Source organism: Drosophila novamexicana, unplaced genomic scaffold (assembly GCF_003285875.2).
Source record: "Drosophila novamexicana strain 15010-1031.04,08,12 unplaced genomic scaffold, DnovRS2.1 tig00000485-arrow-pilon, whole genome shotgun sequence".
Lineage (NCBI taxonomy): Eukaryota > Metazoa > Arthropoda > Insecta > Diptera > Drosophilidae > Drosophila > Drosophila novamexicana.
Window position 1 is genome coordinate 3,674,411 of NW_020824808.1, and position 72,089 is coordinate 3,746,499.

The 72,089-nt window shown below is 41.5% G+C and overlaps 4 protein-coding genes and 1 long non-coding RNA gene across 6 annotated transcripts; 3 read left to right on the forward strand and 2 right to left on the reverse strand.

Moving 5' to 3' along the window:
• Positions 1-6,185: 6,185 nt before the first annotated feature.
• LOC115761492 lies at positions 6,186-10,887 on the forward strand (the record flags this gene model as incomplete). Its single annotated transcript, XM_030703258.1, has 4 exons — positions 6,186-6,194; positions 7,589-7,948; positions 8,634-9,957; positions 10,763-10,887. Coding segments are annotated over 4 exons (1,818 nt in total), but the record flags the coding sequence as incomplete, so codon positions are not given.
• Positions 6,383-7,389, forward strand: LOC115761330 (allergen Tab y 5.0101-like). Its single transcript, XM_030703062.1, has 3 exons — positions 6,383-6,549; positions 6,601-7,001; positions 7,061-7,389. Exons 1-3 carry the CDS (start codon positions 6,403-6,405, stop codon positions 7,359-7,361), a joined length of 849 nt encoding a protein of 282 aa, XP_030558922.1. The 5' UTR covers positions 6,383-6,402; the 3' UTR covers positions 7,362-7,389.
• A 766-nt stretch (positions 10,888-11,653) lies between the features above and the next one.
• Positions 11,654-13,349, forward strand: LOC115761493. Its single transcript, XM_030703260.1, has 2 exons — positions 11,654-11,944; positions 12,006-13,349. Exons 1-2 carry the CDS (start codon positions 11,654-11,656, stop codon positions 13,347-13,349), a joined length of 1,635 nt encoding a protein of 544 aa, XP_030559120.1.
• Positions 13,350-15,762: 2,413 nt separating this feature from the next.
• On the reverse strand, positions 15,763-18,227 carry LOC115761529 (transcription factor mef2A). The gene is made up of 2 exons (XM_030703300.1): positions 17,832-18,227; positions 15,763-17,721 (listed from the first exon to the last, which is right to left on the reverse strand). The coding sequence occupies exons 1-2, from the start codon at positions 18,225-18,227 to the stop codon at positions 15,763-15,765; spliced, it is 2,355 nt and encodes a 784-aa protein (XP_030559160.1).
• An 11,457-nt stretch (positions 18,228-29,684) lies between these two features.
• LOC115761604 lies at positions 29,685-30,225 on the reverse strand. 2 transcript variants are annotated; one of them, XR_004017754.1, is made up of 3 exons: positions 30,114-30,225; positions 29,943-30,006; positions 29,685-29,872 (listed from the first exon to the last, which is right to left on the reverse strand). It is a non-coding gene; the product is annotated as an uncharacterized LOC115761604 (long non-coding RNA). The 2 variants fall into 2 exon arrangements; XR_004017753.1 differs by having other exon boundaries at positions 29,943-30,010.
• Between the last annotated feature and the right edge of the window lie 41,864 nt (positions 30,226-72,089).

The following is a 72,089-nucleotide window of genomic DNA, read 5'->3' on the forward strand; positions in this document are numbered from 1 at the left end:
AAAGCGAGGCATCTGCTGCCGCTGCTGCTGCTGATGGCCGACAGCCGCAAGCAGCTAGCAGCAGCGGCCTACGCCTGCACCGCCCAGCACTGTGCGCCGCACCACCAACACGTTTGATACAGCCACCCACTGTTTTAATTAAGTCGAAATGCAAATGAGTCGCAACTCGTCTGGGCCGGGTGGGGGCGGTTTGGATTGGACTTGCTATGCGATTAATTGCGCAAAATTGGCGCGGCATTTTTATGCGGCAAGTGAAAGCCGCATTTGCAGCGGCAGCGGCAGCAGCAGCGGTGGCATCTTTATTTTTATGGCGTTGCATTGATAAGCATCAGTGGCACAGTTGAGAGACTTTTTTTTTTTGCAATGCACGATCGATGGGCGATCAATCTGCTGGGCTGTTGATAGCCCAGCAAACGCCAAATCACTTAACAATCAACAGTAATAACAACAACAACAACAACAACAACAACAACAACAACAAAAGCGACAATAACAATAACAACAACAACGCCCGTAACTACAGCTGCGACACTTTTGAAACTCGTTTGACAACGATATTATGCGGAGATCGATACGAGTCAGACCCAGAGCCAGAGCCATAGCCAGAGCTGGAGACCTAGTGCCCGTGCCAAGTGCTAGCTGCAGTCCCAGTGCGCCAGTGCCAAGTGCCAGCCGCGTTAGATTAATTTCCAAAGGCTGTCATTAAAATTCCAACGGGCTGCAATTTATATGCCACACACATGCCAATGCGCCCCGATGCCGTCTTGGCCTCGTGCAATTTTTAATAAAAACAGCTTTATATTTATGATATCAGAATATGGCAAAAGAAAAAAAAAAAGACATTGACAACAACAACGACAGCGACGACCACGCGCCGCTCGTTAGCCGGCTCGAGACCCAAGACAACATCATCAACGTGCAACGTGCAACGAGCGCAGCGTGCAACAAGCGGTTGCCTGTTGAAATTTGCATGACAAACTCAAACTCATCCATCAATCAAAGAGCGAATTGCAGTTGGACGTTGCTAACTCGTTACGACCCCTTGGCCAAATAATTTCACTTTTAATTACACAGATACAAATGTGTGCGCGTGTGCGTGTGTATAACTGTAGAGAGCACGCTAATCCCTGCAGCAGCAGCAGCAATAGCAGCAGCACCTGTATTTAATGCATATCGCAGTTGTCGCCGCTTAACGTAAATTTTCACTTGTCTTTTGCATAATGTGGACAAGCTGCGATGCGCTGCACTGCGATCCGTGATGCCTGCGGCTTTGGCACGGGCGGCGCCACAAAATCAATTTACGGCCACGCAGCACGTTATCAGTGCGTGTGCGAGCGGTACGCACATAGCTAAACGGTTAGAAAGAGAGCGAGTGAGGGAGAGTGCGCGAGCTGGTTACCGGGAAGGATGGTGCGTAGCGCTGAGTCGCCAGACAGCATCACCTGTCGTCGCTCGTTAGCGTCATCATAAATAATTTTAGCAGTTTTAGCATTTCGAAATCTATGCAAATTTATGACAACTCACATCGGGTGCTGGGATCTGGACGGACACGGCGTTTCCTTGTTGTTTGGCCGTGTGGCAGTGCAGTGATAACGAAATGACCATAATGGCCATTAGGTGCATTTGTTTTTGTTGTTATTCTTGTTGTTGTTGTTGTTGTTGCTTACGTTGCATGTGCATGTTATTGCAGCTGCCCGCTGTGCCACGAAATGCATTCAACTCTTATATATATGTATCTCTTTCGAGCTCCAAAATAAAAATATATATATATGTATATACAAAAATAATTGTAAATCGTTAGATTTATGGCCAAAAACACAGCCACGAATTATGACGCCGGTCACAGGTGGAAATCGCATGCTGATTTCTACTTGATTTGCTTGCCATATAATTGCAAATTGTATTTGTTTAAACACGTTCACATGCACCGGCAAGCGTTTCTGTGTGTGTGTGTGTGTATAGGTTGCTTTTGGCTCTCAGCTTGGCATACACGAAATTGGCATCAAGCCAGCGCACGTCGCGTGTTGTTTATATGTTCAGCATGTTGTTATTGTTGTTGTAGTTGTTGTGGCTCAGGCGCTGCACGCCCACGTAAACACTCGACTATTGTATGGAGCATAAAGAGAAGTTTTGTGATTGCCCATTGGAATAGCTTTGAATGATGGCTTGACGTGTCTTTTTGGCATCATCCATTGCGCCCGTCAAGTGTGTGCGTGTGCTCACAAATTATTATTATATTTTTATTATTTCTTGATATTTTTTTGGCTTTGTAATGAAATAATTAAATGGACAAGCAATCTGCTTAATATCATAGTCAAGGCTTTTTCAAGTCCAAATAGTCCAGCTTCTGCTTAAGGATATGATATATCCTTGATATATGATATATTTATGGTTCTGAAAACTGAAGAGACTTCAAATTATGATTGGCCAGTTGCCGCTAATGAACTGCAGCTGCATTTTCTGGCGATCAATGTCTTGTGCTACGTGTTTATAGCGGGCATCCAATTTCGCTGGACATCTCTTGGTGTAGACCTCGGGCATATTGCCACGTGCGTGCTCCATTTCTGGTTGGCCAAAAGGTGCCAATGTGGCAAATGTTGTGCGCTTAACATTTTTATGACCACCATAAGTCGTCTTAGAATGTGGTAAATGTGTGCGACTGGAAGAGCCAGTTTACCAGTTGGCTGCCGGGAGCCAGGAGCTGCGTTTCGAACAGATTCTAGTCTGGCACTGACACTTGAGGTATCGGTTTCATTAGCGAAATGTTTCCGTAAGAATGGCAAAAGGTCGCAATTGATGCCATTTACAAGGCGATGGCCATAAGGGTACCACTTGCACGGAATCACAGTGGCAGTGGCTGCGGCTGCAGTGGCAGTGGCAGTGGCAGTATGGGAGCCATTATAATTTGTATTGAATTTCGTTTGTGTTATCGCGAACGTTGGCATTGCAGGTGATTTGTATTTGGTCGGAAAGTGCAGCGTGAAACTCAATAAATTTATCAAATTGAAAAATGTTCAATCGAAATCAAATCAAAGCCAATCCAGTCAGCCAGTCTGCCAGTCCTGGCCAGCGACAACTGCAGCAAAATAAATATATAAATAAGCTTTATGCATAAAGCTAAGTGTTTATTTTCATGGAATTGGGAAAACAATTCGTAAAGCGCTTTGCAATCAACGACTGGCCCCACCTAACCCTGTCGCGGTTAGGGTATACAAACGACTTGCGACAAAATGACGAAATTTATGTTTCATTTTTGTTGCTGCAAAGTGCAGTCGCATTGCTCTAACAGCCAATAGGGGCTGTGCACTGGGGCGTGGCACACTGCCGTACGGTGCGGCACGGGGGCATGCTGCTGTCAGCAACAAATGCAAAGCGCCAAAAACTGCGACACTTTGTATAAATTGTGTCGAAAAACGGCAGCGGGCATCGCGTCGCGTCCCGTCGCGTCCCGTCGCGTCCCGTCGCGTCCAAGTTGAACCAGCTCGAACACCAACGCTGGCAGGGACAGCTAGAGCCAACTGTCTGCCAAGACAATTTGTTGGTCCGTCGCATTGTCGGCCGCTTGGTTAGCTGCCTGCCTGGCTGGCCTGCCACACCCCCTAGGGCAAATGCAACAAATTATTGTCATCAATTTTTAGATGCAAAGCTCGAGGAGTGACATTTATTGAAGCGTGGCTGAACGTTGCGGCCGGCGGCCCAGCGGCCAGCGATCAGCGTTCAGGCCAGGATGCAGCCGGACGTGATTGCTCACATTGCTCCACATTGTAGGCGACTGGCTGGCTAGCTGGCTGGCTGGTAACGTTAATGTTGATTATAGTGTGCCACAGCCTGGCCAGTCTGAGACTGCCGTCTAGGAATGACACGTTTTGTCGCTGATTGCTAGGAAACGATGGCAACAATGGCTATAGCAATGATGCGAACGAGCAACAAGTGGCCATCGGGCGGCCACTTAAATTAGCACCGCGCTTCAGTTTTCAGTTTCATGGCGGCGGCAGCTGCTTCATTAGCTAGCTAGCCGAATTGCCGAAAAAGTAAAAGCCAAAAATTATGACCATATTTGTGGTAAATTATGAGACCCTTTCATAAATCAGCACTGGGGGGCAGCTGCAACAGCCTCGACGACCTAGCGAAATAGGCTGCGTCCACCGTTTTGACTTTGTTTAAGACGTGGCTAACAGAAGGACTACTTAAAGGCCAAACACTCCAAAATAGTCCATGGAAATTTACATTGTGCCGCGGCGCGAGCGCTGGACAATCGCCAGTGCTTGACTTGCTTTAAACTGTGCCATTTATCATACATATAGCGACCGATATGTGTATACACATTTTGTCAGTCCGCATTTGGCCTTTTGCTATTTTCACCATTTCTTTCGCTTTTCAATATGCCAGCCCCAACTGCTGACCGACAACAATTCCATTGTTGTTAGGTGCACGGCTACTCCATAAAGGCTACCGTTTTGTGGAACGCGTTGTTTCTGCGCCACTTATTCAGCGACCGAGCCGTGTGGCAGCATCGAGTGGGGCGGCTGGTGGTACTGCATTTGGCCTGAGCATGTCTTGTGGCCTCTAACAATAACAGCGACAATGACTGGACAACCGACTTACCAGATTAGAGCTACTAACAAACTCAAATATGACACTCGAAAGAAACAGTGCTGAGCTGGGAGAATGGTTTTCGGTTTCAGGAGAGGCTACTGTTGCTATTGCCTTCCGCCTCGACATCCAGAAACAGTTCGTTTTAAAGAAACCATTAGAAATGATCAGGTAAAAAGTAGTTTTCTATATATAAGTATCAAGTTACAAAACTGTGCTGAGAGGTAACGCCAAATTTCACCTGTAAATTTTCCTCTGGTATGCCTGACAGAATTACATTTTTTAAATGTTTATTATGATGATGATAATAGTATTATATAGCAATAATATTAATATTTGGAATTGTTTTTGATTAAGTGCTTGTAGTCTAAAATACTTCAGACCATCATCATTTTAAAAAATATTCTCTGAATGCACTTATGAACTTTGAGGAAGCCAACAAATTGTCGTCGTAGCCGCAACTGATGCCAATTAAAGACTCCATGTGACCCCCAGCCCAAGTTGGGCTGTCATGCGGTGGTAGGCTTTCCATTCTGCCACTGTTTTTTTTTTCTTTTTGTGTGTTGTGCCTGGCTTTGTGATATGTGCAGCTAATTGACCGACAACAGCGGCCTCAGATGCTGCACTTCATCATAAAAAAGAGTGAGACCTACTCGAGTGGCGCGGCATTACGTCAACGTCAACTCAATTTGGCGGTTAACAAGCATGGGACACAGTCGAAGATGGAGTCCGAGCCCGAGTCCGAGTCTGAGTCTGAGCTGGAGCCAGCGCGGGTCAAGTGCTGACGCATCTGCCAAATCGAGTGAAGTGCACCAAAACTGTAGTAACCAAAATAAAAAATGCTTGAAAAATAATGAGAGTTGTGGCTGTTGTTGTTGTGCTGCTCTTGCTGTAGCTGGCAGCATCATTAAGAGTGATCATCTGTCAGGCAGCTTGAAACATGAAACATGAACGAGATCTTTGCCTCATTTAAGTTTTTCTTTTGGATTTGGTTTCGTCTGTTGCGTTGCTTTGCGACAGCTCATTACGATTATATCCATATTTCCATTTCAAAAACTTGAGCTTGTGAAATTTTCAATTAAATAAGTGGACTCTAGCTGTCAGTACCAAATATTGTACAGCAGACCTTATTGATCGTTTGATAAAAATACATATATCCAAAACGCATCGGAAAAATACTTAATTTGAAAATATTTATTCTTCATCGAGTTCTTCAGCTGAGCTGCTGTGAAACGTTTTATATTGAAATCCATAACATTCGCTATACAACGCAGTTACTCTTACTTTTAATAGTTCCCGATTGCATGTTTTTCTTTTTCTATAGAAAGAAGCTTTTTTTCCGGTTAGAGTCTTTTTGTTGATTTAAAGTCTCTTTGTTGATTTCCCATAATTTAGATTATCCGGCTGTCATATAAGAAGTAAGAAGTGAAACTTTTGGCACGCAGAAGGATGAATACTCTTCGGATTGTTCGCACCTTCACTAATTTGTCTCCTTCAGTGAAATCGCATTGAATCTTGTTTTTTATTTCTTGTATCTGAAATCTAATATCTAGTATGCAGATATTTTTGAATTGAATATATATTTATATAGAATTTATGGAGTCGGAGATGTTTCCGTCTATGCGTTACACATTTTCCGGTTAAACTGTTATATACTTTGCAAGAGTATAACAATTGGTTTTAATTTTATTAGGTTTCACAGCTGTGTTTTGCAGTCGCACAAGTAACATTAGTCTATAAAAAAGTCTATAAAAATGGAAATGCGCGCTGTGGTTTTATTTTATTTCCCATTCAGAGCTTGAAATCGACATGTCCTTGAATAATCAGTTATTCGCCTTACTGCTAATATCGCTTTTTTTTCCATACGGCAGCTTGGTATCAAAACCTGCCGAACTGGGCGCCTATTGTAAAACTTCACGCTGCGGCCTTAAGAACTTGGCATGCAGGAATTCAAGAGTAAGTTTAGGAATAATGTGAATCATATTGGTAATTTTGGTTTTCATATAGAACTTGAGCATAACTTGCGCGCCTGGCTCTAAGGTGGTTAGCTTGTCACCCTACAGAGAGCATCTGTTGCATCAGTTCAACAGTTTTCGCAATAAAGTAGCCGCTGGCTATACGCGCACATTGTTTCCAGCCGGACGAATGGCCCGTATGGCATGGTCTACAGAGCTGGAAAACTTTGCGAAAATGTATATTAAGAAATGCGTTTTTAATCCGCGACCCTGCATGGCCTCGGTACAGTTTACAGCCATTGGCAGCATATACGATGGGCTCTCCTACTCGGGTAGCCAAAAATCGCATAAAATTCCTGAAATCACGGAGGAGTTGCTAAATGGATGGTTTGAAGATGCACGTTTTGTGACAAGGGAATTGTCGCTGCGTTTGAGAAACGAATTTACTCGACCGTTAGTAATAGACCGATAATGCCATAGGCTTACTATTAATATTTCCAACCCTTTCATAGAACTGTACGTCAAGCCGTGTTGCTAATGGCGGACCGCAACACACATGTAGGCTGCAGTGCATTGAGATTGTCAAATGGCATGGTCAATCAGTTTTTTATAGCCTGCACCTTTGCCACCGACAACATATTGAATAAGCCCATATACAAGGTAAGGGCTACGGCCGGCAGTCTGTGCAAACAACGCGACAGTACTTATAAGAATCTGTGCGCACTTGGTGAAGTTTACAATAACCAGCGCGAATACAAGCCTGGCGAGCTGCTCCCATCTTCCTCGGAGCTCTTTTCAGAGGTTGAGATGTAACGAGCAAGTCCAATTAAATAAAATGCTTTTAGAATTATTACGATTCCCACTGGGTTTTTCTAATGTGCAAGGTTCGTGCAGCTTTTTAGGGTAGGTATAAAAGGAGCTGCGGCGCGGTTCGTGCCTAGCAATCGTCAATAGTAGCTGGCTAAAATATGAGGCAGTTGCTTCTTTGGTTCAGCTTGTGGTTGTCACTGGGCGCTAAAATAATTCTCACTGTTCCGGAGCTGGTGCAGCAGTTGCAAGTACAGCAACGTTTTGACTATGCGCTGCTCGTTGGAAGCTCTAGTTCCGATTGGCCACAATTGGTGTGGAAGCTGCCCTTGTCCACTATTAAGATTAAAGATAAATTGAACATCAGCTATCATCTAGATAGATATCACTCCAGTCACTTGCTTAGCATTGCATTCGTCGATGAACATGATACAGATGCACTTCTTGAGTTTCTGACTTTGAACTTGAGACTATGGAATACGCAACCCTTACTACTGGTCATCAAAAAAACCGAGCAAGTGCAAGTCCTCTTGAAATGGTGCTGGCAGCAGCTGCAGTTGCTGCATGTTTTTGCAATTCTCGAAGACTTTCAGGTATTTATAACAAATATATTACTATATATCAAGCTTTTACTGAACTGAAGTTTTACTTTTACTATAAATTTTCTGAACAAAGAAATCAATTAATATTAACGACTCGCCTATATCACATTGGACAAAATTGGTTCATGATATTCCAGAGGTAGCATTAGGTAATCAGTAGCTTCTTCAGGTCATGTTCTATGCCTGTGCTTGCAATTCATTGCTTTGGACTTTTTGTTGCATTTATTCCGCTGCAAGTCTCAATACAGTCTTGATAGGTGCTGTAACGATTTGGATTTCCGCCACATCCGCCATAGATGAATGTTTTACATTGATGATCGTACGGATCAAAGGCAAACATTTTGAACTTGCCTTTGCATGGACCGTGGTTGGCCGCAAGTTTGCATTGAACTGAAAATACCTTATTAAGATTTGATTCTAGAATCCAATCATAATACTTGCCTATAGAATTCGGAGCAGCTTGGGCAGCTAAAATGAGACACAGCAAACAGCAAAAAAACAATATTTTTATAGCCATATTTACAATTTATAAATCAAAATGAAGTGTGGCTGAAATATTTACCGAGATGATTAAAAAGTAAAATAACTTGATTAAAATTTTCTCAGCTTGGTTGTTCGTAAAAAAATTGCCAATAGTATGAAATACCCCTTGAAATGGTTTCCCGTATATTTTTAGGATACCGGACTCATGTACAGCTATTCACCTTTTTCAAAATTTCAACTTAAAAAGCGATTGATCACAAACAAGACGAATCCAATTATAATACCACGCCTGCGAAATCTCCGTGGCTATAAACTTCCAGTTATTGTGGGCGGCTCAACTCCACGTCTTATAGTTTATCGTCGTCCAACTGGGGAGCTAGTCTACAGCGGCTACGTGGGCCATTTGATGCACTGCTTCGAACAGAAATACAACTGCAGCTTGATTCAGCCGGTTCCGCTAACCGAGAACACATTGGTGCCAGCACGACAGCTGCTTGGAGCAGTGAGAAATGGCAGCGTCCAGTTTGCATTTGCGGCAACATATCCGGGTATGCCTCTCCAGGGTTACACGTACCCCTTTGAGATCCTTAACTGGTGTATAATGCTGCCCGTTCCTAGTCCAGTTCCGTCCAGTGAGCTCTACAGTCGTGTATTGGATCTGCCCACTTTTCTGATTGTACTTGGATCATTAGGACTGATCTCAGCAATACTTTCATTTACATTGTGGCGTTATGGCTATCGTGTTCAACCGTATGAGTTTTTGCTTCACGATAATTGTCTGAGAGGAGCTTTGGGTCAATCTTTCAATGAGGTTCTACGGGCGCCTTTGCTGGTGCGTGGCATCTATTTGGAGATCTGTGTATTGGGATTCTTGCTCACCGCCTGGTACAACTCGTATTTCTCAGCGTATATCACTAGCTCTCCTAAACAGAAGCCATTCACGAGCTTTGATAGCATATTGAACTCGGATCTAAAGGTGGTTATCTGGGCTTCTGAGTATCAAACGCTGCTCAGTTACGATAGGCAGATTCGAAAGTATGAGGCCATATTTAAGATCGAGCCGGACTTTGAGAAATATCTAAAGATGCGCGACTCGTTCAATACCCTGTATGGATATGCGATGCCTATGCAGAAGTGGAACATTATAAAGCAACAGCAAATGGTTTTTAGCTCAATTTTGTTTACCATGCGCGAGGACCTTTGCTTTTATCAAGGCGTCCCAATTATGTTTCCCATTGCTGAGAACTCTGTTTTCAGGGAGCCACTGGAGCGGTTGATAGGTGAGGTGACTGCCAGTGGCCTCATGGTTCATTGGCGTGACATGGCATTTAGTGAAATGATTAAAGCTGGTAAATTGCGTTTGGTCGATCTGGGGAAACCAAAGGAGTTCCGTGCCATGCAGTTGATGGACTTGAACTACATTCTAATGGCTGGTGGATTGATGATGACCCTGGCACTGGCCGTATTTGGCCTGGAGCAACTATGGTTTCACAAAATGCGATTAAGACGATATTTGCGTGAGGGCTTAAGAATTGCACAACAATTATTTCATTTAAAATAAAAAATTGCTAAGATTAGGGTGCACTACACAGCATTTTATGCTTTCAAATAAAAAATAATTATATTAAGATAATATTACTGACCAGCAAAAACACTGAAATACTAATGTTGGTAAATATTCAAATAAAATTAATTTCACATTTGTTAATAAAAGTAGATGGGGGACTACTAATTTAAAAACAATGTTAATCTTGAATATTCAAGTAGAATTTGGTATCAGTTGTAATAGTGCTGTTAAGGAATTACCCAAAGGAGTTATTCTGCCAACAAAGCAATTATTTATTTATTTATTAATGGTCGACAAAACGAATGTCTTCCTAATTATTCAATACATCACTGTAAAAATTAAATGCTATAAGCCTAGTTAGAAAAAAAAATTTTCTTAAAACATCACCGACCGGTGGAGGTGTTTTATTTGCCCGTCGGCCCAGCTATGCCACTTTTCACACCTAATTTTCCTAATTGATAAACAGATGTTGATACAAAGATTTGCTTGTTAAGCACCAATTCAACTTTATAGGAGTTTCGTCCTCGGAGTATTTTGTGGCTATTGTCTTAAATTATCATTTCAACAGATGAATAGGTTGTTCTGTTCTTTTGGGCATTATCAAAAAACAAGATCATTTAAATAATGTGACCGATAAGCTTATAACAGACCCAACTGACACATGCGAGCTCAAACCCTGCAGATTAAATTTATAATCCTAAAATATTTCTACCAATTTAAAAGACAATATGTTGATATAACTCTTTTGTGTTTAGACTTTAGGGCCAAGGTATATCTGGATAGTGTTAATGTGTATTTATATATGGATGGATACATGGAATCGGATTTATATGAGTTGATCGATTGCCTCTTCTTAATTGTTGTTTCAAATCAGCGATAGCTTGCGTTTGTGTGTTCTTGTTTTTGCTAAAAGAAGGTTTAGAGTAACTCCTGGTCGGGACCTCCCGTCTTGAGCACCCTGACTTGATTCCTCATAATTTTATTTTGACAAAAAAAACAATTTTTCTCTAAATTTCCATATATTTAATATTTCTGTATTGTTCTTGAATATTTATTATTTCAGTTCAGGCTCGCAAAATTAAAGCAGCTCACAGGTTACAAATTTACCAAAAACATTGTTAGATTAGACAGTTGACTTATAATGCCACTTATTCTTAAATCACTTATTGGTGGGCTAAAATACAATTAAGCATTCAAAATAAATTATGCCATCATGGCACCTATTAACTAGGGCACTGTCATCAAGCACTTCGTAGTAAATTGATATATGAATTTTGAGCAGCATTTCGCTGTAACCTCTTGGGTGTAGTTTTTGTGCGGCGCTTGTTAGCCGCTAATTTGAGTTTTTTACATGCCTCCGCAACGCATTCATTAGCAACCCTTTTAAAAAGCAGCGCCATTAATCAGTGTCCTGCAGTAATTCGTCAATGTCCGCCATGGATTGTCCTTGGTTTATTTGGTGCCATTTGCTTTGGATGGTCAGGCTAACAGTTGAGGCAGATAGCTCGGCAGTTTTTCAACTGTTAAGCAGCATTAAAAATCAAGATAATTTCAATTATTTGTTGTTTATGAAATATCACAATTCCCGTGTGTCCGAAAAGTTTCTGATGGATCAACCAGACGGTAATTGTTTTGTGAAAAGCTTAATGGAAAGTCTGCAAACGCCTGTTGTGCAACTCGATGAGCACGCCAATAATTTTCTGTATGAAAAACATAGCAGTCTAGTGCTGTCTGTGGTATATTTGATCGGCATGGACTTAGACGAGAACGAGAGTTTGCTAAATGCACTGGTTGCCAACCTGCGACTCATGACCATATCGCGGGTGGTGTTTATGGTGCAGCTCGGAGAAACCAATGAGACGTTTCTGGACAAATTGTTTACTTATTGCTGGAAAATGAAACTACTGAATGTGTTGGCAGTATTTGAGAGCTATAACGTAAATAAGAAATTACACAGAAATCAATTTGGCATATTAATTGTCGTATTCTACGTTCCAGACTACGAACACCTTCTATAGCTATACGCAATTTCCCAGTTATCAATTGGAGCAACGTGTATATGATCCCAGCGCGACCATCTTTCCTGATCGTCTGAGAAATCTACACGGCTATAGTGTGCGCATTATAATTGGTGGCGCGACTCCGCGCATCATTCTCTACTATAATAAACAGGGCGATATAATCTATCGGGGCACATTGGGCCACTTTATGGATGTCTTTCAGCAAAAATTCAATTGCACTTTAACGCAGCCGTTTCCAGTCAAGCCGAATATGTTAGTTCCTTCAACGGAACTAGTGGCAGCTGTGCGCAATGGCACCGTGGACCTATCATTGGCGATTACATTTCCTGACCAGCTCAATATGCGACCTTTTACTTATCCGTACGAGCAAATGAATTGGTGCCTCATGCTACCCGTGGAAGCGGATATACCACACGCCGAGTATTATGTCAATGTCTTTGAGCTGCAGGCATTTTTGCTAACTGTGGCCGTCTTGGTGGTAATTTCCATCACACTTTCGTCGATTCTGAAGCACCACGGGTACTCGGTGCAGCTGTACGAGTTTATACTGCATGATAATTGCTTGAGAGGAGCTCTGGGACAGTCTTTTTATGAGGTACGTCGCGCTTCGGTACACCTGCGCGCCATCTACGTGCAGATATGTTTACTGGGTTTTCTGCTTACGGCCTGGTATAACTCTTACTTCTCGGCTTATGTGACCAGTACGCCCAAGGAGCCACCCTATCGAACCTACGATGATATACTGGCCTCCAATCTGAAAGTGGCCGCCTGGGAGTCGGAGTATAACGAGCTCATTGGACGCTTAAAGGAGTTCCGGAAGTACGCACCAATGTTTCTGGTAGAGCCTAGTTTTAGTAAATTTATTCGCATGCGAGACACGTTTGACACTAAACATGGCTTCATGATGACATCCAGCAAGTGGGTGGTTATTAACGAGCAACAGAACATCTTCAGTGAGCCACTGTTTCGCATGCGCAATGATTTTTGCTTCTTCAATAATATTCCCCTTGGTTTTCCGGTGCACGAAAATTCGATTTATAAGAAGCCCATACAAAGGCTAATTATGGAACTTGCCGATTCTGGCTTAACATCTTATTGGACTTCAAAGGGATTTTCGGAGCTTGTAGAAGCTGGCGAACTGCATTACTTGGACCATAGTATGCGCAGAGAGTTTCGTGCCATGCAACTAAAGGATTTGCAATATGTTTGGTATGGCTTTGCTTTTATGTTATTATTTTCTATAGCAGTTTGGCTGCTCGAACTGTTCTTGAATTGGCTAAAACGCCGACGCCAACGCAGGCATAAACCCTCTCAGTATTAGCTATAATCTGTCTAATTTAATCTAGCATTTGTAAGGCCTTACTACACCAATAACTTTCATATGTTTGTTTTTGATTAGGTGGGCACTTCTGTGCATTTTAATTACTTTTCAATTTTATATTCAATGCGCAGCATTACAGACTATTAATTTGTCAAAAGATTGTGCAGGGTCTGCATATTTGTGTACCCTGCTCACCTGCTCCTGGGGTTCGGTGTGCAAATGTGCTTTGGCTCAAAGTTCATCAAATGCAATTAAGATGCTTGTTCATTGTGGCTGCGGTTTCAGGTCCCCCAAGGTGCCACGAAGACGACGGCTTGGATGATATGAGCCACCTGCGCCAGTAACTGGCGCCTCTTGAAATTCCCTAATCGACATGTTTCGATCTCAAATGACTTGCCGCTCACTACGCCACACGGTGAGGCAGACGTTGCCGTTGCAGTTGCCCGATCTGGCCAAGACGCTGCGAGTAAAACATTTTCTCTAATCTGCACTGATGTTTGCTGGCTGTTGGCGCATGCGGCACGCATTTGCAGCCCCTTGCCCCACAATACCGCAAGGCTGCGGCACAACCCGCTGATGATGCTGTTAATGCAGCAGTAGCTGCGCACTTTGATTTTGACTGACAAGTGCCGCCTGTGTAATGTTGCAGCCGTTGTAGCTGTTGTTGTTGTTGTTGTTGACATGCGCAGCTGCATGCGCTTTCATGCGCTTGCTTTATGGGAGAAAATTATTTATATGCCCCTGATGATCTTTGTCCAGGTACAGGTCTGTAAAACTAATTAACACAATGCCAACACTCAGTTACTAACAATGAGTCCAAGGCTTTGATGTGTTTGCTTTTCGGTTTGACCATGAATTAGATATATTTCGTTTAATTGTCAATAAAACTTTTTATTCTTCTTTATTTTGATGTTTAATGCTCGCAATACTTAAATATTTAATGTAAGACTTAATTGCTAATGGGTAGCTGGTTTTTTTTTGATTTTTTTTTCGTCTTTTTGTTTGCATAAATAATAACTAACAAACATTTAACTACAATTGTAATTTTATTGCGCCTAAAACTATGCGCTATATATGTGTATAAACAAGGGCTTAAATTCAAAAAATTATTATGTACATAAACTAAATTCAATAAATTAGAAAATATTGCAAAATTCACAGTAAGTATATATAACAATATATGTAACGCAACCCAAACACCAGAAAATACATATTTTTTTATTAAAACTATCACATAATAATTGGCAGTTTAATTAACATTAACTATCCATAGTTATTCAATTTGTTTTACTTAGCTTACAATTAGATATAAAATTAGCCCATTTTATTTATAGTACATACAATTTGCGATTCACACAGCGGCGAGTGTAAGAAGATGAGTACTATGAAAATTGAAATAGTTATCAAGTTATCAAATAAACGAATTCTATATAAAATACAAAAAAATAATGGCAAGTGCAATGCGTTCAAGCATTTTATGATCTGTAAGTAGTTGACACACGTGGATAACTTGAACACTTCTCAGATTTGCGAAAACGTGAGTATTATTTGTGAGGAAAAAAAACACGAGTTGAATATGTTACTTGTGCCTGGAATGAGAGATCCTTGAAGAGAAGACATTGTTTGATACATAAATTCGTATTTCTCAGGCGTTATTATATGCCAAAAGGACTTTTTGATTTATCATAAAGAACTTGTACTAATTTTAATGAAGTGTTCAAAATTGTTCGCGTTGCTGGCTTTCTCTTAAATTAGGTCGTATTTACACTGAGGAAACTTATGATAATTTGGGCAAAGCAACTCTAACGAAATACTTTTAATTTACAGGAAACGCTTCTCAAAATACATTATTATTGTTTTAATATTATTAATTTATTTAACGTAATTAATTATAGAAACAATGTGGGTGAGTTCATAGATTTTATTTGTTGCAAGGAAGCGTTTGGCCTCATTTTGATATCACCACTCGTAAATTTGCTTATTAGCTTCATTTTAACTTTTTTATTTTTATAATTAATTAATTATTATTTAAAATTGCTTGTTATTTTATCTTGCTTTAAATTTGGCACATTTAAAATTAATTTGTGTGTGTGTGTGTTTATGAGCGTGTGTGTGTTTTAGGTATAAAATAAAATTGAGTATTTTATTTGGAAGTGCATTTAGTGAGTTTGTGATTTTGTCTTGATGTGTTTGTGATATAGGAATTGCACAGAAAGCTGAGATAGGAATTCATCAATGAAAATTTTTCGATCAGGAAAGATCATTTTCTAGGAAGTAATTTCCCAAGAGTATTCAAGTAGTTATCTTAGTTTTTCATTTTGTTTTGTATGCAGTTAGTAAGGAACAAGAAATAGTTTGCTGTTTTGTGTTTTGTGGAACATAGCCTATACATATAAAAGCCAAGGTCGGCACACTACCGGTTCGCCAGCAGACCATTGGCAGGCGGTAATACGCCAGGCGGCGTATTTGGCCCACTCAGCACGACGCCGGCGCTCATTAAACTGGGGTTGGCCACCGTGGTGGCCACCGCGCTGAGCTGTCGCTGTTGGACAAGGCTTGCACCGCTGTTAGCTGCATTGGAACCACCACGCTGATGCTTGGCGGAACTGCCTTTGATCAGGTTGCCATTGTTCTTCTGGGTCATGTGTGTCTGATAGTGTTTGGCCAGGTGTGCCTTTTGCCTGAAGCTTTTGCCACACAGCGAGCACGCAAAGGGCTTCTCGCCCGTGTGCGTGCGTATGTGCACATTCACTGAGTATTTGTCCTTGAAGCCTTTGGAGCATATGGAGCAATAGTGTAGTGAACGTTCCTTGCGCTGCCCACCGCCACTGCTGGCCGAACTACCGCTCGCATTGCAGTTGGCAGGCGGACTATTGCTGCTGCTGCTGGCGCTGCCGCTTGACGAGGAGCTGCCACCATTGCCAATGACGACACCCAGAACGTTGCTGCTGTTGTTGTTGCTGTTATTGTTGTTGGCCACATTAGGATTGTTGTTGTTATTGTTATTGTTGCTGTTTGAGCTGTTGGCGCTACTGTTGCTACGCTTGTATTGCTTCTTGGGCTTGCTAACGCCACCAAGGCGACTGCCTGCCACAGATGTGCCCACAGCTGTAGCTGATGTCGATGTGGACACCTCTGGCTTGAGGGGCTGTGGGGGCGGTGGCGGTTGCTGTTGCTGTTGCGCATTGGCCAGGGGCTGTAGCTGTGTTGTGGTTGCTCCTGTCGCGCTCGGCGACATCTGCATGAGCACATCGTTGCTGGTATAGTCTCCAGGCGTTGGTGTGCCCGTGTTGGCACTGCAGAACTGCTGCACCTCATTGGCAATGCGCTTGATTTTCTCAAAGTCATCGCTAAAAGCATTCTCCAGCGACAGGAACATATCATCGACAATGATGCTGGCATTGCCACCATGCTGGCCGTGATTCGACGAGGACATGTGCGTACCGCTGGCTGCATGACTCATGGCCTGTGCATCCTCGAACATTTGCGCGGTATTCAGCGTTGAGTCCGCAAAGCCCAAAGCATCCGCTGCGTCATCTGGCGTAAAGAGTAGCCTCCGCATTTCATCATCCTTGACCACAGGCAATGTTAGACCATTCTGCATATGCAGACCCTTGGCGTAGCCCTTGCCCTGAAGAGCGCTGCGCAGCAGCGATTCCGCAGAGTTCTGTTCCGCCTCCGCGTTGTGATCGGCCATGTGCCAGTCGTTGTTGTTATTCTGAAACTGTGCCAGCTGTTGGCCCAGCTCGTTGACCCCGCCACCTGCTATGGAAATAGCAGTTACCAGTGAGGGTAGCGTCTGTCCGTGTGGCTGGGACTGGGAAATACTGCTGAGGCCATTGACATCTGCACCACTGACAATAACATCCTTGCCATCCGTGCTGAAGCCGCTGTCATCGTAAGGATATTCTGATTTGATATAGCCTGGAAAGCTGCCAAGCAAACTGTCCAAATCCAGTGCGCTGGGCAGTTGCTCCGTCTCGGCACGCTTTAGCCAAGGCTCGCCACCATTTAATACTGTCAATGTGTAAATCTGGCCGTCAGTTGTGTCCAGGCTGCTAATGGTATCGCTGCTGCTGCCCGCAGCACTAGAGGAGCTGCTGGCATTGGGCTGTTGTTGTTGTTGCTGTTGCTGTTGCTGTTGCTGTTGCTGTTGCTGTTGCTGCTGCTGCTGCTGATGTGGATGTGAATGTGGATGTGGATGCGATTGCGGAGATGTGGGACTTGGCTGGTTAGTACATCGCACATTGCTGGCGTTAACGGTGGTCGTAGCGCTGGCTGTGATCGGCTGCTGCTGCCAGCAGTATCGATCGAGGTCTTCGAAGATAGAGCTGGAGTCAAGGCGGCTGTTATCCTTGTCCTGATGCCAGAACTGCAAAACGAAAATAAAAGAACATAGAACAATATATTATTAAATAAATATTATGGCTCTAGCACAGAGGCGCAAAATTCTGATTCAACTTGTTTGCCATAAAAACTTACCTCATAGCCCTGTAACGTGGGATCGCCGCCATTGCTGGTGCTGCCATTACGATTGCTCACTGGAATGCCGCCGCCGGCGCCCTCGCCGCCGTCGTGTGTCATGCTGCTTGCGGTTCTTGCGCCGCCGCCGCAGATGGCCTGCTGGGGCGTTTGTGATGTCGTTGGCTGATGACCTTGGCTATGGTTGTGACTATTGTGCTGTTGTGTGTGCTGCTGCTGATGGTGCTGCTGCTGCAGGCTAACGCCCACCCCCACATCCACCCCAACACCGATGCCAATGCCCATGTCCGGAGCTGTGACGAAATCGAAGAAATCCGTTTTTGAGAGATCCTCGGTACGAAAGGATTCACTTATATCCATGCCAGTCGATGTGGACATATCCTCAGTGCCAATCATTTGTTGCGCGTGTATTTCCAGTTCGTAAAATCTTTTATTCAGTGCTGGCCAATATGTGGATTTTTTAGTGTTAATAAACTGTAATTTTTAAAAGAAGGTAAAAAATACTTTTTATACTTTTATTCATATAATTGAATTTTAATGTAACTACAAGATTAGTATGGCCAAAAGTAGTTGAATAAAACCCGATCTGAGTGGGGATTTTTTTTTTTCTTTTTTGCAGCACCATCCACTCCGCTGATTAGTAAACAGTTTCCCTCGGACTCTTTGGGGACATGTACATTAATTTATTTAAGCCACTTGTCAGTTGGCTGCATAAGTCAATCACTCATTCATTCGCCCATTTCTTGCACTCAGCTCAGCTCAATTCGCCTTGTCCCACCTCGCCTCACCTTGTGGCTCAGTTCGGTTGGACGTGCATTCCAGCAATACTTGCATTTTAATTTGGCCAGCTACTTTAGCCTTCTCAGTTTTTTGCTGGCTATCTGCAAACAAATAAATCAAACTGACAGAAGGGTGACAAAGTGTAAACACATTTGGCGCGCTCGGCTCGTAAATCTCTTGAAGCCGCACTTGGACTTTGGCTAAAACCAAACCTGACGCTGTGACACGCTGTTTTTGGTTTCATTTGCATAGATTCTGCGAGCCACATAACAAGCCGTCCATTTAGAACAGGCAACGAACCGCTGCCAAAAATATCGCTACGAGTCTGAACTATTGGCTACCCATGGAGCTGGAGGGTGCTGCTGCCTTTGCTGTCTTGATTATAAACCTATTTGGTCAGTTCGAGATCGAGTAATCGATGCCAGGCAGCAATCGAAATCGAATTGACAGCTTGCGTGCAGTTGCTGTTGCTGTTGCAGCGATTGCGATAGGGATTGCGATTTTGATCTGTTGTCCATGTGTTTGCTGTGGCCTGCCTGCTCCGTCAAAGTCGTGCAGCAAGTACTAAATGTTCAAATTGTCAATTTATTTGCTTTTTTTTTTTGATATTTTGCTTTTATTACTATTTTGTTTTTGGGCTTGGACTCTGCATATAGGAAAAATGGACGGCATTTCGAGGCCTGGTGTGGCAGCGTGAGAACCACAAACAGAAATGACTTAACAAATTTGCATACAACACAGAGAGCAAAGAGCTTGGCGTATTCTCTAGCGCATACTTTAGATAAGGGCAAAGCGAAGAGAAAATGCCATGGTATAAATATTTCAGATGCTGTTGCTAGGAACATTTAAGTGCAATCTACGCAGAAATCAACTGAAATGTGAAGCCAGGTCTTTGAAATGCTTATTTAAGACCGCTGCCGCTGCCGCAGCAGCAGCCGCAGCATCAACACCTGATCTCCAAAGACATTAAAGTGCGGCTGCGGCAGCCAAAGACACGACCCATTAGAGCCTGAATGAAAGCAACAACTACAACAGCAACATCAGAAAAAACAGCTTAAAGTACAACAAGTGCAGGCCATTGGCCAAGTCAGAGACCAAGCGATCGGCCAGTCTGCATTTTAGGCTCTCAAAGTGAGCTCGTTTTCAGTGTTTTCCACATCTTATCGCCCGTTCATCTGACCGGCCATAGAAGGCAAAGGCTGCCTCCTGAAATTTCACCAAAAACTTTGCGGCTTGGCTCAAATGCGTAATCATTTGTAGTCATTTGCCTGGCTGGTCGCCTGGCTAGCTGCATGGCTGCTTGGCTACCCGGTTGCCCGGCTGCCCGGCTGCCACTTGGTAGTTTAGTTAATCATGATGTTTAAATTCAAAAATTACTTTATACATATTTTATGGTCCAAAGACAGCGTGCGAGAGAGAAAGAATGAGAGAAATAGAGGGAGAGAATATAATACTTCACTATAAAATTCATAAAAAATATTAAATAAAATAATAAGCTTTTGTTAGAGCGTTTTGGGGGCGCAAATATTGACTAATTTGGCCACGATTATTGTTATTTGACTGTGGCCCAAGCAAAAAGAAAGTTTACAGGCTGCGCAGCCGCGCGCCTGGAACGTGCATATAGTACATCCAGAGATAACTGGCTGATCGGCTGCCTGGCGGCCAATCATGTACGTGCATGTACCCAGCACATGCATCATGAGTCAAGATGAAGATGCATGTGGCCGCGACCTGAGTAAGGCTGCGGCTGTGGCTGCGATTGCAGTTTATTTCACTATGCTGCATAGCAATTGCAATCGTAATCGTAGAAATTGTTAGCGCATTTTGACCAATGCAAACAGCCCGCAGCGGCTTCATTTAAATAACATGATATCATGATAGCTTACCTTAACTCCTTAAAGGGTACATTAACTTTAATGCTAAGTAAACAAATAAAGTATGCTAATAAGGTATTTAACTAAAAATTTTCTCAAATATCGGATATTAGTTAACATAGTTTTTTTTACACCAAAAAATATCTTTACATAAAAACTATAAAGATTACAAATTCAAACAATTATTGTACATTTTTTAATATTATTTTTTTCATTATTTCAAAGAGCGTACTTCATGTTCGATTAGTTGAAATTCGTTTTTGAAGTAACTTGTTTATGTTGCTTTCAATTTTGTTGGATTGCCGAAAGAGGGGCCTATTCGATTATGGGCCATAAATAAAAATGCGCCAATAATTTTTTTAATTAAACGAAATTTTGTCATATTTATTTACACATACAAGTCTGCATCGTGTGCTATTTGACATGCAGTTAAGTCTTGGCTCGGAGGTCTCAGAAAATATATTGTGCTGTGGTCTGGCTTTGTTTGGCATGCAAATTGCCAAGGAAAATTGCCAGGGAAATTTATTGAAGTATGCAAAGAGCACACAGCAACAACAAAAATTATGAAGTTTTCGGCACCATTTCTTTGGTGTGCATGGTCGGGCATGATTAGCATCCCTCCATCTTGCGACCCGCCATAGCGGGCGTCAAATACAAAGAAAAAAAAAAACAAATTAAAATGCGGTAGTCAAAAGCCACCGCCATTGCTGAGATTAGTTTATGTGCAGGAATTTGTATATTGTGGTTACACAATTTTCCTCATCATTGTCCGTCTCCTTACCCTTTTCAGCCGCTCAACAAGCTTGCCTTAAAAATCACACGCCTGAGCTCTTCTGCTTCTGTTGGTTTGATCGCAATTTCTTGTCAAATGATTTAGTTTTTTTTTTGTTTTTTGTGCCTTTGTTGTTGATTTTTTCACGATTTTCCACGCATTTTTAACCTAAATACCGTGCTAAACGATTTTTTAATGTCTTCACTAACAAGTTTCAATTACCAATAGGCAACAGCCATGGCAAAATGCGTACAGATGCCGTTTGCAGACATGTTCAAATGAAAACCAGTCCCCAACCCCAACCCAGCTCAATCAATTAAAATAATTCAACAATTGTAGTGAAATTGCCAAAGAAAGAAAGATAAAGAAGACAATGCGGCAAAAAAAAAAAAAAAACCTGTAGATCCAGACGAGCCACGAGAATTCGTAACAGGCAACAAGTTGACTCACGTAGCGCAATCAAATTGCACTTCGATTGGCTAAAATGGAGCCATCAGTGAAAATATCTTTGGATTTGTATGTGCACTTGTCGATAATAGAATATTTATTGACCTAAGCTAGATTGAGATGAAGGTGGTTGCTTTTGAAAGTGGAAGCTAAGTAAGCACCGCATTTGGTTTCTTCTTTTAGGATCTTTAGCCAGATAACTAAGTACTCCATATATGCATTGAGGTTTTTCTGAGAAGTAATTGAACAAATTCGAAATCTTTCGAGTTATATGAACATTTATTGGTTGTAACTGATTTAAAGTACTTTTCAGCAATTCTGTTAACATTTTGAGAGGCGTATGAAACGTGCAGGTACTAAGCTTAAGGTATAGGTGATATAATTGGGCACATCATTACAAACAAGGAGATATTTATGCTGTAAAATTCTGTGTGCTGTGTATTTAAAAAAATGCCAATTCTACAATGGCCTGTAAGACGCATCATAAGCGAATGGAAGCTCATAAAAACGAATTTATGCAGCTGCAAATGTAGCCATATTTTATTGATTTCTTTTTCTTTTTCGCTCACATTTATTTCTGCAATGCAAATGTTCATCGTTAGCGAAGTGAGACCGCTCTGCACCATGCCATAAGCCAGTCGATGATTTTTCAACCAGATAATTATCGCCCACCGACTGAAAGGCTACTGCCCCAACCGGCCAAATGCGCGTAACGGCCGCAGTTGTGGCTGCTGGTGCTGACCAATTGACCAATAGCCGGACAGGTTGATAAGCGGATGGGACACGGCTGGCAGCTGTTGCAGCGGGCTTATGTTTCAATTGCATGCAAATGCATAATTGAATCGAATGGTCTTGCAGCTATGTTTTCGCCGGCAACTGCAACTGCAGCAGCAGCAGCAACTTTCGAACTGAGGCCCGCCTAATGAAGTAATCAACGGACAGCATCTCAAGCTTTGGCTGGCATTGTCAATCAAAAGAAACGTTTTTATTGGCCTGCGTTACAAACCAAATAGCATCAAGATGTATTAATCATTTCGACCACTGTTGTTGCTTGTTGGCTAGCGTTGGCGGGCGACGCGTTGCGACGCGCTGCGACGCTGACTGCGGCAGTGGCAGTGGCAGTGGCAGTGGCAGTGGTTGTGTGGCAGCGTAGCCGTAGTAGACGCGTCTACAGCGCTTTATCAGAGCGCGCAGATCTTTGGCATAACGAAACGTAAAACGTAAAAAGCCAAATAACTTCAGGCGAGACAAGCATGATTAAAATGCGCAAAAATGGCAAACTCCAAATGGGCGCTGCATGTTGGAAGCACCAAACACAGGCAACAACAAGAGCAACAACAACGATAACAGCAACGCCGTGTGATGTACACGCGGCGCATTTCAATTCCATTTGATTAATGACAAAGCCTTAAAAGCAACTGCGACCGCAGCGGCAAACGAAGATGTTGCTGATTGGCCCGTTGTCCATTGCTGTTGTCAACTGCCAATTGCAGTTGCCGCTGCTGCTGCTGCTGCTGCTGTTGCTGTTGCCGCTACTGCGCTTGCAGATGCAACATCTTAGTTATTCGCAGCTTTTTTTTTTGTTGATGACTGAAAATAAAAATCATTTGTTCACGACGATCATAAAGCAATCAATGGCCGCCAATCATAAAACACTATATAACATTTTCCTGTGAGTTGATTAAATGCAAATGTTCAATTGGCAAGTAGAAAGTGTCGCTATGGCCACCCACACACAATATATACCACAAAAATCTGCATAAAGACTGCCCCGCCAAATAAGGCCAAACGAATGCAATGCTGCCGCTGCGATTGGCCTTGTTTGTGGGTGCTGCTGTGAGTGATGTTGCTGGTGTGCCAGGCACTGCAGCAACATGCCATGATAAATTTCGAATTTGCTACGAAACTAGTATCAGAACATGTCCATCTTGGTTGCCCACACTCACAGGAGTGTGTCTCAACTCATTCGTGGCCAGGTGAAAATTTGGGCTGCCTGCTTTCACAGCAGCACAACAGGGGCAGCAGCAAGCGTATTCTTCTCCATGCTGCTCGCAGCATTGTGATTAATGTATTAATTAAAGCCAGTTAGCCTGAACTTTTTAAGACCCAGCCCATGATTCGTGGCTTTAGAAATCGGCAGACATTAATCAAAATCAATAAGGCAGTTGTCTCAATGCCAACCGGCAATAAGTCCATAAAGCGGGCGAAACCCCTTAAGTCAAAAATTTGCATTTTAACAAGTTAATTTGTTGTTGTTGTTGTTCTTGCTGTTGTCCTTCTTATTGGTGTGGTTGTTGCTTTTGTTATTGTTGTTGCTGTTCTAAAAAAATTGCAAACGGTAGCGCACGAATTTGGCAAGATCTGTTGTTGTTTTAGTTGTTATCGTTGTTGCTGTTTTACTTTCAATTGCTTTTGACTGGCGACATAATAATGAGAAACCAAAACTGCATTCATTGCCCAAACGTGACATGTTAATTGAGTTTTTTTTGGGTGGGCGTTAACCCACCGAGGCACAGTTTTGACAGCTGTCTAGGCAGTAACTTAATTTGCTGCTTTCAAATGCCAATAGTATGAGAGCACAAAACACTCATACACATGAAATATATAATAAGTTAAACGATTTAGACGCCTCTGCCAGAAAGAAGCATGATAACTTTATTGATTTTGGCAAACGAGCTGAAAGACATTGAAACCGAATCGTGAGTCTGGCCAACAATCAAAGCAAATAGTAACAATAAGCCAAGTCTTTATATTTTTTCTTTTTGTATGCCGTTGTTGTTGGAGTTGTTGGTGTTATTATTGTTGGTGTGTCTGTGACGTGATCGCTGCAGGCGCCACTTGGCAGCCAAACAAAAGAGCAGGTCAGAGCACAGCACGCCAGGAATTCTGGCTAATCAGCACAAGCTCTAACTTCGACTCCAACTCCAACTCCACGTTAGACAAAAAGGTGGGCGCTTGACGACGATCCCATGTATTCCGTTTGAAGGCTGCCATTCATTAAAGCCATTTATCCGTTCAGATTGTAGGTGTGTGCATGTTGTGATTCTTTTTATGTGTATGTGTGTGTGTGTGTGTGTTTAGCAATTTGTTTGCTGTCATGTCAAAGTGCAATGAAAATATTTTCACTTGCCCATCAAACGCTGCACACACAACACTTGACATGAGACAGCAACGTCAAACATTCCGCAATGCCACCCAAAAAGCATCTTCATAAATTTGATGCTGTTGCCGTTGTACCCACAGCATCAGCAACAGCAACAGCAGCGGCAGCGGCAGCAACACTCCCACATGCCCAGAGACTCTATGGCAATATCGTGTGCAGTCTGTGGGCTCCTTGAGGCTGGCTCGTCTTGTGGGTCGATCAAAATGTTTGTGGCGTCTTTTTCATCATCATCATTAAATTCGTCAAGATGCAAATTTTTTGCCGATTTTTTGCGACAGGCTGTTTACTTTGTTGTTGCTGTTGTTATTGTTGTTGCGGTTTGCTGCTGCTGTTGTTTGGTAGTCGTGCGCATCTTCCAGGAAGGTGCACGGATTGATACCAGCCGGCAGTCTGTTGAAGCATTTCTTATACTGGCTGACATTATTTTACTTAAGCCTTACCAAGTGCAATTTATTACCATGGTCTGGCTCTTAGGGCTAGCTGTGGGCGTCCTATACCATATTCACTTAGTTGCTTGGCCATTTAGTTATATTGACTATATGTACATATATAACTCATGCTTAAACACACTACATAAATTGCTCGTGACTGCAATTAGACAATTGTCGCTGTCGTCAAACTCAGCCATGGCTCAGAAGCTAATGAATTTTTATTTGTATATGTATTACAAGACAACAGCAGAGCAGCATTAGCAACAGCAGCAGCAGCAACAAAGTCTTCATTGTGTTGGTGTTGGTGTTGTTGTGGGCATTGGCTGCCTTAGCTGCTGCTTGTATAAATTACCATAATAACAAATTACGGATCATTAAGATTGTCAGCTACTTCGTTTCAATTAATTAACCATTAATTACAAAGCGCCTGAATGGCAGAATGTGGCAACAGTGCCTGGTAACGACAAATGCTGTACATGAGCCCACAATATAAGCCCAAAACCCAGCAACAAAGATACAGCATTCAACGGCATCCGAGCAGCCATATAAGCCACAATGACGACGACAACGACGACGACGACGACAAGAAGCCAAAATTAATGCAATAGAAGACAACAACAACAACAAAAACACCAACAACAATTGCAGCAGCAAGTGAAGAAATGCACAAAAAAGCAGCTGTGCACAAAAATGCAAATTTTTACAGAGTATAACAACAACAAAAACAACAACAGTAGCAGCAGCAACAACAAAAATAACAACAACTACAAATATGCTAAGAGACTTCACTTTCAATATATAGCAAAGGATGCTATTTCTTGTAGCTGTTTGTCGCGTTTGCAAGTTGCACAAATTGCATTTTACCATATAAAACACAATTTCAGCTGAAGACAAAGGAAAAACAATACAGAAAAAAGGCACAAGCAAAACCTACAGATGCATATGGGACGGTGGCAGACAAAGCACCGCCACTAAAAATGTGACAAAAGCCCAAAAACGCAAATTGAAAGTGAAACTCGAGAGAACCGAAATGGAAACTAGAAATTTGCATAGAAATGAATTTGTAAGAGTTGTTGCGCCAAGCTATTTATGAATCAACTCAAGTCAAATGCTGTTTGCAAAAATAGCAAATAAATTTGTAACTAGCTTAAAATATGAGTGCTTATTGGCCTATAATGTTCATGTTTTCAAAATGATAGAATCCGTAAACTGTTATAAACATATGAAGAATGTAATCTTTCAAGCTCATATGATAAAAAGAATAATTATAATAAAAACTAGAAACATTTTTCTAGACAAAAAATGGGCTATTTATAAAAAAATAATTATGTTGAAATCTTGTACAAAAAGCTATTAATAATAAATATTTAGTACAAATATGTGGTTGTAATTACATTCTATACTTTCCGTATTGTAATTGCTCGCGGCTGGTCTGTATAAGCTATACACTAATCTGAGCCTTGGTTGGCCCTATTATATGTCTATATATATCATAAGTATAATACTCTAGCTTTGTGCTCTGCGACATAACTTTATGACAAGCTGATGACTTGGTGAATGAAGTTAGCTGAGCTGGTTCGTTGCCTAAGTCTTTTATTTTGCATGTACTGCGCATGCAAATATTTGCATATATTTATTGCTTGAGTGGCAGACTTACACACCCACAGGCTGCCTTGGTAACAAAGGCAATGCGGCAAACGAGCTTCTTTTAGCAACGATAGGTTGAGCTCGGCCAAACTCTAAATATATTACACTCTAATGTCTTTTAAACCGAAACTATAAATTTCTTATCGCACATCGAAAATCAAGCTTGCCCCTACAAGTCAAAACCGAATGCGGCCGCCGGCAGTCTTGCTGTTGCAGTCGCAGTCGCAGTCTTGGACACGGGCACACACCCTAGTTGGCCATGCGGCGCACTCGTGCGTCATATTCAAATGTGGAGTTGATGTCGGGAGTCCGGCTAAGAGTCTGTAGATTACGTTCGCTAGATAATACAGCGCCACCGTTTCTTTGGCAGTGGCTAAGATAGTGACTATGGCATTCTTTCAAAGGCCGTTTCTATGGCTGCTCAGAGCCAACGCTAACGCTAACGGACTCAACCAGGAACCCGGGCCGGCACAGGCATGTGTGTGTGCTTATGCCATAAATGGATGCAAAGCATACGTAGCCTTAAAAAGTCAAATGTGTGGATAATAATTTTGATTTATTGCTAAGCAACCCGACTCTAGGTACAAGCTCGATGTTTAGTTACAATCTCAGCTAGATAACTCAATCGAGTGCTGTTGCTTTTCACGGGACCAACTCTGTTGGCTATTATCAGCCAAAGCTAGCCGAAAACCAAGCTCAAACCTATAGGGGCGTGTGCTGCGCAGGGGCGTGAACTAAACATGCTAATGAGCCAACATTCAGCAGACCAATGGCTGAGCAGCTTGACTAATATTAAAAGCAGCAACCAACAACAACAATATCACCGCATATCGATAGCAACAGTGCCCGCGTTAGCCAGAAATATGAGTTTTTGTTTATTGTTTTTTCTTTTGCATCTTTAGCCATGTTTCGTCTTGCATAATCTTTGCGGTTGCTTGAACGGACCGCAACTTTTCCCGCTCGGCGTGCACTTTAATTATGAAACTTGGAGCTCGTGCCAAATGAAAATCGATATGTTAATTTACATAAATCTTAAACAAATGTTAAGCATATAAAAGACCCAACGTCTTAGTTGTATTATGCATATTGTCTGGTCTTCAAAACAATGAATGAAATCTATATTTGCCTTCGAAAATCATATAGAGAGGTGAACAATAGGCAGAACGAGACAGGTTGTTCAGTCGATAATATAACAGTGCTATAAAATAAAAATTGATATACCCCAACAACGGTTGACTTGATAAATATAGTTATGCTTTCAAGAAAATGTTGAGAAATCAATAAGAAATGTATTCCTCTTAAGGACTCTTAATGTCAAGGATTATGCCGTCTTTTTACCTTCTCGAAAAGGCTTACGAAAAATTCACACCTTGCGTGAAGAGATTTTTAAATTGATTTTAAAGCCTATTAAGGAATTTTATTCATCTCACTGTTTCTGATTTTAGTTTTTTTTTTTTTTTTTTTTTTTTTTTTTTTTTTTTTTGGGAAACTGTTGACATGCGGCAAAAAGAAAGTCGCTCACAATACTTTCTACCACGGCTTTATCTCAGCTCAACTATCGCTGCAGGCAATTGCAGCGTCATTCATCTTGCAGTCGAGGCTATAAAGCAGATTAAGCTGTAAATAAAGCTGCTGCTCTGTCAATCTGTCAGGCAATGTCCTCGCCGTCGCTTCCATGCTCTTTTAATTGCCCACACCAAATCGGAGCTGACATTTATGCGCGCGCTCCATTTCGTAAATTTGTAAGGCTGCCAATTGAATTGGCTGCCAGGCTAATTGCCCAGAATGCGCGACGCTCTCTAACGGTGCTCTGTGGCAATGTTCAGATGGAGTGCACCATCTTCTCTGCTGCAATGCAAATTGAGCTGTTGCAGTTGCAGAGTTGTACGCACAATTAATGCTTGACAGCAGTTAGTCCGGGACAACACTCAAAGGCAATTAGGGTCGTGTCGGTCGCTGGTTCTAGCAAATCCATTGCGAAATGCTTAGCTCATATACCACTAAGTGTGTGTGTGTGTGCGTTTGCGCGACAAGTGTGCTTGTTGTTAGACAGGCAACAGGCATGCAAATTGTAATTTATGTGACAAATTTTTATGTACCATTCTCGGAAATTTATTGAGCGTTGGCAACGCACTAAGACGAACCTCAATGGGGCATGTGGTCAGCATAACAGGTGTTTTAAGCTTCTTGTTTTCATGGTATATCAAATGTTGAGCTAAGCTTCAGTGCGGCTCGCAGTCAAGCGGATCTTATATAACAACCAATAAGATAAGCTTAGTGCCCGGATTCATGTGTGCTATTTCATTCATTGATTTTTTTGATGTTTTATTTTTGTTTTTTTTGTTTAACTCATTCATTGAGTATTCCATGACGGAAGAAACGCACACACATCAAAGCGTTCGACTCTTTATAGATGTACGCATAGCATAGTCCAAGTCACATTCAAAAGCCATTTATCAAGCATGGGGCTTAAGCCCAATCATTCCAAAGGTCTTTGGTCTAACAATTTGTCAATGGTGCACTCAAGAGCGCGTACGCTTACTACGTATATAATTTCAGATAATTCAGCATCTGAGCCCATCCATTAATATAAGTCGAAGTCTGTGAGAGATGCGCATAGAAACTTGTTTTTGGCACAGCGGTGCACCGCATCATCAAAATAGAAATCAATAAAAAATTAAAACAAAAACAAAAAGAAGCAAAAAAAAAAAGTCAGCCACACGCATTAGACTAATTAAAATATACGAGTTTGTAGCGCGTTTAAATTTGATTTGCATTTAAAATCTATTCAAATTTTTGTATGCGGCTAACGGCTAAATGAAAGACACCCCCACGCAGGTCAACCAGTTTGGAGACCAGTCTCATCCATCATTTTGATAGTGTAAACCGTGGCCGGAATCCAATTCTGGCTTGTAGTTGCTTTGGCTCTAAGTAATGTGAAATATATTGGACTTGGCTAATATTAAATGCTTATTTTGAGCATAAAGATGGACTTACATATTATTGCTGTGTTCTCGCTGTTCCAGCTTAAGGTGCAGACTCTGACATATTGCTTAGGATTCTAACTGAAACAAAATACAGAAATAGAGCAAACATTTAGAAAAACAAGCAAACTGAACGTTAGCAAATAAAATAAATTAATAATTAAAAACATTAAGAGCAGCTAACCAAGGGGTAGAAAAAATACACAAAAGGTCAAAACACAAATAAAAAACCGGTTTCACAATTTGGCAAGCTTCAAAATGAAATCTTTCTTGACGTCATTATCGATGAATAAATATTTTAAGTAATAAAATTCAATTCATTTGACAGCACGCATTTCCTACCATTTTGAACTAAAATCCTACTCAGACCTGACTTAGTTTTTATTACAAATTGATATGAAAAATTAAAAACAAAGTAAAAAGGAAATAAAAGAAATTTGCTGCAGAATTGTTTTCGCCTTGCGCCATTGTAATTTATTGCATGTTTTGCTCATTAAATTGATTTTTCTTTTGATTTTGAGTGCGAGTGTCATTGCCGGGGACTGCAGAGCCGCAGAGTTGCAGAGAAACTGACAAACAAGGAACTCAGAAGCACGAATGTCTCTCAATGTTATTTTTTTTTGTTTTTGTTTTTGTTTTCGGCACGCTCGGGTTTCATAAAAAATGCCAATTAAGCGTGAATATAAGTGCCAGATAATTTTTCAGACAGCAGCCAATGTAACCCAAATTGCCAAAATACAAAAAAAAAAGCCCCCAAAAATAAGAGTTACAGCACAAGAGCAGACACAAACTGCAATACGAAGAGCTCTTGAAAAAAAGTAAAAACGAAAAAGCAACATTTTTGCGGGATATGCTCTTCTCAAGTGAGAGAAATTTTCATTTCTTGGCAATACATGTAACGCAATATTTGAAATAAATAAATACACAAATCTAAAAAGTGTTTAAAAATAAAAGAAAAAGAAATTAAGTGCAATGTATTTGAGATGGGTTCGAAGTTTTCCTATGTATTATTTGCTTATTAGTTTTATAAACACACAAATATTGTTAAACGGCCTTTCGGACCTCCCGGACACCCCGACATCACTTGAAGATCATGTGAAATGTTCAAAGCTGCCGTCATCTATTAATAAGCCTTTCTTATCATTCACCTGACTTAACGTACAGCGCATCAGGGCATTCGATATTCGTTTTAACTTCAGCGCCTGACACAATAAGGCAGCTTTAAAAAATATTTACAACACTCAAGTACAGTTCAAGTGCTGGGCCAAGTCAGCGATATGCCCGCCAATGTCCAAGTCCAACTTCATCTCGCAGGCTGTAAGGCAGGCAGGCCGTCAGGCATTCGGGCAGGCAAAAACGAGGGCCCCAAAAAACCACTATACATAAAGAAGAACGACACAGAGTGTTTCTTTTTTTTTTCTTTTTTGTTTTGAGCATTTTTCATTTAAAAGCGACAGCCAAACTGATGTCGATGTCCACTTCCATTGTCAGCCGAGTTGGAGTCATGGATGACCGAGATATGTGGTATGTGAATAGTTTTTGGTTCGGTTTTGTGTGTTTGGACCTTAATGCGGGATTCGTCTCAATTTCAGTTTCAATTTCAATGTGCGCGGTGCACTTTGACGAGCCAAGTTAATAAGGCAATAAAAACAAAGACAATGTCGAAAAAAATGTGCCGCAGTTAGTCCAAAGCGAATCTCAAAACAATGACAATCATAATATACTTAGTATATTTAAATGTTGAAATGTCAACAGGTCGCAAGCATCTTTTGGTTTTGGGAGCTGCGCAAAGCGGTTGCCTTTGCCTGGCGATGCGGCTTTGATTTTGATAAATGTTTAATTAATTTTGTGCCTCGGTCAAACATTAAACTTGGCCATTTTCGGACTTAATGAACAAAAATTAACAACACACTGAGAAACCAACGGCTATGGCAGCTACGCGGAAGATCTTCAAAGTGAGTTTTTTCGAATTTTTGTTTTTTAGTTTCTCGTCGTTTACATTATGCTGGCTTGTGCGGTTTAATATTATGAATGAATGTTTACATATGTGAAAAATGTTGTAATTAGTTTTTTCTTTTCTCCTCTGCTAGGTAATTCTGCTTCGGCGCCCTCAGAGTGATTTTCAACAACGGGGGCTTTGAAACAACTGCAAATTACAAGTTATTATTAATGTTAACAAGCGAAATCTCTGTGTACTTATGTGAAAACAAGGGGTCTTCATGATTTATCTATATACATATATACATATGTATACAGACACACAAAACATATACATATGTTGCACATTAATGCCTGTTCTTGATTTATGTGTGCATGGGTCTTTTGTGCACAGCGCCAGCAAGCGGGTCAGCTGTCCCCTGGGTCAGGTATTGACGACCACGGGTGACTTAACGCGCACATAAACCAATCTTCTAGCTTCAGTAGCTGCCAACAGTACATAGAATTCAAATCAAAATGTTCCACAGTAATTATGCAAAGATTTTCAAAAACCCCCATTGCACAAGGCCAGACACGGCTTAGGCTTCGGGTTGTCTTCGGTAATGGCTTTAGTTTAGGCCCATCCAAATACACTACCAAGCAACCGCAACCACAACAACAATGACACGAACTCGTAAAATATGCAAAATGTGTGCCAGGCTGCGCAGCCAGCAGTCCGCTAACGACTTGTGTCAATAAAAATCAAGCAAAGCACTGCAATGCATTGCTTTCATGGATGTACTCGTAAGTATGTACATATTCTTCAGTCTAGAGCTGCCCCCGTTGCACTTGTTCTATTCATCGCTCTAGCTGCTGCTCATATCGTTGTTGCTGTTGCAGGTTGTTTTTGCTGTTGTTGTTGGTGTTGATGTTGCTGCACCTGGCAGGAAAATCGAAGAATGTCTAGACAGCAGACAGCCAAAGTCACTTCACATTGCACATTGCTTCCTGACTGGCTCTAACGGACGAACGGTGAATGTGGATGTTAAGCCTTGCCGGATTTAAAAAAGTACGAGGTGAAGCCTACAAACAGGCTGGCCTATAAAGGTGCTTTAACAGCTGGCTCAGAAGAGCTGCCAAATGTAAGATTAGTTCATAAAACGCAGATCTTCAATTTATAATATATCATTTAACTTCTTAAAATCCAAGCTGATTTCCCCCCACATCGAATAACAAAAGACTTAGGCAACGAACTTGACGGTAAAATCTCTCAATGCTAATTAAGAGGCACATCATCTAAAAGCTACAAAAAATATATTGTATGCTTGATAGCGCCACATAAATGGCGACATTGTTTGATATTTATCATACCGCAGCTAAAACATCTAAGCTATCAGTAGCAGCAACGGGAGCAACATGGTAGCGCAAAAGAAAAGGTGATGTAGTCCATCAACGAGTATGTGGCTTGGAGTAAATAAATAAATAAAACAATGAAAATCAAACAGGCGAAGCAGCTGTGCCAAAGGTTCTCAGACTGGCAAGAGCAAGAGCAACAAATAATTTATGACACATGACGCTTTAGAGTACAAGCAGAAACAACACCAACAGCTACTCTACCACCACCACCGCAGCCACCAACAACAACAAGAGCAACATGGTCGCCGTCGTCGCCGACTGAAGTGTAACTTCCCACTGACCCAATTTACAAGCACTTAATGCCAAAAAGGAGAAGTTGTAGAAGAAATAAAAAATGACGAAAGCTGGTAATGCATATCAAATAAAATAGTAGCAACAACAGCGACAAGAGCAACACCAACAACAGCAATGGAGCAGCAACGATGCGTGCCAACAAGACGACAAAAATTATGACCAAAATAGACAAATAAAAAACAAAAAAACAAAAAAAAAAAAGAAAAAATTTAAATTAAAAGCCAAAAAACTCCCACACATAAAAGTCGAGAAAGAAACTTGAAAAAAGGTCTGTCAAAATTAAATCATTTCGGTGGCACACAACATTAACCGATGGTTAAAAGTTGATAATGATGATGCTTGGATAACGCTCGTTATTATTTTGCTTGGATCTTGCTGTTGTTGTTGCTATTGTTACTATGGTGTAGTTGTTGTTGCTGTTGCTGCCCAGTGCGTTGGTGGCTGGCACTGGCAGCGTAACAAATGCTGTTTTGACTAAGTGTTTGACATGAGGAGCGTGGAAAAAAGACAGCAGACACACACAGGTCACAAATGCTGACACACACATGTTTATATACATATGCACACGTACGATATAAACATGCGAAAGTGAGAAAAACTTAGTGCAAATTGTAGTGCGTGTATTGTATATAAATTTCTTTTGCTATTGTTGCTGCTTCTACTGATAAACTAAACATTCAGGCGACCGTCGGACCCACCGACGGTCCGACCGAACGACCAAGCAACATTTTGAGTCCATTCCACTTGACGACCGCGCTTCCGGTTTCATTTGAGTGAAATTTTGCGCCTGCGGCAAATTTATGTGAGAAAACAACAACATACCAACACTGATACTAAGAGCGGCAAAATTGTTCATAGAAAATTACGAACGAAACCGAACAAACATAGAAATTTGCATATGCCGCCTTTGGCGGTTTAGCACGTATTAATTGTTGCTGAACAGAAAAGCACGGGGCAGCCGTCAGATATTAATTATTAATATTATATATGATAAAAATCCATTAAAGCCAGATTAATCAGGTTGATTTCATAAACCTTAACGCATACAGCAAGTTAACTGCTTTCAAATCAATTTTTAGGGTATTCGGTATTTGTTTTAAATTGAGAATTTTCCAATTTCGTTTGATAAATGTTTGTATTAGCTGCTTATTGTCAAAAAAAAAGGAAAATTGCCAATTACTGACGTATAATAAATATGAAATATATATTATAATATATATAATACTTTAAAGTTGGTAAATGAATTCGAAAATATAATATTTTACAATTTTTGAAAATTGCACCTTAAATTATATTTGTAATGTATTTCACTTGAATAATTCTTTGTAGCTTTCTAAATTCGTATTATTTTATATTATAACGGCAAGTGGCATTTGCACGTTATTGCATTATTGTTAAGATTTTATTAGTTGATTTTCTGAAAAGCCAATTAGCTTTTTAGGTCGTATTTATGTTCAGTTACAGTTATATGATTAGCATTTATTAGAATATAATTTAAAAGAAATATTCAATGTTCAATTTTTTCCGAAATAACTTTAAAACTACTGATTGTAATCGATATCATGAAGAAAATAATGATTTGCTATTCAAAGTTCCTGAATTCGGAATTTAAATATGCATTGCTTTGTAGACTATTATTTGAGTGCATAAAATTTTAAATATATGAAGTTGTTGATTGTCATTTGATTTTTATGGCGAATGCTAAAATAAACTTAATCGATTGTAAATATAGGTAAATTGCTGACAGAAGTATAAAAGCCGCAAATGACGCATGTGAGGTCAAGTTACTGTTTACTGTGGAAATCTGGATACTCTAATTTGATATATTTTGGCAATTTGCAATTTTCAATTATGAAGCCATTAATACTTATTTACTAAAACCCAAACATAAGCGAGCAAATTTGATTAATTGTTTTTTTCGGCTTGTCAAGGGTTTAGTCATGCCTGCTGTTTTCTATTTTCGCAAGCATTTTTGCACAAAAGGTGTAGCCGGAAGATATTAAAGCCTTAGCTTTTCAGTTTTGGCTTGGCAGCTTTGCTGCGCAGTTCTAATTAGCTAATTATACGCTAAATTATTGTATAATTATTGCGAGCTAGGCGCGTGATCATGGCGAGTAGATACAAAATTCCTGTGGTCAGAGGCTGCTGTAGAGTAACAAAACAGAACAAAATACATTCTGATTCATAGATAAATAGTAGTATTAAATGTTTGATCATTTATGAAGCAACAATTATTTGAATAGTTCGTCAACCGTCTTCTTTGCTTTTCTAACCTAGTTTCATTATTTGCAGTTATACACTCTTAGCATCTGTTTTCATATATTTGTTTTTCCAACTTTGGTTGACAATAGGAACATAAGCATTCAGTGAGTAAAAGGAATAAATGAAACAAAGGAAGAAGAGCATTTTTAATTAATGAAACTAGGTAAACACAGATCTACAGCTTCGATATGCTTAATAAATTGTTGTTATTCCCCAATACAAAACGACCGTGATAAAATCTAAATTTATTCTCATAATAAGTTTATGACGTTAAAGCTTTTTATATTTAAACAAAATATTTTATTTATTTATTTTTGTTTTGTATTATTTAGATCTTTAGAAAATTCATAGCAAGTTTTTTTTTTCTATTGAAGAATCGTGTTTTCAACAAAAAACGTCATATATATATTTTGTTGCTGTTGTTTGCTCTAGACAAAAGACTTGGGCAACGAACTTGGCAAAAAAAAAACTTGCACTTACCAGTTTAAAGTTGTAGGAAATTTTGTATCCAATTTGAATAGGTTAATAAATCCATATGGAGGTGATAGCAGCTTTATTTTTTTAGTATATATAAATATAGATGTAGAAATTGATAAGGTAGACAATTCTGTTGTGTTTAGCTTCACACTTTGCATTAGTTTCTCACATGGCTTCAACTCAACCCATTATGCTCATTATTTATGGCTTTCAATTGTTGGGCACACTCACACACATATCATCATACTTGTATTATAAACGTATCATACAATACATAATTCTTGCAGCTATTCATAAATTTGCACTTTTCATTCCCATTCGACGGTGCCAGCTCATTAAAAATTCTGGAAAAACTAATTTTGCTCGTCGAGCCTCGTTAATTAAAAATACTGCAATAATCGTCGGTCGTTATCGCACGCCCAACTTCCGTTGGCGGTTTCGGTTTCCGTTGCGTCTGCGTTGCGTTTGCGTTCGCGTTTGCGCGGTAACTCGGCGACAGGAATCGCGACGCCCACGACAACGATCGTGATCGAAATTTTGGCGCTGGTCGGCGGCCGACGGCAAATGAACTTTACGGAAGTCGATTCCGATTTGCGAGGCGCAAACAACGACAACGAAACACTACAAAATCTCCGCTCTCCGCTTCGTGGCGCACGCAACGCACAAACACTTGAAACTGAACTAAATCTAGCTCGGACCCGGGCCAGCAAGTCCAAGAAGTTGCTGGCCCGCAGCAGCGTTCGCTGCTCGCTTCGCAGTCTAAGTCGTTGCTGGTGCTGGTGCTGGTGCCGCTGCTGAGAGCATGACGGCAATACTGGAAGAGCGAGACCTACTCGTAAAAGTTTTTTTTTTTTAATTTTTTTGGGATATTTGTTGTTTTTGGTTTTGTACTGTGGACAAGCGGTAAATGATAATAAAAGCTGTCTAGGTTTTATATCTGGTCGACGCTGACGACGACGTCGACAGCGAAAAATCAATGAAAACGTTTCGATCTTTGTTGTTGATCTTGTTGTTGTTTGGGGCGCTTTTGCGCTAAGAGTTGGCTATGCGCTCTTCGCGCTCTATTAGCCATTCTGATTTATGCTCTTAATATATTTGTCAATTATTTTTATGTTTGTACGTTGCCAAAGCCTTTTGTTTGGGCCAAAATCATTTTGGGCTGTAGCATTTTTCATTATGGACTTTTCTTTAAATTTCAAAAGTTATTGTTGTTATTGTTATATCAAGAGTGTGGCTTATTTTTAGAGCCACCATTGTAACTATTTTGGTGTAGGGGGGGATTTGCATGGGATAGGAGCACAGACATACATGTGTGCATATGTGAAACTGTCAACATTTGTTACGCTTTGCTCAATAAACTGAACAATTTATGATTGGTTTCTGTGAATGAGCCTAAAAATAGCTCTGCAAATTTTGTGCTCGCCAAAAATGCTTTTTGACCTCTAGAATTTCGAAAGGCCTGTGTAACGGACACGCCCTTCTCTCAAACTTTCCAATATGCATAATATTTTCTCACACAATTATGCTGCTCCATTGATAGATTTTTTTTTAAATTTAGCGCTCATTGACGTAGTAGCATTTGCTTCTCATTCACTCTTGCATTCTTTTACTGACTGTCTATTTCTCTCGAATAATTTATCAAAAGCTTTTAGTCAATGATTTCAAATTTACGTTTTCGGCTGGCTCGTTGCGACGAACTGCTTCAATGGCCCATTGATCTGAAACTGGAATTGGCACCGGGAGTCTCTTAAAAATCTTTGACTTTGGCTCCAGTTCACTTTGAACAGTTCTTTGAGTGCCGCAACGTCGCGACCCCCATAAGCGTTTACTAATTCATTTCACTTCCACTTATTAGCTACAAGAGCAACAGCAACAACAACAACGATGAAATCAACTTGCACCTGGCTCTTAGAGTTTTGCTCCATTTAAAAAATTTCAACGTCAATCAATATGCATTTGTGTTCAATCTTCCGTTTTGATGTTGATGAGCTGAGGTTTCTTCTTTTGTTTTGGCCATATCTGTTTTATGGCTTAATGCCGTTTGCCGGCCTTTGAACACACTTAACGCTACATTTAAGGGGGCTCATTGTGTTGCAGCTTGGCATTGCCATTACCTTGCTTATTAGTTGTCATATCTCTGGCCATCTGTGGTCATCGACTATGTCTTCTCTCTACCCGCTCATTTGCATTTTACAGCGCATTTACATTGACGCTGTGGCATGCTGCGTTTTTCTCACATTTCTCTGCGATGCTTTTTCAATTTTGACCACTTTTTATGAATTCTTAATAATATCTTTTATGTTTGATTTGACACCTAGCGACGAGCGTTTCCAATATTAACGGTTTTTTAATTACCTATGCGCCCCATTGGTTCGGCTTCTCGACTTTGTTTGAGAGGTCTCTTGCTTTGCAGCCAGCAAGCATGACAAGCTGTCTTGTTCGTATGTAGAAAAGTGAAATTGAAAAAAACTCTAGTAATAATAACAAGAATAATAAAGGAGGCAGCTCATTAACTTGCCGCTTTCGTCAACTGTGCGACTGCCGAAATGCCAAATAGCGCCACGTCATGGCCACTGCCCTGCAACTTCACCCAACTGCTGCTGCTGCTGCTGCTACCTGGAAAACACTTGCCCCTTGCAAGTCTATTTGTGGCATGCAGCGCCCACTCAGCCGCCGATCTCGAACAACTTTTTTGGGCTGGTCTGCCGCCCCGCTTGACCCATTTTATTTAGCTGCCCGGCTGTTTAGCTGCTCAGCTGCTTTCCTGCTCTCCTCAATCTTCTGTGGCTCATTGTTAAGTGTAACTATTAGTTCGGCCGCTCTGTGCTACGTTTCCAGGTCAACGGGGCAATCAATCATATTACAGTGTAAGAAATTTGTATACCACTGCTGCACGACGCACATAAAATGCCGTACAAAAATGTATCAAATAGAAGAAAAAAATCAAGAGATGGAAGTTAAATTTTCCTTGCCGAAGTCTACATGCCCTTACAAATTAAGGAATGCGACTTAAAATCTGCTTAAGATCACCCAGACAAATAATTTTTAATTGGTTGAAACACTTTTCTTTATTCGATATGCTCATAAAAATTTCCAGAATATTAAAAGCATTACGAAACAATAAAATTGAATATATCAAAAGTTGTTTAAAAGCATACTTAAACAACAAACTTGAAGCGCGAACAGATGCTGTTGTTTTGATTTTATTATCTGTTTGCAAACATTTTTATTGATGTCATTTGGTTAATTTTTTTTTATATATCCATATAATTATAATGTTGATATTTCGAATAATTTCGTAATTTCGAGAAATTAAGATGCTTTTAGTTCTAATAGATTTCTGATTTCATAGTACATATATTGTATCCTGTAACAGAACAGGGTAATATCCCTTAATAAAGTTTGTAAGCATTCCGATTTTCGCGCCGCATATAGAAATTATTTTTTCTTCAAGCATTAAACTGATTTTTTTTCTTTTTTTAACAGCATATTTCTTAGCGTTTGGCCATAAAAATTAGCGCAGGAAGCGCATACCACAAAAAACTTGCACATTCATTACACTAAGCGGCGGTGAGTATGAAAATGAGTTTATTTTCGTTTGTTTACTTTAAAAATGAACTTTTCCCCAAGCTAAGATCTTGCTCCCGTTGGGGTCTTTGTTGTCGTCGTTGTTGTTGTTGTTGTTGGCATTGCTGTAGCCGTTACTGTTGCTTGTTGGTCTTTGGGCGGATGTCGAGTGTTTAGCGGAAAGTGAAAAGTACTGCTTAAAATGGCTTAGTTTGCAGGTTTCGCCTTGCGGAAGTGGCCGCTAACAACGCTAACAAGTTGTCTATCATAGAAAAGCAATTTCCATGCCAATGATTTATGAGCAGCTTAACCGGGCCATTACTATCTTATCTTTGGGCTATTATGTACACCATTTGAGCTGACAAAATATATTGTGCTTAAATCTAAAGCTGGCGTTGCCACTGCCACGCTGACGCTGACATGTCGCGCTTATCGCCGCAAAATTATCAACAAACACATAAGAGACAAACACACACAACAACAAAACAAAGCCAAACTCAGAAATTGTTGGCTCAGAAAAAGGCTTACCCCGTGCACAGTGTTTCTCAATTGTTAGCCACCACGCACGCGCGCATTTACTTAAATATATCCGAGCTCGAGTTTCATTTGGAGTCATTCGCTTGAGTCCGAGTCCAAACATGTGCCCACATTATAACTGGAGTGGCTAGGCTAGTGCCTGTCTGCGAGCGGGTCTCAGTCTACGATTGGGTCTGCGGCTGAGTGTGCGTGTGGGGGTCTATGCAAATGCAGCTCAACTCATTGAATGACCCTCGTTAAGCCTACTGCGTGAGTTCGCCCGTTTATCTGTCTGCCCCACCGTGTGCCCGCTGCACGTCAGTCACGCTTTGTTTGGCATGTCAAGATGACAAGTGTTTGCTTTGGAAGCAGGCTGCAGTTTGCAGCTTGTGGCTTGTAGCTTGTAGCTTGCAACATGCAGCTGGCGCTCCAGCAGCTGTAAACTTGACATTTGATTGTATTTTAATTAAAAAGTGTTCAAGCATTCAAATAAAAGCAGTGAAAATTTATTGCGGCGCGCTAAAATTGTCAGTGCGTGGTCCAATGCTAAAAAATTGGCCCGCTTTGACTTGCCTATAACTCAAACTTATTTCACGCAGCGCTATTATTCGCCAGTGGATCGAGGGGGAGGGTGAGTGTAGGCGGGAACGCATTGCTAGTGGCATATGAACACCGTCCGTGACCGTGTGGCGGACCAACAATGACGACGACGCCGGCGAAATGAGGTCGAAATTATTTGCAATTTATTGAAGGCAATCATAATGCTTATATATACCATAGCCTGCCTTTATTTCTTTGCTGTTGTGGTTGCTTGGTGGCTGTTTGATTGTGGCGCGGTTTCTATGCTGTCCGTGGCGTCCGTCCAAGTTTATTAGTTCTTCAGCTGGTTATGCCATTGAGCCATGAAATACCGTTTTTCATAGTTTATTTGTTTGCACGTTTCCACTATGCATGATTCAAGCTCGTTGGTGCTAATTATTGCAATAGAATACATATTTATAATGCAATGGCAACAGGTCTTACGTATGTATTGGATTATTCTATAGATTGTCGATTTCCCTTGCAAGTGATTATCAATTTATAGTTTAATTTTGAGTGCAGTTTTTGAAGAAGAGTATTCAACTGTCGTCGATCATCATTTTTTCTTATTTAAAACTCGATATCTTCTTGTTATTTATTTCCATTTTCCCGCTCTGTAGATCTGGCTATTTTTTGTAGATAGCGGGTGGTTGATTAAAACGGAAATGTTGTGCACTTGGCATAATAATGCTTAACGACATGTATTTTTGGCAGTTCGTTTGTGTGGTTGGAAGTGCCAAACCTTTTTTAATACATAAACAAACGCTAATCCCATTTTACTAAGGCCCCAAAAATGTCATTGGGCAATGGCAACGGCAACGGCAACGTCAACGGCAACCGATAGGCACCTTCTTAACTCAATGTCTTAACGTGAGCCGTGGCTCATTTATTACATCATATTTATTTTGGCAATGTTTTAAACTGTTTTATGTTGACTGTCAGTTGGCTGCAGCCGTCGTAAATATCCATGCAACTGTTGTAATGTGCTGGATGCATTAAAGAAGCCTTCAAAGCAGACTCCCAGCTGTTGCCAGAGACTGTGCCTGCCCGTCTGTCTGTAGTTTCTCAGGCCCACAGGCCCACAGCTGGCTGGCCTGGCAATGTCAATTCTGGCAGGAAATTTGAATATAGTTGAAGAGTCTAGAAGAGTTACAAATAAACGTCGTTGTCGACGGCTTTCATGCTTTTCATGTTCAGCGTGATCATTCAATGGTAGCAGAGTCTCATCTCACTCAGACGCAGATCTGTTCGCTGTGCATCTCCATCTTCATTTTATGCGCAGGTGTTGGATAAATATCAAAATAGTGCAAAATCGTGCATACGAAATTTGTACGTGATGCCATGTTGTAGGTGTCGGTTTGGTTTTTGGGTTTTGGGTTTCAGTTTCGGCGTCGGCTTCGGCATTACAGCGTCCAATTTAAAAACAAACCTACCAAGCCGACAAAAAGAACAGTCGAACAATGGCAGAGTCTGGCATGGGGGCAAGTAACTATGCCAAAGTTGGTCGTCATTGGGGGTACATGAAATGCGTGGCTTATTCAAATTGCTCAAGTCAAGCATTATCACACTCTTACACACACAATCACACACACACACATACACACACACACAGAGACTGACACACAAGCACACTATCCCAGGCATACATAAATGTAAAACCGACGTCATTAAAAAACGTTTAAAATAAATTTTTGCGCTTTTATTAACTCTGACATTTGAACAAAGGCTTTTGTCAGCTTTGCTGCCTGTTGTTTATTATTATGATTAAAATATCTCCAAAAAGAAGTTTATTTTTTTTTTTTATTTAACTCGATGCCGCTATATTTTTCATTATCCGAGCTCTCTGTTTGTTTAAGTAGCCAGTGCCAGCAGCCACCTCAAAAAAATTTATTGTTGGTTTTTTGGGCCGCGCTTGTTGTTTCATTGTTGTTTTCTTTACTGGGCTTTTCAAATCAAACTGCTCCACATTCAATATTGAACGCATTCAATGCTACACATGGCTTTATTTATTATTATTATTATTCTATTTTTTATTTTTTTTATTTTTATAATATCTGGCCGAATGAGGCATGGGACACACCTCAAAAAGAGTAACACAACAAGACAAACGGGTGCCTCTGATAGCCACCGTAAAGCCACCAACTCTCAAATCTGAATCCCCGACACCGGCACCGGCATCGGCACCGACACCGACGCGTCGGCTTCTTTTGGAGCCCGCAACTATGCGGCATTTAAACATTTACGATTTGTTTTAAATAAAAGCAATCACATGCCGCAAAAGTATTAACAGTATTGCAGCACATAATCACAAAGGCGCAGCAATGTCTGTCTGTATACGATACGATATATCGCATTCTGGCTTGACATTAAAATCTGTAAATAATTCGCGCCATTAAGCGTGCGACGATCTGTTTGCTGCTTGGCAGCTCCATTTGCCGCCTTATAAATTGTCCCAAAAAGCGATCTCAAGTTGTTTGATTATTTATATAGAGTTGTTGTCCGCGCTGTTGTTAATAATTTTATTTTTTTTTTGTTTTTAATTTTGTCTCGCTTATTTATGGCGATATTTTGCTGCTGAAAATATGCACAGTGCCGACGACTTTTGAGCACGTAAATATAAGTTGAATATAATTAAATATCAATAAATAAAATAACTAGAAATAAATTAGCAGTTTTACATTCGGGCAAAATATTTAACTAGTTCTCCTATTTTGTTTTAATTGGGTCTAAAATATATGAATATATTGTGTCAGCTAATTTTAATTAATTCTCTTGGATTGGATTATCTTTTTTACTGTCGATTGTCTAATCATTATGTTCAAGAAATTGATGGAAGACCATTTCAAAAGCATAGAAGGTTAAGCATTTGAAATGTACACATTCCGCGATCTGTTCACTGGAAGTTACAACCAATTAGTCGCCTTATTTGGACTCTGTCTGAGTGCAAAACATTTGTCAAATTTTACATGGTTGAGAATGAGGCAACATTTAAATGATCCAATTAACATAAATGCGCATATATTGAAAAAAATAAATTATATAAAATGCTTAAGGCTCGTTAATTTAATTTACATTAACATTTTAAGCATACATATTCATGCTCAATCCAAATGATGGAGACCCTAGCTCCAAGTCTAGCTTATTTGGTATGCAGCTCCATTAGGCGAAAATATAAAAAATATATGTATTTTTCTCAATTCAGTTTATATGCTTTATATGTTGAGCATGTCGGAAATTGGTCTGCAAACTATTAAAAATGCTCAAATTTAAAATCAATTAAGCCAAATTTATGCTGACATGAGACAAACTTAAGGCAACATTGTGCGTAGGCGGTCATAAATCGAATGAAGTCCAATGAAGTGAAAATGAAACGAACTATGTACAAGATGCTTCACAGACCTGATCCGAGCTGATAGCTTATTACCAAGACATAAACAAACAAATCATTAGAGGCATTTTTGGGCAGCTTTTTCTTGTTTTCGATATTTTAACGACTAAGGGAGATTTATGGGACGGGTGCACGCGATTTAGAACAAGTTACTGCAGTAAGTGCAGGTGCGCAGGTGCTGAGCGGGATGCCACGGATGCCACGAGTGCTGGGCCACCTACTGCGTGAAGAATAACAATTAGTGGCATTAGTCAATGACAATCGGCATTCGACCCGAGATGAGTGCCTTAAAAAGCAAACAATCGCATAAATAACTAACACAGCCAATGGCAACATTGGCATCCAATTGTCTGCCGATGGCATTACGGGCGCAGTTGAAGCTGGGTCTGCTCACTTGTCGTCTTCTTGGGCTCTAATTGATACGCGTCAGTGTTTACCAAGCTGTGGGTGTTCCATACACACTTGCTTGTTGACCGCTATTGCCATACGATTTTCGGTATGTTTGCTTATTCTAATGAAGCGGCCCACACGGCGTATGCGCAATATTGCGACGTGACCTCTCTTTCTCTCTTCCACCCTCTCTCTCTCTCTCTCTCCTTATGTGCGTCCCTCTGTTTACTTTGGCATGCGCAATGCGGAATATGATCTCATGTAACTCAATTCACATGATTCATGCGCTTGCCAGCAGTAGCTGTGAGAAAAATGATTGAATTAAAAGATACACATGGCCGCCTAAGGCCAGGAGAGGGTTGGGGGGTATACTGGGGCTAAGGAAAGCAAACGGGCTGCGAGCCTGGCAAAATGTGTAACTGTGCAGGCGTTCGATTTTAATCGCTTCATTTAAAATGCCGCTCGATACGCATCAGGTAGCCAGCATCGCAGTCAGCAGCTGCAGCTCTGCATTGCGTGCCACTTGCTGCGATCTCGTTTTGACCAAAAAAAATAAAATGTGCTGCAGGCCAAAACCAATTGGTTGCAGTTGCTACAACAGCCGCTGCAGATTGGCCACACATTTTGATAATATTTGCGAACATATTTAATTAAATCGTTTGGCCAGCTTGCAATACAACAAAATAATATCAGCTCATAAATAAGCGTGCATGTTATCAAATGCTATTCAAATTGAAATGCAATTGTATGGGCTATCGCTACAGTGCCATAACTATATTAAAAATGTGTACTATATGCATATTCACATGGAGGCATCGGAACACGTGTTCTTTGCTTTGGTTGTAGTTGTAAATCAAATTGCCTAATGATGCATTTAGCGCTTGAAATATGCCAATGCAGCCACGCCGGGTCACTAACTGCGGATAATTTACAGCACCGATGCAGCACGGCCGGGCCAGACAAATGCCCAATGCCGGCAACAGCCTTAGCTCCAGCTTTAGCTTTGGATTGCCGCGTGCATGTGGCGGCATTATGGCATTATGGCCTATCAAAGTCAAGGTAGATATTAAATGTTGAAAAATATGTGAGCTCGACTGCGAGTACACGCACACATACAAACATATGTGTGTATACTAACATGAGCATTTGTAATTCTCACAGCCGGCGCACAGAAATCAACAGCAATACAGGCACACATATCATACTAATGATGCAAAATAACTTTAACGGCTTTTTTTGTTGCTGTTGTTGCTGTTTTTGCTTTAGCAACAGCGACAGCAACAAGGCCGACAATGACAGGCCCGGCTGGGAGCTCAGACATGGCTGGCCAACTGGTTCTTTGCTCTCTCCCGCAATCGCAGTTGGCAAAGTGCAGACATTGCCGAGCTCTTCGATCAAATAAAGGTCGCTGGACAAATAAAGAAACATCAATTTCAGTAAAAACAGGTGTTTTTCTATATAGTTAGACACTCTAGATTCGATTAGATCTGATGCGGTCCTCTGTGTCGTGGCTTGGATGCAATTAAATGACATGGTTGAAAAAAGATTTATTATTGTAGGTTTTTAGCTCGACATTTGTGCAACATATTTGGTCTTAGGTTTTCTGAAATGCATTATGCTATATTTGATGCGCAGTTCTGTTCGATTTGCCTTGCTATGCACTGGTTATTCAAAAAAGCTCTTGCTTATCTATCATCAATAAATGAATTTTTAATCAAAGTCGTTTATTTGTCGTATTTTTTTTTAATAGTTTCTTTTATGTTTATGATTTGCTATTTTTGCGAATTAGTTATGCAGATTGAAAGCCATTGAGCTTCTTATTTCCATAGATATACATTTTATTGATTGGCATACTTATCATCCGATGCCACTGCTGGCGCCGCGAGCCAGCAGCTAAAAGAAAGCTGACCCGACGTGTTGCTTTATTTATTTCCGCCTTCTCGACCAATGCCCACGGATTGGACAACACATGATACGGTTTCAATTTGTTATGCTTGCTTTTCGCCAAGAAAGCGGTCTTAAATCAAAAAGCTTAACAACGGAAGCTTTGAGTTGCCACAATCATGGGCTAGCCAAAAATGTTTGCTGCCCCACAAAAATTAATCAAAACAAGCAATAAAGAAATCTAAAAGCAAATAAAAAGTTTGCCACGCCGAGAGACAGACAGCATGAAATTGGGTCTAAAAGGAGCGCAGAACGCGGCTCTTGCCGCAGGCCAATTTGCGAATTTGAATGACCAAAGAGTTGGCCAGATATTTAAGTACTTAACTCTCTATCTGTTGCCCTTTGTGCGTCGCGCAAGGGCGTCAACTGTTTTGCTGCGTAATCTTTTGGCAATTTTAGAAGCAGATGCCGACACGCTTCGCCGGCAAATCAAGTCTGGAAAGTAGACCAATCCAACGAACCCCCACAAGCAACAATTGACCAAACGAGATCAGAAAAATATTGTGCTATGAAAAGGCCAATTATTATGAATAACTCGTTTTAATGGAATGTCGGGCCTTATTACAGTTTTACAGCATCAGCGAGGCAAAACATTACTCATACGCACCGTGCGCCAGGCCAAAGATTTAACGTGGCGCTGTCATGTCCGCCACTGCCACTGACTATCGCTAATATTTATGTTGACTTTTGTAGCTCTGGGGCAGCTAGCTGTGATGCCTCCGTTGCGACACGTTACGCATTCGCCGTGTTGGCCTGCTGAAATGCCCATACGATCACGAGTATGGGAGTGAATATGCGAGTGCCCATAGTTTGTCGTGGCCATGATTGATATACGATCGCATAATATGATCGATCTCTTTTTTCATCATCAATTACACTTTGAATGGCTTATGGCCGGGCTTATTGTACTGCCTGCGATACACTGCCGTTAGCTTTGATAGTTTTTCGAAAAATGTTAATAATAGCACGCGTTGTTGTTAAATTTTTTTTTTTTTGCACTGGTATTTGTGGGCTAACTGCAAATTAGTTACTGTTTGCTTTGCGCGCACGGGCCACACACGCCGGGCAATGCCAAAACCAAAAGCTGTAATGAGTTTGAGGCGCTCGACGTATTATTAGCCTTAGACCCACGGTGCTCTTAGTGAGCCATTAACAGTTTCGGCTTTAGCATATGAATAGCTCGTGAGCAGCGAGCAGCAGCTGCTACCAGTACCGTTTAGTCCAGTTTACGCCTGCATTTTAACCCGCTTAAGACAACTCTTGGCTCCAGCTGATTATGCAAATGCCATGCATAATATATAAGATATTTGTGTTTGTGTCGTGGAATGAAGTGTTTTAATCAAAAGTTGATGACTCCCAGACAGAACCCAGCAGCAATGCTGCTGACTGACTGCCAGTCAAGTTTTTAAAAACTGTCGACAAAATTTGCATAAATGATTTCTTTATCGAAATGGCCCAATCGTCTAGAGCTATGTATCGGCAGAGGGCGTGGTGCGGCTAGCGAATGAGCGTGTCGCCTCGTTCGTATCTGGCATGTTTTCATGTGTTGCCTCACTCTTTGCACCAACTGTGGCATGGTAAAATTAACATGTCATTCAAATTTTGAAGACTGGGCAAAAAACGAATTATGATATAGCATTGGGGCGTGGCTAGAGCAACCTATGGGCATAATCGTTCTAGAATTCAAATATCTATAACTTTGTCAAAACTAAACTGATTTTCAATGCTTGTTGACATCTCGTTCACGGTTTAACCACTTCTTTGCTTCTACGTCTATAATTTATGAGTTTTCAATTATGATTTATGAATTTTCTTACTAAAGAATTATTTTTTCCCAAAAATTACAATTCTAATTTATTGATTTTTTCAAATGAGAGTTTCAAAGTTCCAAAAAAGTACGTAAATTGAGCTAGTTTCAAATGAACATCATTTAGATTTAAAGTCAAGTAAAACTTATTTTTTTAGAAAAAATGTTTCGAAATGTTTTGCAATTCAGCAATTTACTTTCATTTTGGATTGAGTATAATTTTTTTTAAGATAATCCTCTTTTTGAACAAGGCATTATAAGGAACTAGGACAAACGCTCGATCCAAAATATCAGCCACTGAGATAGAGCTGGTGCAGTAACTACACAAAGTGCCAAATGTTGGTATGTATAAAACCATTAGACATGATGGTTGTTTCTTGCATTGGTTTACACCCTTCTCGTGCTTCTCTGTCAACCTCCCCCTGACCACTGTTTGTGTCTTATCTGCTGACTGGCCACGCCATTTGCATGCGCTGCTGACAGCGCAACATTTTGTTGCGCGGCTACCAATTCCGCAGTTGGAGTCGTCGTTGCTAGTGCTGTTGCGGTTGCCGCACGGGCAGCCAACAAGGTGCTGGTGCTGGTGCTGTTGCTGGTGCTCTGCTGTGCTGTGCTGTGCTGTGCTGTGTGTTGCACTAAGTTAGGTTGTAGTTGCAGCCTGGCATTAGTTGTAGCTCGTTTGGCTGCAGGTTGTTCTTGTTGGAGTCGCTTGTTGGTTGTCATGTACGAAAATTGTAGCGCGCATTGCTGCAGGAAATAGTTCAAACATATCAATTTTATTTTTATTTATGCTAATAAACCGTTAGGCCTGAGTGAATTATTGGCCATATACCTATGTACGTACACACATATTGTACGAACACATAAAGTCAGCGCCTGGGCACGACCCATTGGCACAGGCTGTCAGAGCTAGGCTGATAGCGAGATATGGAGTCTAAGGTGAAATCTGTGCATGAATTTTGATTAATCAAATCAAATTAACGCCACATTCCCACACAAATCAATGCAATTTGCGAACGAAGCCTGCGCCAGTCCATAACCCAATTGCCAATTGGCGGCGGCATCGGCAGCGGCTTTGGTGGTGTTGGTGGCGCTGGCGAAAGTGTTGAATCCAACACCCACCCAAATGTAGCGACATGCCAAAATGGCAGCCGTGCCCCTGCGTCTGCCTCAATGGAACGACACAAGTTGGCCGGCTGGGCGCGGGCGTCAGGCAAATGCAAAGCAAGTGCAGGCCAAAAGTAAATAAACAAACAAAATCAATCCACTTGGAGAGACTGTCTCAGTTACGGAGCGAGACTCAGATTCGGATTCAGTTTCAGTCTGTTAAAGGCAACTGACAAACGACAAACGGCGTACGACATGCAGGCCTGCTGCCACAAAAACTGGAATCGCTCGGGCTGCGCCATTTTTGGGCAACCCCTGACGTTGTCATTATTTTTGGACACATAATTAAAATCGACTGCCGCATTGTCGCGCCCAGGTTGTCGTCCTGGATCTGGCTCAGATAGTTCTCGACAGCGACTGCGACTTCGAGCTCAATTGCAACTGCATAAATTTCAGGCGGCAATTGTCAGCAGCCGTTGCTATAGTTGTTACTGTAAGTGCAACAAATCACTGTCCTCTAGTAAAATAAATGTTTATTGTTTTGTAAGTGCCGCGGCCCATGAAAAAAGAGCTGCATTAAATGTATTGGCAATTTACAGCGGCCATTTTCGTACATTTGACTGAAAGTTCCGCAATGGGCGTTTACTGATTGTCAAAAGGTATACAAATGTTTATGTATTTTTGTGTGTGTGCTCAACAGTTGCTCAGTTGAAAACTTCACGTATTTTCGCCTATTAATTTACAACTTTCGGAGGTAATGGCCATAATAGCAACCGGGCAAACAGTTTGACTTGACCAAAAATGGCAGAGCAGCCAAATTTTTGCCTCTTGTGGCGTTTTTGTAGTGTACATTTTTTGTGTGTCTATTTTGCATAATTTCCTTGTTGGTTTGGCGTGCGCCAATGGCAAAAAAGCGAAAATTTCATAAGTGCTTGAGAATTTCTAGCAACAAAAAATCAATTTACAACGATTTACAATGCCGCTTCACCAACAGCTGCTGCTGCGGCTGCCGTGCAATGTTTGCTTTCTGCGCAATTAGCAAGGCAATGGCCACGAGTATCTAACGGTGGCTAAATCTCCCACCTGTGTGCCTATCTGTATATCTGTTTGTGTGTATATGTGTGTGTGTGGTCCCAACGGTGGCTATATTTGCACTACGCATTAAACCGTTCAAGTCAATAAACGGGAAAGGGCATTTGTTGGCCTTGTGAAGGGTACACCGGATTTTATTGGACGACTTGATATTAATAATTTAAATAAGGTTTTCTTAATTGAAATTTTAATATATAAATAAATCCACACTTGCTTCTCATTTATCGCAATTCCATTGAAAAGTTTTAACATGTTTGTGCAAGTGTATGTGGTATTCGACTTGTTAAAATTATTCATATACTGATTTTAGCTTTAGTTGGAGTTCAAACTGTTTGCTCAATGCCAATGTGGCATTTAAAACTAACACGAGCGACAGCAGCGTTTGCTTTTGCTGCTCGTTACAGCTAGTTGCCACCAATATAGTATTGAAAACAGTCAACAGTCAATAGTCAACAGTGAGCGGTCAACAGGCCTTCCAGACTGCTTGGCGGCAGCCTCAGTTCCACTCGCAGTGGCAGTCAAAGTTGTCGTCCAGTCAGTTGGCTGTTTGCGCAGTGCAAACAATTGACTTAGAAGCCCAGAGTCAAAGACAACCAAAAAATTCCTCCACGTGTCCGGGTTGGAGCGGCTTGTACGTAGTATAAGTGAAGAGAAGAGGCTGGACAATGCCGCCTCGTTGCATGTTCAAACTACTGCTTGTACCCCACTGGGCAGTTGATACGCCTACTAGTTGCCGACAGCCACTTGATATGAAGTTGCGGACGCGTTGACTGCAGCAACTCGGTCCACATGTGATCCACTTGCCAGGTAAAGGCAAAGAAAATGCCTGCTGGGGCACTCCTATGGCTTTCCTAACTGTTTATCTGCATGAGCGCTTTACCATGCTCCGTGATGAGTTTCCCATTCTGTATGGAGGCTGTGGTGCACCTGTTGGCACAGTCTGTTCAGTTTTGTGTTGCAAATTAATTTTGCTTTCATTAGATCTCGAGCATTTGCATACAAAGTGAAAATCTGTGAAGCTCTTGCACACATTGAATCAGCATTACGGCGTATCAGGTAATATGACATTTAAATTTTGTAGTTTCCATTCGGCTTTCGCGGCAATCACAAATCTGATGTCTAATGAAGCCCGAAGTCGGATGAAGCTAAATTTGTCATGCAGAGCAGAGTTGCAAACTGGTTTGGGGAATCGCCGAGCTAAGAATTTAACATGTGGTTGTCGTAAGGCGATAAGCTCTGATATGGATATGGAAGATAACCGCCTGGAAATGTTGACAGCAGGCACAACACAGGTAGTTGGGTGCCTGTCAACGTAACGTTTAGCCATGGGAGGGGCTTATTAATTGGCTATTTAAATGTGCTGCGCAGCTTTTTGATCTTCTGATCTACTTACCAATGTTGAGTTGATTAAAAATTAAATTTATCTATAACATGACACAGCTTGTAACCGGCTTTTTATTGAATTTACTGTAGAAATTGTTTTTCATACTAATTTATTTAATTATTAGAGCCTTAAAGCATATTTAGGCATTGTTTATTCTATCTGTCCGTTGACTCTTTCAGGAACGTAGGTTGGCACGAATGTACTTAGCGCACACAAAGTCTAACAGGCAATTATATCTATTTAATAGTTGCATCCTAACGATTTCCTCTTTTTTAAGTGAAAGCCTCGGCCGCGGAGTGAAAAAGGAACCACATTTAGCTAACTTGCTTTAATTTACAACATGCAAAATGCGGCCCACCCGCAAAATGAAATAGAACCACAGCACGGCCGCACAGTCCCCTTACCGTGAAATGACTGCACCACAGCAACGCAGCTCGACGGCACCACAGCACTAAGGACGCATGCTGTGCACAGGCAATTTATTGTGTGTTTGTTTTAAGCGCACATATGAGCACATGCGCTCCTATGTATCTCTGAGATAGAGCTCTGGCTAAACCGATAGCAACGGTGCCTAACTGCAAATGTGAGAAAAACACAATTAGCTTTTGGCGGCGGTGCAACAGGGGACCACCTGCTGTTCGCTCGCCTGGCTCTGAAATCAAAAAACTTTCAACACACGACGCGAAACCTACAAACCAAAAAAATAGAAACAAAACTCAACAAAAAAAGGAAACATACAATAATAAAAACATAAAAAAATACAAAAACAGATAGATAGAAAAAAAAAAACGACTTATATAGTAAAAACTAATTGCACATAGAAGCTGACCGCTGCATAGTTTATTTGAATTTGTTATTTGCCATAACAAAAGCCGCCTGGCAAGTTTAAGGTCAGTTTGTCGTTTGATATGCGGCCGAGACTTTGTTTGAAATTTCATGTAATTGCGGCAAAGCTGAGGTTGAGGCTGCGGTTCAATAAAGCAGCGTGGATACTTCTGTATGTTTAAATGTGTATGTGTTTATATACATATAAATATATATATGCAAGAGTTAAACAATAAAATGCTACACCACACTACAAAACAATACACCATTCGTACCAATAACAATAACAGCAAATGGAAACTAGTCGAGTTTTGGCCAAAGGCAGCCATAAAACAGAACAAACCGAGGCGACGCGACGGTGCAGAGATTGTAATAAAAATCACTTTGAGTATCGCATAGGTGTGGTCCTAATTACCGATATTAAAGCGGATCTATTTCATCAGGCTGTCTGCTCGATTCGATTCGTTTCGATGTGCCACGCGCGCTACCCAACATTAAAAACAATATCATGGGAGCATAGTTCTAGAGAGATATAGGGAGCCAGAGAGAAGGGGAGAGACAATGTTGGGCTTAGAGGCTGGCCTACTGTAAACGGCCACTGTTGCAACAATAAGCGACACCAAGTCGTGGCGGCTTCTGAGCAACTTTGCATTGCAACTAGAGATTTGTGTTAATAGCATCAAATATCAGTAATTTCACTTGGCAATTCAATACAACAAATGCGCTCCACTCCAGATTGCCCACGGCCGCAGTAAGGAGCGACCTCAGCGTCGACGTTGTCGCAGCTGCACCGTAAAAGCTTTTGGGCCGTAAGTAACTATCGTTCTTATCAAGGCCAGCTGAGAAATAAGCCTAGCCTTTGTTTTAATTAGATAGCTGCGCATAAAATACAATACACTTAGTTGCCGACTTACAAACTAAGTAGGAAGTGGTCGGCTCGAAAAGAGTACCGATTCGGATACTCGGTCTCGGGTTCGCCCACTTTCGTTGTATCAATTTCACTTGCCTAATGCGCTGGCGTTGCCCATCAGTGTCAGTCTGTCAGTCAGCTTGGCAGCCAGTTCGCCAGTTCGTCAGTTTGTCAGTCAGTCAAACTGGGTACCAGTCTTGACCAACTGTCAAAGCGCACGCCCATTCATAAGTTGAACTCGAGTTTTACATTTAACGCTCAATTATTGTACACTTAATGAACTCATCACATGACAGCGCATCAAACAATAACTGCGAACTGTCAAAACACATTTTTAGTCAGCTGCGAGCCGATTGAAACGCTTGCCACGGAGATCGAGCACAACAAATCAAATTGGAGCAGTCGCAAACGAATCACTGAAGCTGCTGCCTGCGTGGGTGCGTGTCCATGTCGCATTCAAAACCAGAGCCAGCTGCTGCTGCTCCCTCATCATACATAAAAGAAAGCAATTACCAGATACAATTACATTTTGATTGCAAGCATTTGAGTTTTGGGTGCGCCATTAGCTAAGTCGACATTAATCCAGCAATTGAAATTCTTTTTAGCAAAAAACTGGCTATTATTTTGTTTATTTTAGTTATACTTTGTAGCCACTTAGTTGGATGGCTCATAGGTTCAGGATAAGCAACATTTAAAGACAAATTACAAAAGGATTTTAAGCTTGAGTTTATTCAACTGCAATCTAAGCAATTTGTGTGTTATTAAAGTTCACCGTTGAACATAATTGCTTAAATTAACAATTTAAAATGTTATTGCCCAGCTGACAGTTGTTTTCTTGACAGCTAACCGCTGCCCAAAATCAGTTCACCCCAGTCTTTTGTATACACATATATAACATATGTATGTACTATATAATCAGTGAAACCAATTCAGTTTGTTGCGAACACGCCTTTCTCTTCGATCCTGAGTCATGTGAAACCTCTAATAATAAGTTTGCGCATATTACACTTGGTTTTACCGTTTCAGAGGTCTAATTGATTGTTGTAGTTGCTGGCCGCCACCTACTGACCTTCACATTGAGCGACCGCAGCAGCTGCTGCTGCCGCGGCAGTAGCAATGGACAGTATCCGCAAGCCGATCGATCCGGTAGACAAACGTCGCGTCGTCTGGCTCGTGCATAGATAGCCCGAATAAGTGCCGGACTGAGGCTGCGACTGCGGCAGCGGCTGCGGCTGCGACTGAGTTTAAGTCCGACCACACAATGGGCGCGTTAGATTGCTAATCGATTTGCTGCTCATTCGATTTTTATTACGTATTCAAATTGGAGCAATTACCACTTGAAACTTGTATGGCATAAAAGTGGGTGTGCCGCCCCAGCAACATCAGAAATACATAGCAGCAGCAACAGCAGCAACAACAACAACATCAAATGCACGTAATCGTACCTACAACTAGCAACAGTTTTGCGAATTGTTTTGTGATAATTATAAATGTTGCTACAAGTGGACCCAACTACATTTAGTCTATGTGTTATGTGCACTGAAATTTCTCTAGTGCTTAAATTACCTGCCGGATTTGAAGTACAAGACAATGGTCGCTTGCACATGGAGCAGCAGAAGGTAACTCGATGCCTTCTTTCACAAGAGGAGCGCAAAAAAAAAAAAATGAAAGAAAAAAAAAATAAACAAGAAAAAAATGATTTTCATTCAGTTATTGCCATGGCAGCAGCTTGGTATGCAGATATTTGTAACCACAGCAATAGTAACCACAGTGGGCAACACTTGCTGCCTGGTTGGCTACCATGTCTGCCGGGTCTAGTGCTGTGGCTCTCTGACTTGTTGCCAATCACTCAATCAAAACGTCACTTGGCGTGGCAGTTTTGCGTGGCGTTTGTTGGAAAATTGAAATAGAAACGTCAGAATTTCTGCTCTAATTATAAGGCGGTATGTTTAACGTACTAGCTGAGTTTCTTGACTTCTCTATCCGTTTGTCCATTCGTCTGTTTGCTCGTGCGTCGGTCTGTCGGTCTGTCTGTGTGTCTGTCGGCTAGTCACAGTGCCTCTGTCTGTGTTTTTCTTCAATGAATTGTTACAGTCTGCGCTATAGAGCGCTGGCCCGTCTCTGTTGCAAGAAAATTATGCTTTGATGCACTCACGTTAAGCTCACTTTACAGTTACAATTATTGTTTAATATCTTGACTCGGCTCGACTCTTAACAAATACGAGTGAGTACCAGCGAAAAAAATAGCAACAAAAAAACAGAAAAATAGAAAAAACAAAACACCAACCACACTCGGCTTGCATTTGCAACACTTGCCGCGTTTTGCGCTTGCCTTTTGCAATTCGAGTCGCACAGGCTTTTGTTTCACCGGTTTTAATTTGCAATTATTATACATTAATTGTGGGTGGGATGTCTCGGATGTCGCCCAGATCGGCAACTGCGTCTCTGACTAGCTGGCTGCCTGACAGTCAGTCTGGCCAGTGGTACCAATTGCAACATCAAACGTAGCTGCTCCAGCTTTGTCCAATTGTTGTAGCCGAAAAACGAAACGCAAATTGTTTTAGATTGCCCAAAGCAGGCAGCTAGTATTGGCAAATTACATGCAGTATGTTGCCACGTTTTGTGTCGCTGCTGATTATATAAATCGGTGCAGAAATTGTTAGCAAAATCAGCTGCCGCTGTGCGGCCATAGCACGACCACGACACGTCGGGAACAGCCTCTGGTCAATTGTGGTTCAGATTTACTGCCTGGTGTCTGAACGAGGTGCAAATGCATCACGTGATTATTGTCAGGTGGCAGTGGACTGCAAAAATATGCATATACGCTTTAGCTATAGCGGCTTGATAAGCTAAATAGAAATCAAAATACAAAAGAAAAGTTTAGGGTGACCAAGTAAAAAAAAGTCTAAATATCTTATGCAACTAAACTAAATTAAAAATTGCGAAATCGTAGCGTATTCAAAGTGCAACAAGACTCTAAATCTCGCATGCACAAATGCACTGCTTGTTGCATTTAATTCAGTGTTTGAATTTCTGATTAAGCATGCATCAACTGGCAAAACTACGTTTAAATTTAACTCTGCTGTTGCAGTCGTATTCGCAGCGCAGCTGAGACGCTGACGCCAGCAGCAGCAGCAGCAGCAGCAGCGGCGACGGCGGCTGCGGCGGCGTTATTTGCCGCTGGTTAAAAAATTTTGCGCGATTTGCGAGCGTGTCAAAAAATTGGTCATTGTTCGTAATTATGAAAATTGCTTAATTGTTGCTTAACAGTAGTGGCAGCAGCAACAGCAGCGGCAGCGGCAGCGGCTGCGGCAGCAGTGGTACAACATTTTTCCGTTGCTGCTGTTGCAGTTGAAGCTGTTGTTGTTGCTGCAGCGTCGCGACGATGGTGCGGCCAGAACGGCAGGCAAAGCTTTTTGCCCCAGACAATTTGTGTTTTGGCATCTGCTTAAGTGCTGCACTTAATTGTTATTAATAATAAATGTTTTTGTTATAATTTCGCTATGTGGAGTGCAAAGTTTTAAGTTTTATTGCCAAATTATTAATCGCAATAATATTTTGTGCATTTTTGTGGCATTTTGGAAGCCGTGGGCTAAATAGCTGCGCCCATTTTACGTAGCGCTTATTGCCGCTTGACTAAGCAAATTTTTAATGTACACAAACACACACACACACATATACATACATGTGTGTGTACTCATGTGTGATTATAGCCCAGTTTCTTGTTATTTTTATTATGCAGCCACTTGTTTAAAAAATTGGTTTTTAATTATTACTGTTATTATTATGGCTACCATTTTTGGTATATTGCCACTGCCACAGCTAGTTGTTGCTGCTTTTGTTGATATACTTCTGCGTAATGACCGCGTAATGAGCAATTTCAGCTAAAATTCTTTCAAGTGTTGCCCCTTTGTTGAGCTCAAACTGTTGCTATAAGCTTGCAATTAAACGTTACTCATACGACCCTGTGACCGCCTGCAAATTAAGTCAAATTGAGGTGGCTTATTAAAACAGCAGCAACAAAGACAAAACGGCAGCAGCAGCAGCGGCCAGATATGGTTCACTCTGGCAAAACCAATAATTAAACGTTTTGTCATTAGATTTTTTAATAAGTTTTGCATAGATTTATTGACTGAGTTCATTTTGCCCCAAGCAGGAAGAATGTGAGCGCAGGAAATGCCGTCTAAACTGCAAAGCGTTTAAAGCGAAACATTAAAGCGTTATAATTAATACAAAGCACATATTTAACATATATAAGTAGGCACTACATACATCATACATATGTATGCATATTGACTTGGAGCCCAGTTTCTGGTATGGTTGGCATGCAGTGCGATTTTAATTAGACATAAATACGCACAACAACAGCGGCGATGACGATGATTATGATGATGATGGCGACGATCGGGGCAGAAAGTGTTTAGTTGCCAATTACATAAAATAAGGAGCAGCTAGCATGTAACGGGCGCTTGGCCGCTCGTTTTGCTCTTTATGCAACGCACGGCGAATTAACATGTTCAACAGCAAAAAGCCAACGCGCACAAGTCGCTGCCCAAGATGCTGTCATCAGACTTAGCCACAAGACGCACACGCAAACATACACACACACACACATACACACGCACCAATGAGCCTTGCCTTGCTCTGATTTCAACCAGCGACAACAGCAGCAGCAACAACAACTGCGACCACTGCAACAGGTGCCCGGCTACGCCCATTGCGTGCGGCCAAAGGCGGCGGCTAGAAAAACTTGACGATAAGTTGCAAGCCGAGCTGAAGGCTGCAGCTAAGACTGGGGTTGGCCCGAAACTGGCAGGCGAGTGCGTGAGAAGTTGAAAGCCGACACAGAGGTGGCGGCTGTGGGGGGCACAAAAGTTAACACAAGCCAAAGTCCCTTTGAATGAACCGATCAAATTATATAAGCAGAAAATTGCAATAACATACTATTTAACTTCATTTGAGAGCTTTCCATATCTTAGCCTTCCACACACAGCGCCTCTGCATTTAGCTATTGAAACTACTTCATAACTAGCTGTCTGTCCGTTTGTCTCACAGCCTGTCCGCCCGCCTGCCAGCTCCAACTGCAAGCTCCCAACCTGACGAAGAAGAAGCTCCCATGCTGGCGCTAAACGATTTTGCCATATAAATGTCTTCATTGCGTATGAGTGATGATGCGGCAACGGGTCTCTATGCGGCTGAGTGTGCCTGGACAGCAGCAGGCAGGAGGCAGACAGGCCGCTGTCTGTGTGTCCGGCTCTACGCACTTGGGTGTTAATTTATAATTTATGCGCTTTTAATGTGTGCGAAAACATGCATTTAAAGTGAATTTATTACGAATAAAAATCGAATCTTAATTAAGCGTGCAACGAAGACAAAAGGCGCGCCGATTTGGTCAGCCCCGTTGTGCCCAAAAATGGCCAATCAGCTGGGGCGGTGGGTGGGGCAATTATTAGGCCAATTGGGAGCTAGCAAGTCGCTTAGTGCACAGTGGACAATATTGCGGCTTAGTTGGCGGCAGTTTGTGCAAAAATTTGTCGCTGAGGGAATTGCTCAACTAGCACTCGAACTCGAAGTCGGACTGCCGCTGCCCACATCCTGCGACGTAGCCTGGGCAAGGCGCGCCGTTTGCAACACTTTGGCACGCATGCGCGGCATTTTAATGTGCAAAGTGCTGCACCAACATCAAGAGCAGCACGCCCACTTTTTGTTAGTTTGGGTATACCAACACACTCTGCGCGATTTATTATATTGTATAATAGGCCGTACGCTGTTTTATTTATTGCAACGCACGCCGAGCAACAAAATCAATTGAAAAGCTATAAAAACACTCGTTCATTTATTTATTTTTTTATTGTTGCGTTTCTTTTCGCATTTTGCAAAGTATTTCAACATTTTTGTTGCTCGCATTGCACTAAATTGCCAAAATGGCAAAATCGTTTTTGGTTTGTCAATGGGTTGGTCTCGGCCCCAACCAGGCAGCTTAGTTCAGTGCAATTTTTAATTTGTGCTGGGTGCTGGGGCCAGCACTACTCAAAAGTTAAGTGCTCAAAGAGGAGTGCACATGGAAAGAATATTTAATGTGATGGCGAATTTCGAGAGGTTGAGAGAAAGAGGTTTAAAAAGTGAAAGATCGTAAACTCGTGCAAATTCGTATAGCCCAACAATATCGACTGTGTACATACTGAAATCTTTATGATATCTCCTATAGATTGGATCATTTAGAAATGATTTTCTGAACGTAATAACAATTTTATAGCTAATATTTTCTAAAGCATTTATTGTGTATTTAACCCATCAGTTTCTGGTTATTTGTATAAGAAATTAGTTAAAAATGCAATTTTCATAATTTATGTACATATAAATCAGGATATGAATTTATATAAGTATTATTTGATGCGTCTAAGAATAAGGAGTTAATGAGGTGTTTTTGAAAAGTTTAATTATTTGCATTTCATGGTTTTTATTACCAACAAGTTCGTCAACGATTTCACTTTGGCAACAGCGGGCATCATTTTATTGCGAATCATAGGACAAAAGCCCACTGGAATTGTAGACAAGTGGAATCCCCAGAAACATTTAAGCCAACAACAATAGCAAATACAAGTATGCAGCAACTCCTTTGTGTGGGGCTTAGTGGGCTAAGAGTCTAACACATCATTTTATGGCTCTTCACACATTGATGTGTGAGCTCCTTTTAAGCGGAAATGCCACACCCATTGCCAAGTTTATGATCGTTTATTGATATGCTGCCTATAGAAAAGCCAAAAAGTGTCAACACATTTCAAAACTATAGCACGCATTATACGATATATGATTAGTATGCGATTGTAAATGCGTGTGTAGGTTATAAAACGTTGTCAAAGCCACTTTGCCCAACTGGCCAAGCATTTAATGTGCCTAAAATCTTAGAGAGCTGCTCATAAACCACCCAAAAACATTTGGGCCCACAGTCTAAAGTTATAATTGCTGTGGTTAAGACTGCCACAACTTTGACTTCACCGAAAAACAACTGGGCGACAAGCTTGTCTGTATATTGACGTATTGGGCTTATATATATATAAGTACAGCATAAAACCCATTCACTTTTTGTTGTGATGATTTCATAAAGCCAAACACTCAGCGGGCCATAAATACATAGATACAAGAAGCCGGTGTTAAGGCAAAGGTGCTTAACGCATCTTTAAAGTCGCCATTGTCCAACGCATTAAGCGCTGTTGTTGTTATTACTGGCTCATAAATATTAGCCAACTGTCTGTGGCATGACGAATAGCTGTGGCGATGCCTGAGCGCCTGATTGGCTTGCATGCGCTGCCGAAAGGCATCGGGCCAGCAGCAACAAGTGGTTTAATTTATGCAAATGCCACTTGAAGAGATCGCCAGAGATCGCTCTGCACTTGAGTGGCTGCAGTTAAGTGCGCACAAAGTGAGCTAAATGCTGAATATGTGTGTGTACTCTGCATAACAATAAGCGGCCCAAAACATTTTGCATTTGAATGCCCCATAGAATCTCACGGCCCGATGCGGGCAATTAGACGTATGAATATGAACGCCCTCTGACTGGCTGACTGACTGCCTGACTGACTGACTGCCTGACTGACTGCCGAGTGCGACATGTTGGGCGTACTTGGCTTTTGTGTTTAGCGTTGCATATTTGCATAAACGATCCAAGCAGCGACACCTCTGAATGGGCCGCTGGGACCACGCATGAATAGAGCCGCCATGGAAGTCAGAAAGAAACGCCCGTGAGCAGTGGGCTCGGAAGTGCGGGGTTCTCTGGGCCTGAGTGTGGGGTCTCTCTGTGTGATTTATGCCTGGGAGCCTGCGTTGCGTTTTGTTTGCATATCGAATTTATTAAAGTGGGAAACACATTTTGGATTGCTTCAAAAGAGAACGCATAATTTAATTAGACACAATCGTATACAGTAATTTGAGCTACGATGGGAACCATATCTCGAAAAGTCACAAACACTTTTGTAAATAGAAACGGAATTTAATCAGATTTTTATTTTTGCTATCTGGTACAGAGTATCGGGTGAGTCAAAAGTAGTTCCACAGATTTGATTGAGTCATTATATGACATATAGGCGCGAGCTGTTTGAGTTGAATATCTTGTCCGGCTTCATGCGGAAGCCGTTGCTTGCAACATTGTGCGCTAACTCGCCCAAGGACGCTGTCGAAATTAACGCTTAATAAAGCAATCAATGACTGGCCTGCAAATAAAATTAGTAGCACCGCCAGTCGCAGAACCAAAATTAAACAAAATTCGCCAAATTAACTAGGTTTTTAGCAACAGCAGCTGCTGCAGTAAAAAAAATAAAGCCAAGCCAAGAGTGGGAAAATAAATGTACTGCACTAACAATAGCACACTGAAAACTACCGTGTTGGGGTTCGGATATTGAATTGGACTTGGATTTAGAGTATGACTTTGACTCGTTCTCGGACCTGGGGACTGGGGTAGGGCCTGACCGGGCCGGCTTGGATCTGGCTGGGTTTGAACTGAGTTGCAGTGGCAACTTTGTGGGCGCAGCTGCTGTCCGTGTATGCCATAACTATTTATGAACAGTTAGTTAACTCAAATGCTAGGTGGCAATTAAATGGGCGTGGCTGCTTAACCGCAGTTACAGATACACCGCAACAAGGAAAGAACTCTGACACACACACACACACACACACACTATCGTAGAGCGAGCCAGCTCCAGATCGAGCTTCAGCTTCTTGTATTGTGCATAACATAACCTTGCCCTGGCCCCAGCAAACTTAGAGAATCAATGAGAGCTTCGGACTCAGTAACCATATAATTAGCATTTGTTTTGCGGACTCGCTGGCCGTCAGTCAGTCAGTCCGGGACTTGCCCAGGTACACACCCCGAAAACGGCCAAGTCAATTTGTGGGTTCGTTTTGTTTCGGCATCTCCATAACGGCCAACCAAGGTGGTCACTAATTTGGCCGGTAATAAGACTACTGCCTTAATTAAAAAGTAACTCTCTAATTGATTAATTAAACAATATATTCAATTAAATGTGGCCGCGTTTGTCGCCTGCATATGTAGGTGCAAAGTTGTTAACACAAACATTGAACTTCAATTCGGTTTGCTTTGGCTTTGGTTTCGGCCGGCTATAGATTGGCTTTGGTTTGGTTTGGTTCGATGAATCCATTAATTTACGCCTGCGCCCCCAAACGGTAATAACATCAACTGCAACCACCAAAGCAATTGAAGTGCAAAGTTGAACAACAATGCAGCCTGCATGGCTCTAGATTACTCCACGCTTGTTGTTGTTGCTGTTGTTGCTGCTGATGCTGTTGCTGTTGGTGGTGTACTTGAAGTTACCAGCTGGCATGGCAGCGCTGCAGCGATTCCGCGGCGGAATAAGTCGCGAACCTCGCCTTGGTGTGCAGCAGTTTGTAGTCCTAGCCCAATCTTGATCGCATTTTTTACGGCACATAAATATATGCCAAAACACTACAATGAAAATATTGTGCTATACGAAAATGTGGCAACAACGGCAAGCGCTACAACTATGGCAAAATATGAAAACGTTTTCAATGAAAATTAATGGGCAACGCCGAAAATTTCGGGGTGCTCGCTGCGCATGCGCAAAAATGTTAAAATCGTGACCATAGCCCCACTCAGAGCAAAAGCTTCGAGCTCCCAGCTACAAAAAAAACAGCAACAGCAGCTACGCGACGGTACGGTATTGTCTTGTGTCTCTGGCTGTGGCGACTCTGTAGAGCGCGTGTGATTTAGCAAAAATTTAGACCGTATATGGAGCACCCGCCGCTGTCCATTGGTCAAGCAATGAAAACAATTTCCTGCGTTGCGAAAAGCAACGGAGCACCGGTTCGAATTCTCTGACCAGGCGATGTCACCAGGGGCGGCACCATATTGATAATTCATAACGCGACCATTTTTGGTGAGCCACTTGAAATTAACGCGCCAACGAGCGACAGCCTGTTGAAATGTCAACATCAATTTGCCGTTGCGCGAGCGCTTTGATAAAAAGTAGTCGAAAATGTTGCCAATCTTCGCTGCAACATGCTGTGGCAATTAAAAATGCGCATACGCCGCGTAGTCAGCCAAGTCAGCTAGAGTTGTCGGTGGCGTCGGCGGCATAGTTAAAAGTGAACGCTTGGCAACGCGGAAATCGAATACGGGCATCATCTGGCAATAACAACTCATTTCCATTTTGATTTTTGATTTTAAAAATGTATGCGTCGGGGGAGGCAACTAAAGTAAATATGAGTATTTAATGATAAGTCGTCTTTCAAAATTTATTAAATATACTCCTGCAATTGAAAGCGCATCGAGAGTCTTTTTGAGCTTATCTGGATACGGCTTAGGTCGAAGGAACGTAAAGTTAATGCAATTTATTTAATTTTATCCATTAAATAAAAGTTATAACTAGTGCATTTAGTTTTATAGCTCACTTATAAGGTCCACCATTGCCAATCCTTTAAGTGGAATGCAAAGCTAAATGTATAAAATAAAAAAAATATATGTAAAAATTCACTGCAAGTCACGCAAATCTTTTGGTGCACTCATTTGGCTAGTAAATCATATTCTATTCGTAGTCGCATTTATAATCGTGTGTATATAGCGCATGGGATATCATTATTCATTTCACGCCCCGCTGAATCAGAGCACGCACTTTATAGAGCCATTATATAAAAATATTTTATTAGCAATGCTTTGCTTTTAATTAGCCTATGAGCTGGCGAAGCAAATGGCTTTTCATTGACAAAACAAAATCGCTTGGCTCCGCGTCACGTCGCGTCGAAGCCAAGCCATTTGGCTTGCGTGCGAAATGTGAGTACATGGCATATATGCTTAATTAGAGTGCAGTTAATTTGAATGTTCATTAATGTGCTGGCCAGGTGTGAACAGGCACAAAGCACTGGCCCGAAAACTGTTATGAGCATAATCAATCAGCGTCATTTGTAGTGCCAAAATATTGCAATCGTTGCATTCACACACACGCCCAAACTAAAATTCAAACATGGATTTGGTGCGGCTGGAAAAGCGAAATATTGAATGGCCGAAACCTATGGCGTTAATAATGCCAATTGCAAGTTTTATGTGCCACAACTACGCCAATAACAATAATAAACTGCATATTATTAAGCGCTTTAAAGTATATCCAACGAGCGACGCTTGTTCATAACTCAAAAGCCTCTGATCGACCGAACGACAGAACGACCGACGGACCGTGCGACCGATCGACAGACCGACGGATCGACGGACCGAGCGACCGATCGACTAAACGTTCGACAGACAGAACGACCGCAAAGCCGGATCTGAGGCTGGACGACCTCTCGCGGGGGCACACACGCTGCCAGACCAGACACGGCGACGTGGTCAGCCCCATGCCAATATTGTTGTAATCTCGAGCAAGTCGTCGTCGTCGTGGTCGTCGTTTTCAACTGCTCGTTACTTTTTTTTGTATTGCATTTCTGCTGCTCTGACGGATTTTGTAGTTGGCTTTGGCTATTGCAAAACGATTGCGTTCGTTCAAAATGTTTGGAGTGGGTCCAGATCGGGTTCCATGCTAATTGATTGATGGTACTGTTGGCACCTTCATGCTCAGCCCTCTAAGGCTAATCAATTCATGGATCTGTGAGCAACGCACAAGCGTCTTGAACAAATTAATTAGTCGCTTAATGGTGACACTAAGCTCAAGCTGCTAGATCCAAAACGTACAAATTACCCAAGCATTAGCATAATAAAACGATGCAACCCAAACGACTCTCATAAATTATGCATAGTTTTGGACAAAACGAAACCGTTGCGATCACTGCGGCTACGACTTTGACTGCGACTGCGACAGAGACTGTGACTGCGACAACGACGGCGATACCAGCACAAAATTACAATAATAAAAGAACGCGAGACGATGAAACCGAAGCTGTTGCTGATAGCGGTCATCGTCTGGCTTTCGCATATATTTCATTAGTAGCGAATATGCGATTGGCGAAAACTGCACGCTAGATGGCGCTGCTGCTGCTGCTGCTGCTGCGGACCAAACTGGTTCATATACTGCTTTTAATGCGCATGAGTTAAAGCGGGCTAGCGGCAAACAGCCAGGCCCCACAATCCGGCAGGATGACGCTGATGATGAAAATCGTTATTGACAACGGAAGACGGCGGCTGGAGCAGACGATGGACTCGGCACCGTCAGCTGAGCGATTTCCATGCAAATGACCATGAAATGGAATCTGCTCGTTTGCCTGGTCCGGGCGATGGCGACTTATCTGCGACAAACGTACTTGAACCAGAAAACGAACGACACTTTAATGCAAGCCGACATTGAAACGTTGCCGTTGTCGTTGTTGCTGTTCGTTGTCGTTGTCGTTGTTGTCATCGTTGTCGTTGCTGTTGCTGTTGCTGTGCCGTTGCCTGTTATGGCCAGAAAGTGGCACACAGGCGAACAATGCGTGAAGGAAAGAGAAAAGTGCCGGCCGAGTAGTAAAATTAATTGAAATGTCCCGTGGTATGCGGCGCAGAAAAGCATTTTTCAATTTTGGTTTTTCAATTTTTGGGCAATGGCATTTGGCGATTGCCCGCTTTTCAATTAAACTGCAGCTAATTGCATTTGACAGCGGCGGCAAGCAATTTATATCAACACGCAAAAAAAGACGTAAACTTTTTGCGCCAAGTTTGTTGCCTAAGTCTTTTGTCAGCGTGTGTGCCTCTGTGTGTCAACTGTGTCGACTATGACGGGGTGGCCGAGCAGCGAGATGCTGGCAATTTTCAAAAAATATAATAATCATAAAATAAAAAGCTGGCAACAATCAAACGGGCACAACAACAACAATAACAACAGCAACGGCAACTTGTGCGATAAAAAAAGAAATCTTTGTGATTTCGCAAGCTAAAAACGTTGGGAAAAAGCAACCACAGAAATCAAAGCAGCCAGTAGTAAACCGACTGCTAACTCCCCAGAGATTTTTATGACATTTTCACAGGCGGGCAGCCGATGCGCGGACAAGAGGGGATGCGGCAGCCAGCGTTGGCTACATGGCAGCCGTCTGACAGACGCGTCACTACGTGAGCGACGTGTTTAAAAGTTTAATGAGCCGCAAAATAATTGCAAATGCGGCGCATGTCGCCAAAACGTAGCACAGAGGCAGCCAGGAAGGCTGGAAGCAGCACCACCGCCAGAAGCAGCCAAAGAAAGACCAAACAACCAGGCGATCAGGCAACCAAGACTGCGATCCAACGGCCAACACCCCCCAGCGCCCAGAAAGCAGGCTGCTGAGGCAACCACCTGTCGAGGGCGGCCACATGCCACAGTCGATGCGGTTAGGCCTGGGTGTTGGGTCGCTCTCGCTCTCGGTCTCGGTGTCGGTGTCGGTGTCGGTGTTGGGGGCACTTAATTGCCAAAAGCGTGACTTACATTTAAAAAATCATAAAAGCCACGAGACCAGCGCAAAGATAGCGCCCAGATAAGGATAGACGGATGCTAAGCGTTTGTCTGTTTCGCAAATTAACGAAAAATGCTTAGGACGAGCTGGCGGCCAATTAGGAGCACTTACCGCTGCCAGCCAACAAACAGACGGACATACAAACAGACACTGGCAGCCAGAGGCGTCTGCCATCAGTTTGTATCGTCCGATGAGTCGCCATCTGGTTGGTTGGTTGTTGTTGCTTTTGCGTTATGGACTTTTAATTAGCGTCGCATTAAAAGCTTTGACACATTTCTTTGAGTCAGCTAAAGTTGATGCCAAAATAATGGGAAATTCCGTACGCCAAATGACAAATCCCCCCAAACGTTATATGCATTACATGCTTGTGTATGTGTGTGTACACACACAGTATTAGCGTCAGTTAGTGGGCGTAATTGCCTCAACACATTGTTCCGAAGTATACGAACAAGAGACTACGCACAGCACGTTAAATGCCTGCCAACAAAATGTGTACGCATAAATCATGGCCCAAAGTGTCACTGGGCTGACAGCGGGGACACAAAATCGGGTGCCAGATTCCGATTCCGATTCCAATTCCGAATCAGTTTCAGTTTCAGATCTGGAGCAGTAGATAAAATATATGCGAGTATGACTCGTTTTTAATAAACAATCAAGCTAGAGAGTGGGAGATATATGATGGGGAATGTGTTGTCCGGACCGGTAAGAGACAAGGGGATTTTCGACCAAAAACGGACTTTGCTATTCATGTTTCTTTCATTTAGCCTGCGCCCGCACTTTAACATCGCTGTTGTTGCCGTTGTTTATATGTCACTGCTCGCCCGTCCGTCTGTCGATTTATCAACGTTTACAGTTTCTAAACATTTTAGCGCGTGCCTCACGCCGTCAGCTTAAAGCGCGCTCGTGTGTCCATCTACCTATCCCTCGCTAAGCTCTAATCCCTTGGCAAACGTTTTCATTTTACATAGATATTTGAGTATCGGATGGTAACAGGTACATTTATAGCACAGGGATTAACGCGCTATTGACATATATATATCTTTTTGTTTTTGCTTTGTAGCGGACGCACAGCAGGTGAGATGTTGTTGTTGTTGTTATTGCTTTAGTGGCTAACGAAGCGGGCGGATTTGTAAGCCAAATATCGTATAATCAAGTGTAGCCAGTCGGGGTTTGATTTATTCCCTGACTATTTTAATGTCGGGACAACAAACTATTCGTTGTTTCATTAAACAATCATTGACTTCTAGTCAGGCAGGCGGACAGTCAGTTTTTATGACCACCATATAAACATGCATAAAAATTCATCAGCAGTTGTGAGTTGATTTTAGTTATGTGCCCGTTTTCCGTTTTGCTTGATTTTTATAGTCTTACAGTTCTGATGTTGCTGTTCTTAATGTTGTTGTTGTTGTTGGTGTTGTTGGTGTTGATGTTGGTGTTGGTGTCGGTATATGTGCAACTATTGTTGCCCGTTGCTGGTCTGTTGGTGTTCGTTTTATTGGCCCAATTTGTAAATATAGCGCAAAAGTGTTGAGCATAACAATGAGATAGCTGCCCAGGCGGGGCAGTTGCGGTAATTTCTTGCGCATGCCATCAAGTTCGTTGCCTAAGTCTTTCGTTTCGATTCAATTGAATTCAACTCCATCTCTACCCATTTCGTGCCGCATGATTTGTTGTTTATTTGTCGTTTCTAATCAAAGACAAATCAAACACGCACCTACAGTCTAAGTGTGTAGAAATGCATATAAATTACAATTCTTACAGCAGCGTGCTAGCCACGGAGTCTTTGAAATCAACATTTATGCATCAATGAGGCTTTTTTTTGTTTTTAATTTTCGTTTTCATAAACAAACAGCGCAAAATTTACGCATTATTTATGATTGCAAGGCATGTAATTCGTATGCTAATTGATAAGTATCTCAAAATTTATTAACCAGCTAGACGAACAACAACAACAATAATGCGTGCGTGCCGTGCGGCGTCAATTTTCAAGTACACAAATGCAAAATTGAAATCTTGATATATATAAGGCAGCACTATGAATGTTGTTGTTGTTGTTGTTAATGGCCAGCTGGTTCTCACGCACAGCATTTGAGCGCAGCTGCATTCGGACAGCGTCAGGTTTAGCGTTGACCCCGGCACCGACCCAAACCGCCCTCCCTCGCGTAGCCCATGACTTTTGTTATACCGCCGCCAAAATCAAGTTCAAATATAAAGTTGCTTTAGTTGCAAATTCATTTGCAAGGCAAATATATTTTGTGCATAGCATTTTTAGCGTGCGTTGTAGCTTTTTTGTCAATAACGCAAATATTTGTGTAACATAAAACCGCCTGCAATAACAACTAAAACGAGCAACAACAAGTGCAACAACCAACACAAAACTGCTCGCATACGGCAACTTTGTAACATGAAATCAAAGCAAATGCGACTGCAACCGTAGCTAAAGCATTTTTCGAATCAACAACATTAATTACAGCAGCCATGCAAAACCACCAACACCACTAAAAAAACAGCGCGAGCCAACGAAAATAGTGCGTTTTTCAAATTGGCAATTACAAAATGGTAAATATCAACCACACTGTAAGAAAACTGTGAGTCACATCTATTCAATAATTTATTTTTACAGATAAGTGTTTGCATAGATCATTATACTTAATATTTTAAAATAAGCAAATTAGGCGTAGGTTTGGTTTCGAAATATATCTTGTTTTGTTAGAGTGGTAACTGATTTTCTGATTTTGTTCCAGTGATTTAAGCCCAGTGCGTCGGCAAATCACAATCAACTTGTTGATTTATTTTTCCCGCTTGATTTGCCGCAGCTTCTCGATATGTGCTGCCCATTTATGTACCTGATGTAATTCCTATGCTGACGTCACGCACTTTGCGCGGGCAAATCGTCAATTAAAAGCAAACCCAAAACTATGCAACGCAGTAAGAACAAGTAGTTAATAATAAATAAATAAAATGCTTGACTGCTTAGACTTTATGGAAACGAAAAAAAAATGCAGTGTGGTTAAAAGGGGTCGCCGGGCACGCACTGTAGTTGAAATATGTTTGTATAGAGGACAACAAAAAATAAATAAAAAAAATCTACTACGTGTCGATCAATAACAACAACGCACGCTTGTCCCGTGTGTGCGACATTTTTGTACATTTTCGCCTTGATCTAGAATTTTTTCCTATTAATTGATCTCATAATGACAGACACTTCAAAAGCGACATCACGACATTTATTAATTAATGCACGCAGCACAGCTAAACGCGACACGGCCCGAACTCGAACTCAAACTCGAAAACCAAATCGACCGGCTGGTGCGTACACGTAACATACGTTTTGCATGCGTTAATAACAACAGCAACAATAACAACAAGACAACAACAAATAATGCCGGCAGCTTAATTAGCATTTTAGATTACTTTGGGGCAAGTGCGTAGCAAGAATTGAGCTAAGCGTAACTTTGCGTATAAAAGTTAGTATACGAGGTTAAACTGAAGGCTGCAGCTAAAGTGCATTTAAATAAATTTAATAAGCAACTAGGCTATGACTGAACTGAGTACGCTAATTACACGCTACTGTCAAAGTATTTCCCGTTTGTCAATATATCTATGAAACACCCAGCAAGAGCTTTACACATTCGCAGAATACCACAGACACGGTAAAGCGGCATTAACTATGCATTAATTAAAGAGGCGTTATCAATTAGCCAGCCCGGCTACACAGGCTACACAAGCCCCGGTTGCACTGCCAAAGCTGAAAAAACGATGCTTCCCATGGCAGCTATCTGCAAATCATTGCGCAAATGCACGCAGCTCATGTTGAAACTCAATTGCAATTAAAAGTCAAAGAAAAGCGAGTCAATTGGTATCTGGTATCATTGCGGTTGCTCGTTAGCTACGTAAAATGCTTTAATAGAAATTGTCAGCAAGCCAAAAGTCTTGGCGGCTGTTGTCCAAATGGACCTTATCAAATTATTGCAGCAGCATTTCCATGTGTCCAAAAACTAAATTGTAACGCGTGTTCAGTAAAAAGAATATCCATTCATGTACACATTCCAACGAAATAATATTACTAGCATTCGAAAAAATTTCTCTGATATAATTAATGTACGACTACTTCGAGGAAATTGGTCAGAGTACAATTAATTGCTTTTTGTATTTGTTGATTGGATTCAGTTCTGTTTTGCTTTTCCTAATTTTATGCAAATGTTTGCAAGTTTGTCAAATAACGCGTAGGTCGAGAGCTGGAAGTGTCGCAGTCGCTGTCTTGCGTCGCCGTCGCCGTCGCCTCATCAAGTGACGCCCCCAACAGATCCAGACTCGCTCGACTGTAGCAGCAAGTTCATTGAACCACCTACGACAAATATGCAAATTGCGCGTTGCAAAAAATAAAAAAACATTGAGACAAGCAAAAAGAAAACTTATTTTTGATTTGACTTTTATAGCCTTTGTCTATCGCAGCTAAAAATTTGTATGCATGAATTTTGCCAGCTTGCTCGCATTTTCCCGATTTTTTTTTTTTTGGCTAGTTTGCTTGTTTTGCCTTTTTTCTGCATCCACATCAAAGCTAAATTAATTGATGTCACCAAAAACATGCTGCGGACAGGATGATTTATGCCCATTGCGCATCACACGAGGCAGTCAGCATTTTGATAAACGTGCTTTAAATTCTGATTGGCCAGCATCATAGCAAGAGGCTTATTAAATTCAAATATGTTTATGTCAAGTATATAAATTATTTATAACTAAATTAAAAAACTTTGTTCGAATTATGAATGCAAAACAATTTCGCTTTTAAATTGATTCAGACTCAGCAGAGCATCTTATCATATAAAATTAAATAAAGCTTGCCGCCATTTCTAGCTAGACTTT

Coding starts and splice junctions, on each gene's coding strand:
- LOC115761330 (XM_030703062.1), top strand. CDS start 6,403: ATGTCCTTGAATAATCAGTTATTCGCCTTACTGCTAATATCGCTTTTT. Junction 6,550..6,600: donor TGGCATGCAGGAATTCAAGA/GTAAGTTTAGGA, acceptor GTTTTCATATAG/AACTTGAGCATAACTTGCGC. Junction 7,002..7,060: donor AGAAACGAATTTACTCGACC/GTTAGTAATAGA, acceptor ACCCTTTCATAG/AACTGTACGTCAAGCCGTGT.
- LOC115761493 (XM_030703260.1), top strand. CDS start 11,654: ATGGAAAGTCTGCAAACGCCTGTTGTGCAACTCGATGAGCACGCCAAT. Junction 11,945..12,005: donor CAGTATTTGAGAGCTATAAC/GTAAATAAGAAA, acceptor TCTACGTTCCAG/ACTACGAACACCTTCTATAG.
- LOC115761529 (XM_030703300.1), bottom strand. CDS start 18,227: ATGATTGGCACTGAGGATATGTCCACATCGACTGGCATGGATATAAGT. Junction 17,722..17,831: donor CCACGTTACAGGGCTATGAG/GTAAGTTTTTAT, acceptor TTCGTTTTGCAG/TTCTGGCATCAGGACAAGGA.